Source organism: Brassica rapa, chromosome A01, assembly GCF_000309985.2.
Source record: "Brassica rapa cultivar Chiifu-401-42 chromosome A01, CAAS_Brap_v3.01, whole genome shotgun sequence".
Lineage (NCBI taxonomy): Eukaryota > Viridiplantae > Streptophyta > Magnoliopsida > Brassicales > Brassicaceae > Brassica > Brassica rapa.
Genome location: NC_024795.2, coordinates 16,141,138 through 16,202,085, shown reverse-complemented (window position 1 = coordinate 16,202,085; position 60,948 = coordinate 16,141,138). Strand labels below are relative to the sequence as shown.

The window sequence follows — 60,948 nt, the reverse complement described above, 5'->3', positions numbered from 1 at the left end:
ATCAACCGGAGTCGCTGGTTTGAGAGACCGTTGTCTTTCATCTTGAGCCACAAAGTTGAACGCCTCCTCAATAGTGGGAATAGGCTTCAACATCAAGATATGACGACATGTCTGCTCATATGGTTCAATAAGCCCCATGAGAAATTTAGTTACTCTACTACGTTCTTGTAACTTCTCCCAAAGAGCAGCTGCATCACACTCACATTTACCACATGTACAAACTGGAAGTTCAACATAATTCTTGTGTTCTTCCCAAAAAGTCACAAGTTCAGTATAATAAGTCGATACATCCAGTGATCCTTGCTCACGCTTACTCAGTTTCTGCTCTATATCAAAAACTCTAGGCGCATCATCTTGCTTAAATCTAGCTAAGAGATTTTTCTAGATACCTTCAGCTATGTTGATAAAGAGTAAACTCTGACCAATCTTCTTGGAAACAAAATTCATCAACCAGGTAGCAACCATATCGTTGCAACGAGACCAAGCTCCATAATCACGATGTGTAGACGCAGGTTTAGGAACCGTACCATCAATGAAGCCGAGCTTGTTGCGGACATTTAACGCCATACGGATCGAACGTCGCCAAGAATGAAATTCCGATGCAGTGTTCAAGCGATCCGTAACAAGAATGAGTCCAGCATGATCGTTGTGATGAAGGAAGAATGGATTATCGTTCTGATCAGTCGATGATCTCTCCGATTGGGGATGAACATATGACGCCATTATAGAACTCCAAAGAAAGCAACAATTGACAAGCTGAGCTATCAATCCTCGGGAAAGAAGCGTCAAAATCTAGAACCCAAACAAAGAAAGATCGCGAAACAAAAGAAGATCTGAGAAACGAAATCCCGAATCGCGAAGCAGAGAAGATTCAAGAATCGCGAAAACAAAGAGATCGGGAAACTCATAACGAAGCGGAAGATTCGTGTGTGTGCTCTGATACCATATCAAATCTAGAGCTTGAGATTGGAACTGAACATGGTGAAGCTCGAGAGAGAGAGAGAAAGATAGAATGACGAAGATGATTAAAAAGTTTGTTATTCAGCTCAATCAACTTGACTGTACAAAGTGTTCGTTATATCTAGTACCGGTTTAAGTAAAAGGAAACTTAACCAGTAAACTAAATTTAATTTAACTAACCAATTTAACTAAACCATCCTAATAAGGTTCAATTCAATATGTTCACTAAGTTATTTAAACCAACTATCTTTGTGTCTAAAAACCTAACTCAGCAGGATTCATGCCAGGATATCAGTCACACTTTCATTTTATTTCAATTATCCTAAAATCTAGTGAGTAATCATAAGAACAAGCAATAAGATCAATAAGAACAAGTAATCTAGAGAACCAAAACCGAACCCGACCCAAACCAAAGTATGGATACTCGAATGTATCTGAAATAGACTTATATATATTATTTATTTTTAGATTTAATATATATAAAATATCCAAAAGATATAGTATTTTGAAGTTATCCAAAATACTTGAAAAATATATACAAATAGTCAAAATAGATGTCTAAAATAGCTAAACAATACTCAAAACACTAAAAAAACTTGAAATATAAATTAATTCTCTATGAAAAATTTCAAGCTAGACCATAATTTTAAGTATGTTGACATGCATTTTTTGAAGTTTATGTGATATATTTACATATGCAGAGAAGGTCATTGGTGTTTTACGGATGGATCTTGGAAACAGGGCCATTTACATACTTGATTTGGGTGGTACAACACACTAGAAGGTTTTGAAGAATTTAAGGAAGCGAAAAATTGTGGACCGCTCTATGCATAATTCAAAATTCTCATTTAGTCAATGGAATGCATGAAGACCTCTGACAATATCATATGATTTTTACAACAAATTGTTCTTAAGTGGTGAGGATGGGTTCAAAACCAAAAGCATATCCAGCTTTTGCAACATATGGAAGAACTTTGACGGCTACAAAAAAGTTTTAAAACATGCGAGATAAAACACATGCCCTGGCCTTACAACACATGGACGGAAAAACTTGCACGAGATGCTCGGAACCAACCGTCCTATCTTATCCACATGGATATTGAGTCCCCTTTTTGGTCAACAGAGTTTTAATTGGACAAAAAATAATATTATTTTTATTTTTGGGTTTTGAGAAATTTAAAATATACATGAACTTTAAATTTTATAAAATAATTTAAATGAGTTATCCAAATCTGAATTGAACCTGCAAATATTCAAAAATTTTTTTTATAAATATACGAATATGACTATGAAAGGGCTTATTTGTTAAATAACCAAACAAAAAAAAGGAAATTCGTTTTGCAGAAAGAAGTTAGAGAGAGATAGGAAGAAAAAATAGGAGAGAAGATGTTATTTTGGTTAGTTTGTGAATTATAGTTTTTCTTTAAGTTACTGAGTGCAATTTCCCTAAAAAATTTTATTCTGAAAACCAAAAATCTGAGAGACTCCGCATAGATTCGAACCGAACCAAACCAAACCAGAACGTCCATCTCTAAAAAAAAAAAATGAACGTAGAGAAGGCCATAATGAAATGTACGGTTGACAAAAGGCGTAGTTTAGCATATCCTACGCCCTGCCTTTCTAGTACTTGGGAGAACACCGCAGAAGAGTGAAGGACAGCAAGAACTTTCGTGTGCTCTTCTTCGCCAATTCCTATAAACCCTAATTAAATTTTTTGATCCTTTTAGAATCTAATCAGAAGACCCACCAGGTAAAACTGCTTTGAACGACCTCTTTTATATGAGCGAATTGTTTTGCTTGAAATGAATTTAGTATCATCAAAAATCAATTCTTTATATGATCAAACTAAGAGGTTGAAATCAAACGCAAAATCTGAATTCTCTGAATTACTGACCTTTTGGGTATACTCTGTGTTGATGATATTCAACTACGTTTTTGAAGAAACTCTTGATTTTCCTTTTTGTCGATTATCGTGTTTGCTTAGACTTAATATACTGTCTTATCTCTTTCTTTAGCATCTTACCCCTGTTTGAATGCAAAACAGAGTTAGTTTTCAATATTCAATATTTAATCAAATATTCTTTAACATTTGTTCTTTCATTTTAAGTGAAGAACACTCTTTAGTCAACGTGCTTACTCTGATGATGTCTTTGAACTATTGCAAAGTAAGCAATCTTTTGTCAAGAGAATCCTCTGTCACTGTTCTCTACTCTTCTTCTTGAAATTGTTCTCCTTTGTTTCGTAAGTGAAACTTGTAGTACGGATCTAGATGATAGTTCTTTCTAAATCTAAGATTAATCTATAAACTGTTCCAAGTAAGGACCTTTTAACATGATATTGATATTTTTGGCATCCCTGTTTTGTAAACACATAATATCAGAATTTATTATTTTTGGGAATTGTAATTAGCTTTACTGCTAGCTATGTCCTTCTCTTATTTGCTCTTGTAATTATTCTGATTTCATAATCTCATGTGGGATGAATTAGGGAACATTCAGAATGTGGAGGTTCAGTTTCTGAGTCTAAGAAATAAATTAAAAAAAAAAAAAAATTATGGAAAGGCTAGGAGGAGGTATAGGTTTCAGTAACACGAGCAGTGCAACAACAACAAGGAAGAAGAGGAGCACTACATTGCGCCGGCCCTGGAATGAACGACAGTTACAGGATGCTTCATCATTGCCCTCCACACCAATCCCTGTCTATGTAAGAAACCGCCAAACCCAACTTCAAATCTTTGTACAAGTATAATTATCTCTTTTAGTTAAGCGTTGTGGTCATCAACTGATATGTGTTTGGCAGAATGAGAAGAGGATAGAAGCAGTGGAGTCAGATGAAGGTTCGACGAATGGTTCTTTCCAAGGAAGTAATCAGGGCCACAGCACTGAAGGGTTTCTTGTCCCTACAATCAAGAAGGTTAAACTCAAAGTCGGTGGCTCATCGAAAGTTATATCTGCATCCGATGGTGCTTCTGATATTGGCTTGTGCTCAGCAAAGTCCTCCCACGCATCGTTGGACACCACAAGCAAGGCAGATTCAGGCAAAACAAATACTTATCCCGTTCGAAAAAGCAACCGGATTTCTAAACGACGCGTTCTTGATGATGATGACGACGAAGAGATTCAGTTTGTGAGAACGGTGAAAATGGGTAAAGTTGTTGGTGCGGAAGAAGACGTTGATGAAGATGAAGAAAGGAATAGAAAACATAAAAAGCTGTCCAAGGTAATGAAACAAAATGTTGAATACCCGCGTGGTGTTGGAACATCAGACAAGAAGGATAAGTCAGGAAAAGCATCGTTTGATGATGATGATGATTATGTCAAAGACGAGGAAGAAGGTCTGAGTGATGCTGAGGTTGAGGTAGAAAGTAAGAGCGGGAGAGCTAGAAGAAGAGAAAGTTTGAGTGAAGTTAAGACAGAAATGACTGTGACTACTCGTCGACGCTCTGGACATAGCGGAAACCTCATCGAGTTTCCTGGTGGCTTACCTCCAGCTCCACCTCGAAGTAAGCTTGATGAACATCTAACCTTCTCTCTCTCTCTTTTTTTTTTGCTGTTAGATATGGATTCTCCGACTTCAAGCTTTTTGATTGTGTTAGTTTACTTACAGAGCGGAAAGAAGATGGGTTAGAGGTTGATCAGCAACTAAAGAAAGCTGAGGCTGCGCAGAGACGTAAACTGCAAGTCGAAAAAGCAGCTAGAGAGTCAGAGGTTTGGTCATGTTTTCATTTTCAGTTGAATGAATTCAAAGTTTAAATCTTCTTTCTTGCATGGGCAGGCTGAGGCAATCAGGAAGATCTTAGGCCAAGACTCTAGCAGAAAAAAGAAGGAAGATAAAATAAAGAAACAACAACAAGACAAGGCTAAGGTATAAAATAACAAAAGTTTTTTTTTTTTTCTTGTTGCTGTTGAATGAAACTTTGAGCAGCTTATGTGACATCTCTTTTTCTATCAATCTTAAGATGGTTTGCAATTCTGTTTCATGTAGGAGAAGGCTGCAGAATGGATAGCCCGTAGATCAGACACAGTGAAGTGGGTAATGGGTCCTTCAGGAACCATCGTAACCTTCCCAGAAGAACTTGGATTACCATCTATATTCAACTCTAGACCTCAAAGGTACGATTTATTCACACTTAATCTTAAACTAGGTGTGCGGGCATGATCGTTTTACTAATAATTAGTAATATATGTATTATGATTTAAACATCATTATAACTTATTTTTTAGATTCTTAATCATTTAAGTTTTCTTCGATTTTTATTTCGATCTAATTCTTCTTAACACAAAGGAAAGTTATAACACCATGAGACGATAAAAGTATAATTACATATCAAATATTCCGCACAATAACGTAAAGCAAGAATGTGAACTTTTGGTCTCTTTGAATGTACATTGTATTTTTGAACCATAAACATAAATTAACTTACCAAAAAACATTAAAACACACAAAATCCAAATAAGAACAAAATAAATAAAAATTAAATAAAAACTAAAGTTCGATGATAATTTTGAAGATTTTTTAAATGAATTGAGATAATGACAATATTTCATTGGTTTACTTGATCAATATATACATTGTCTTATCTTAATATTTCATAAGTTTAATTTTAATAAAAGAGACAATAGATAATGATAGTTTTATTATTAAAGTTAATTTATGGTTAATTTTATAATGATAAATCTAATTATTCATTAAAAATATATTTACTTTTATATGTTTTAGAAACTAAACCATTAAAGACATGTTCATAACGTGATTACATAGGCAATTCTCTAAATTTAATATCAAAGCATATTTTTCTTATAGACTAAAAAGTAATAAAACATACACGTGAAATAACTACTGAAGTAATTCAGAACTAGATTTTGACCCGTGCAACCGCACGGGTGTTTGTTTTCACATTTTTTATAAACAAATTATTGTTTTAGAACATAAGTGGTATATATTTTTAATGTTAGTCATATACTTAAATATTTATATAACTATTTCAAATACAATAATTTTATAATTATATGTTATAATTAATTAATTGTTTAAACCTTATGTATTTGCCACTTCTTATTATATATTTATCTTATTGTATTTGCATTTAGTTATTAAGCAAATTAATATATTCATGAGAAAATATATTTTAAAAATATTTTGTATTTAATTTAGGATAAATTCTGACCCGTATTTCAACACTGGATTTCTTTTTACCAATATTTTTATGCTTATTCATTTTAGATAATTTATTATTGTATATATAAAAGTGTAAGATATGTTAATTTTTAGACATGTATTATATAGTTTGTTAATTTTAAACCGTTTTATCATCATATTATATTTTAAATAAATAGTTTATATTTATGAAATTAAAATTTATAAATTTATCAATTGAATATAATTTATCATATTTATTTTAGTATAATAATTATATTTTAACATGATCATGATTATAAAAGTAGATTAAATATGATATAATTTATTTATTTTCATTTCTAAACGATAACTTAAAATACATTAAGTTATTGTTTAAATATTTTTACACAGATTTACTAAATTTTTTAAAATATAATATATAAATATATGATATATTTAAAATGAAAATATATTATGATTAAAGTAGTTACAAAGATTTTATATTATTAACTTTATAGAAATACATGTTAATTTTTATACATGTATTATAGAGTTTGATAATGTTAACTCATCTTACCAAAATATTAGATTTTATTTTTGAACATAAATATTTTATAATTACAAAAATAAAATATATAAATATATAAGTTTAATACAATTTTATTATATTTAGCTCAATATAATAATTTTATTTAGCTCAATATAATAATTTTATTTTAATATGATTGGTTATGGTTATATAATAAGTAAAATATTATAGATTTTTTATTTTTCATTTTATATAACTGAATATATTAATGCATAATAATATTTTAAACTAATTTCAAAATTAGTGAAAATATTTAAATATAATTTCGAAAATGAAGATCTTGTAAAAATCTTTTCAAACAGATTTGTTAGACTTTTAAAATAAATATATTTATATTTAAAATGAAAAGATATCAAAAGATATTATGATTAAAATATTTTAAAAATTATATTTATTATTAGTATGAATTAAAATGTAGTATGAATTTCTATGAATAGGTCCATTAGGTCCATTTTTAAAAAAATCACACATGAATCAAGGTTGTGACTTCTGTTTTAATATATAAGATACCTAATTCATAATTCTAAATTCCATGTAACAAAACTGATTTGCTTCTAGTATTTCAGACTCAAAGAAAGAAGAAAAAACATAGAACTCCAACTATAAAAACAAATATCAAAAGTACATAAATATTAATGTCAAGAACTATAATCGAGACAACTTGGAATGAATGAGAAAATTGAAACTATAGATTTTAAAACATCTTACATCATATGAAAATAAGAATTGGTCCTACCTTTTTAAAATAATTATAATTGTAATTCCGATTAGAAAGTTTGAAATAGTTTTGTTATTTAAATTAATAAATTAACGATTTAAGGTAAAAACTAATAAAAATCTTGTGAAAGTTAAAATATTATGGTTATGGTGGTCGGAATTTGATGATTATAATCATAATTGATCGATACAAGCACAAAATAATTATAATCATAATTCCAATTAGAAATCCGAATATTTATATTATTTAAATTAATAAATTGATGATTTAATCTAAAAACTAATAAGAATATGACAAATAAGCAAAATTAGCTAAAATTATGGAGAATATGACAAATCAACAAAATCACTTCATAAATAATAGTATAGATACATTGTTATATTCCAATCTGAAGTACCACTTTGGTTTGATGCTAAAGACTCATTGGTATCCAAGAATGCCTTTAAAATCAAGCCGGACTTAGCCGCTGAGAATTGACATGGTTCGCCTTGTTATTTGAACCAGCTATCCTCCACCGCGGGAGACATGTGCGGGTCCAGAATGTACGAACCCATACAAATACAGAGATTCACAATCAAACCTTCCATTGTGCAGCCTCCAGTGCTACAAGGCGATGAAAGGCTAGAATCGATATTGTAAGTTCTTATTCAAGCCCGTTACCTATACTACTTACGATAGTGATAGAAAATAATAATCGTTCATGTTAATAATAATAATGGAGCGTCATGGGTATGATATAACGAAACAGGATGTATAATTTGTTTGTGTTAAAATAAGAATCGACTGTAAATAAACATAAGTGAATGTAGTGTTATGTTTTATGTCATAATGTTTGATTGCCTAGAAATAGTCTTCCAAGTATAATGTTGGGTCTTTCATACCACACTATCAATTCCCTATCTACACTTTGTAAGATATTTTAAATTCATATATTTAACGATAAACCACATAGTTACTGGGCAAAACTTACCTTCTCTCAACCTATAGGGGGTAATCCAAGTATGGATAAACTGATGAAGACAATGGGAACACATTTGGTACCAACAAAATCGATTTTGTTGACAACGTTTGTTTCTACCAATTAACCGCTCTTTTGCTAACCTTGCATTTAACTCTGCCAAAATAACTCTCGAGTTAACTTGTCAAATAAAGTGGTTTACATTGCTGGGACTGAACTCTCAATCCTCTTGACTCGAATATGATGCCATAGTATATCTCCCTGATTTTGTATAATCTGAACGTCACTTGAAACCAAACGTTAAACGACTGACACACAAGGTATATCTATATAGTAATATAACAATATGATGCAATTGCTTGGGTGCTATAACAAGAATAATATTTCTTGATATGATTATCTTCTTTCGTTGTGTTTAATTCTGTAAAATATAACATTATGGTATAATATAAAAATATATAACTAAAAGGTACGTTTACTAACACGAATAGAGATACAATAATGTCTGTGTACATTGATTATACGAAGGGTTAGGTGAAACCGTGAAAAGATCAATACTAAAAAATATACTGGAAAAATGAAGATAGTTTTGGTATCAATGGTGAATATAGAAATGTACTTGTTGTTTGTTCATACCAGTTTTAAAGATATTCACTATGTAAATAATATTTTATATATCGAAGGGGATGATACGACGATGATAATAAAACATACAACATGTATATATATCTTATTCTTTTCATAAGAATTAAAGAATGTTTTTTCCACTAACATTATAAACGAAATTAAATTCTGAAGCTTAAAGATTGAAGATGGTTATAATATAAAGAGACGAGAGCAGAAGGAAGAGTGGCCATCCAACCATCATTATCAACGAAAGTTTGAGGATTTAAAAGAAAGTCAACTTCTTTAGCTGAGAGATTCTTCTCCCACCTAACTCTTCCCTTCTTATTTGCTCCTTTTCCCGTGCTGTTTACCTCCACAAATGTAAATTTATCCCTGATCATATTATTTGTAGTTCGTTATTATCGTTAGAATATGTTTTCCAAATATATAGCACAATACACTGGAAGTAAAAGAGAAAACAAATTACGTACTCTTGGCCTTTATAATGCCAAGCATCCCAACCTTGAGGAACAACGACATTCGACATGTGTGTTCCATAAAAGACAACCCTAGAGTAGCCTCGGTAAGCTCTTCCCAGGAATGCCTTACCAGTTCCTTTGATCACACATTTATTGAACACAAATCCACTTGTATCTTGCTCGCTTTCCCTCCCTTGCGCAGTTATGAATCCTGCTAACATTTCTCTGTTATTCACCATTTTCTTTGATGTTACTCCTTTAACATTTATTACGCAGTTCTGCATCCAAACACCAACTCATTTAGATATATTTTGGCTCAACATGAACGGGAAAACAGAGAAAAAATAACAGTTTTTGCTTGGTATGTTAGAGTCTTGGTGGGTTTTGTTTGGCATATTCGTTTGCGACTTTGCCTAGGCTTCAAACTGACTCCCACTACAAGCAAACAAAAGATTTACGACGGCATATTTCGTCGAGAAAAACCAATTCCGACGAAATCGTTAATCAGTACTATTTGGTCGAAATCGTCTCCATTATTGATCCCGTAAATATACATTATTATCTTTTTGTACAATATTTTTATATCACAACATCCCTATACTTAACCCACATGCTTTTATTGAGAGAATATATGAGATTACTTGGTATATAGATTGGCCTCTTCCCCATATGAAATCAACGGCTCCTTCGATGTAACATTTGTGGAAGTAGTGGCGACCAAGTAAGTCAGCAAGTGTGTCTTGGACACTGATGAATCTACAGCCATAGAACGACGCCTTGTCCGCCATTAGTATAGCCGATGGAGCTACCTTTATATCCTTATACGGTACTGTTTGTTTTATGTTGTTATAAGTATTCTGCACAATCATAATACAAGACATGCATAACTCATTAAGCATACTAGAATCTTGTAGTATGATATTTACATCCATGTCAAAACTAATCCAAAAGATCTATCTAATCATGATATAACTAAACAGGATGATTGATACGTCAGACAAATATCCAAATGATGGACTAGCAAAATATCGAAATATTTAAAACAGTTGGGAGACAATTTTTTTCATGTATAAAAAACAAAAAGGTAGTTGTCTAGATCATTGACTGTTCGTTTTTTCTTGTAATGTTTTTCATATGTACACTATATATAACGAAATCATTATTTTTTATAGAGTTAAAATTTAGTGATTTCGAAATGATATTTTTTTTGAGGAATCATGATTTTGAATCGTCAAACTATGAACGGGTGATATACCATTTGTTTTTGTTAGTAAAAACTAGTTGACGGGAAAGAAAACCAAATTTAAATTTTGTCACGAATATATCATTAACGACAAAAAAAAATATCATTAACGACACACCATGGTAGACATACCAAGGAAAACTACATATAATAAACCATAACCTTGAACGTAATATTGATAGCGACGAAGTACTCAGCGTTTAATCTGAACGGACCACTCGAATTGGCTAGTCCTGCATCATTATATTGAATTGTCACTTTCGATGCATCGTTTCCCTGCATTACTATCATTTGCTTCTCGATCACTATCTTTTCGCTGCATCCATACACAAAATGTATCTTAGTAAACCCATTTAAAAGAGAGTTTATTCGCTAAGATAGCCTAACGTTGAGCAAAATTTATAAAAGCACCCGGTAACGTCTTTGTAAATTAGTGGTGTATCTTACGTAATATCGCTTAGTATGTGCGATAAAGTACACACCACTTATATACAAAGTTAATTACCACCGCCTGTTTTTGGAAGAAATTGCTCAAAACTAGAATGTCTCAGTCTCAACAAATGAACCCATAGAGATCAAAGAAATTGATTGAACAAAGTAGAGATGAGAGAGCTTACTTGTAGGTTCCATGTTTAAGATAGATCTTAATCCAGTTGTTGTTATTAGAGGGAATGGAGTCGATGGCTGCTTGGATGGTTCTGAAATCACCTGTACCTCTATGACTAACCACCACTGTCTTTACTCTATCTTTGTTGAAATATTTCATATCTAAACCACCAGAAGAGAAATGCGAAGATGTATCGGTGAATAAATACAAAAATGAGAGAGCCAAGGCAGTCGTAAGATATTTCATTGCTAAAATCAAAAGTTTCAACTTGGTTTTGTTTTCTTTTCTCTAGAGTTGAGTTGACCATCTTTATATTGGAAACATTAGGTTCTCGTCTGTGAAATACAATAGAATTTTAACTATTGATAAAGTTATGTCCAGTTTAAATGGATGTATGTTTCCTTACCTAATTCCAATTATGGTTAAAGATCCACTGATTTGATTTCTTAAGAAAAACTAGTAGATACCCGATAACTGACGATGAACTAATTTATTGACAAAGAAACATTTTAAAGTACATAGCTACAGTAATGCAACTGATCAAATCTATTAAATTTAATTATTTTTAAAATAAACACCATTTAATACTTATGTCAATTATTTTAAAAAATTAGAGAGTGGAATTATATATATATATATATATATATAATATAATGTAGCACTTTGTCTAAAATTTATCTTTTTAATATTAAATAAAAATAAATTGCCCCAAAAGATATATTTTAGCCAATATGCAAATTAACAAAAAAAAGTTTTATCCCTAAAAGTAATTTTTTCTTAAAGAATAAAAATTGGTAATCTAGCACCTATAGATAACTTTCAGAAGATTAAATTTCTATCCAACAGATACCATTTTATATTTACCAAATCCAATTAAACAAAATATATCAAAATATATATTTAACTAGCTTATCATTTTAATACAAATTACCTCAAACTTTCAGTTGAATACACCCCCTAATAGGTTTATTGTCATTGTTTTATTTTTTGATCATGGATCATTGTTTCCTTAAATACATTTTACTTTTATCTATAGTTATTATTAGTGGCAAACCTAGAATTTTACCAAATTTATAATATACAAAATATTTAATTAAAAATTTACACTTTTAACTTATTGAAAGTTTTATTTATTCAAACAGAATAAATATAAAAACAAGATCAACAATCAATACTATTAAAAGAGAAGGAGTTTTAATAAATCTACTTAAAAAAGTTGTTTGGACCATTTCCTTAACTAATAATATTTTTGGTCTTACCATAATATGTAATTAACAATAAGTAACCAAAAATTTCTCTAACAAACATTTAATAATACATTTATTTATTAGACCACATTATTTTGTACAAGAACAAAGTTATACGACATATATGCTATCCTTTATTAGATGACCGTACCATTTGCTACACAAAAATAATGTACTACATATACTTTATTATATTATTCTCTAAACATGTCTCATTAGTCTCATAATTAATAAATGACTCATTTCACCTAATATAAATAAATTATATAAGTCTTTTGATCCGCCAACTATGTAACAATACATTCCATCCTTTCTATACTTCTGTTTTAAATTATGAAAAAAGCTAATTCATATATTTGCTAAGAATATATCTTACTTCGAAAAGTATCTAAATTTGAAACAAATCAAAAATTAAATATTCTTATACTTATATCCTATTTTAAAAACCAAGATATAGCAATATTGTTACAAAATATTTTAACCAAAAAATAATATATCGCAGATATACTATTTAAATTCAATAACTTTATCAACTTTAACAGATTTCATAACTCATTTAAAAATTAACATATATCATATATCATACTATACCATGTCATCATACATTATATATTCCCAAATATACAAAATCAAATTTAATAAAGTAAACCATATGTTAAAAGTTATATATTTTACTTTAAATTATTTTTTATACAAAATATTTATCATAAAATTTGTTATTTAAAATAAGTTTTAAAAATATTAAAAACCTTACAAATTTATACTATTAAATTAGCCAAAAATATTTTAAGTACATCTTAAAGATAATCAACTCAAAAAATGTAACTCTTATAAAATGCATACAAAATACAATCAGAGAGTGTAAGGTCAAAAACAAAATACAATCAGAGAGTGTAGGTCTGATCTCAGTCAGCAGGTCAGGTTTATTTCGGGTCCTAAATATTTAGACATAACTAGGTATTTAATTTTTTGGTTTAGGTTTGGATTGGTTCTTTTCAGGTCCTGAGCGGTTCGAATCTATAATTTAAATATCTGTAAAATACATGTAATTTTTAGGTACGTAACAGGTCCGAATTAGTTTGGGTATTGAGGAACCAAAAAATACTCGAAGTACCTGAAAACCCAAAAAAAATACTGAAACACATACCCAAAAACCCAAACAAGTACCCAAAATATTGAAATACCGAAAAGATCCAAAATTTTACATGAAATCTGACCCGAGGAAGCGAAAAATACCCAAAACAATTTCAGAATACCCTATATATATATTTTTATTACAATTTTACTCAAAACCCGAAACTAAAATCGAAAACCTGAACGCAAAAATTAAAAAGTATTCGCAATACCAAAAATATATCTAAAATACTCGAATATACCTAATATACACAAAAAAATTCAGGTACTTGGGTATTACGTTGGATCTCGGTTAGGATATTGACTCAAAGAAAACTTACGGGTCCAAAAACAAAATTGAATATGTACTTTGCCCTAAATTCAAACCCAAACAGCACCAATATTTCCAGATCGATTTCAGTTTGGTTTCACGGATCTGGTAAAATGTTCATATCTAAGAGAGAGAATTACACAAGAGTATATATATAAAATCATAAATAAACTAATTCATAAATTATACAATTTTAAATAATTTTTTTCTTCGATATAATATAACTTTTGTAACATAATAATGCATAACAATTTTAAAATACTAATTCATAATATTTGTTTACAATCCAAAGAAAAATCCGCGCTTTCGAAGCGCGGGTCAAAATCTAGTGTGTTTTTAAAAAACAAGATCAATATACAAATTTATAAGTGATTTTGCTTCTGTGTCGGGTTATCCATGATTTTAGTTAATTTTGCTTATTTGTCATTGTTTAGGTTTTGATAAGTGATTTTATTAGGTTTTAGATAAGTTATTGATTTATTATTAGTTTTAGCTAAATAACTGATTTACTAACTTAAATATATAACTATTTAATTAGATATATAATTATTATTATTTTGCTTAATTTTTTAACTTTGACGATTAGGACCAGTTGTTATTATTATTTTTTAAATCATATTTGTTACTGGTATTTTAAATAATAATTTTTATTGGTTATGGAACATAATCTATCTTTTATTATAGTTTTATATAGTTTAATAATAGTATAGATAATGTGCAAGTGGTATTTATCGTAGTCTATGTCATTTTATAATTATGTTAGTATGTAAGTGCTAAAACAGAGAACTATGATACCAACTTCATGTTAATATCCATCTTAAAATTATATTATTATAATTTGTCGACACTTTGTTAGTATATATATTTTTATCATATGTTTGAGTTTGATGACATATACATGTAACTTCATCTTCAAATAATACCAACACTTTCAAGCGATGTTTTTTTTGAAAAAGAAGCCCACTTATTTTGTTCCCTTGTTTTAATGCTTGACTATGTCTTGACCCGCACGGTTGTGCGGGTGATTATTTTATTGTTACAAACATAATTATTTGTTTTACATGATTAATTATAATATTTACCATATTACTAATTGTTTAATCTAATATTTTAAAACACAATAATTTTATAGTTCACATGCAATAATTTAATTTATTTGTTTTAAATTTTTCATATTTTAAATCATGTGATACAAAATTATAAATTGAAATTTTTACCAGTGAAAGATCAAAAATTTATGTTGCAGATTAATAAAAAATTGTACATGTGTTTACTTATAATTAGAAAATTAGTTAAAATCAAATATAAATTTAATTTTAAAATAACCATGACATGAACTAAATATTTAAAAGTTTTATTTAAGTGAAAAATGAATATACATTTATGTTAAACAAACACGAAATTACTTAAATATTTAGAAGGTTTGTTTTAATAAAAAATGAAATATATATATATATATATATTGTAAATAAAAGATATAAAAATATTTTATTCAGATATAATTTTTGAGTAAATATAGGAATATCTATTTGATTTGTTTGTCTTATAATGATTCAAATAATTTAAATATTTATACAAAAATTAATTTTAACAATTTTCTAAGGGTTGGTCCAAATTAAAAAAATCACACATGAATTAAGTCATGACTTCTCTTTTAATAGAATATATGAGATCTTATTTTATTTAATTTAGTGAGAAGAGAATAACATACATGCTTATCGGTACAAAATAGTACTGTTTTAGTTAGTTATCCGAATAGTTTTTTTTTTTTGTCAACAAACGGCTATTCTATTACTCAAACATGAGGTGGTCTGGGTAGCCAGACCGGAATAGAACAACCAATAAAACAAAGAGATCTATGAAAAGATCGAGCATTCCTAGCTAAAGAATCAGCAATTTCATTATGTGTTCTTGGCACGTAGGTGATCTTGAAGTCCGAATAACACATGAGGATGATTTGAATGGCTTCCAGCTCCGTTTAAAACTTTGGCCAGGCTTGGGGTTCCTTTATCATATCTATCAGGTCCTTGCAATCTGTACCAAAATGTTGGCAGTTTGAATGTTGAAGCATGCTTTCCAATGCCCATTTCAATGCTTCCAATTCCGAGTGTAGTGCTGTTTCCCGCCTCCTTAAATTCCGTGTTCCCATAAGTTGGATCTTTCCCGTGTTATCCTTCCAAACCCAACCAATTCCACTGAATAGATCTGTGGATGTCCAAGAGCCATCCACCATGCATATATTATTCAAGCTTACGGCTTGTACCACTTCAGTGTTTGGTGCCTGAGGGGATTTAGGTATAGACTCCTTAGCATTATACCAAGCCTGACATTCACTCTCTGCATACCTGACCAGTTCCAGAGGGTTCCTGTCAATCCCCCTGAATAGCTTATTATTCCTCGCCTTCCATATGTACCAGATTATCCAGGGATAAGGGTCTCTATCATCTTCTGGCCTTCTAATTGTATTTTTCCTCCAGAAAAGGTAGTCCATATTGGCGTACATACTCGATATGGGGAAAGTTTGGGGGTTTGACGGCGTAGATGATAGTTCCTATGCTTGTAACGCTGGGGGACATTCAAAGATCGCATGGGTTACATTTTCCTCTGGCTCTCCACATCTTGGGCAGTAATCATCACACCGCAAATTACGACGTATTAAGTTCCTTGTTACTGCTACCTGTCCCGAAATTAATTGCCATATAAGATGGCGAATTTTCTGAAGTGCGTTCACTTTCCAAGCAAAGGCTTGAAGTTCAGTGATGCTAAGTTGTGTGACTTCAGCTTCCTCCTCCGCATCCAATATATTTGTAGCAACCCAATACCCAGACTTAACCGTGTATTGGCCGTTTTTAGTGTAGCTCCAGCAGAAAGAATCTCTGCGATGTGTTGAGCTTATGGCCAAACTCATAATCAGTTGTATATCCTCTTGCTCAACATACTGTGCCAGTATCCTAGCATCCCACTCCTTTGATTCCGAACTTATAAGGCTACTTACAAGCATCTTTGGATTTACGACTGGTACCCTAGGACGGGCCGGCCTAACTAGTTATCCGAATAGTTATGTTATCTAATCTTTGACAAAAAAAATGTTATCTAATCTAATGTATTTAAATTATGTACTAGTAAAATGTGTTTTCAATTACTTGGGTTTTGTGTTTTGTTTCTGGTTTATTTTCTACTAAGTGATTTTCCTATGTTCATGCACGGATATAAATATTTATAAAGTAAATACAATATATTAATATTTATTTTTATTTTTATTTTAAATAATTTTGTAATTTATATTTAATTAATATGTATGATTTATTTCAAATAATATTATGTTATTTTAATTGTATGTATGATTCTGGATATATAATATCTTGTTAATTTGTTTGGTTTTTTTTTTGGATATATTGGATAACATATATTTTCCAAGTCAACCATAACATTTTGGTTCTATAAATTTAAATTATGATTATTTTCTTACTCTCATTTAATTTAATTATTGTCTTAGATTGTAAATGTATTTCGTAAGATTAGGTATAATTTAACATATGATATTTTGAGAATCAAATAGTAAAATAAACTAAAATATTGATCGATTTAAGTTACATAAATGAATATAACAGCAATAGTCTTTTGAAACCTCATGCATGTATATAAGTTATACAAAGAAATAACTGAAATAGTTGATTAATATCTCTATAATATTATTTTAGAATTTCATATTTATTTAGTGATTTGTTGAGTCATTCTATAATTTATATGTATAAAACATACTCCAACAGATAATACTAAATTATTCTTAGTTAATATTTGATTTTAGAAAAAGTTTGATTGTTCCAGTTACGCATTTTGTGGGCATATTTTGTTACATATGTCTAATACAAATTGCTTAAGTCTATGTATAACCTGACTACTTACAAAATATCATAATGATTGGTTAAATCTATGTATAACCTGACTAACTTATATAATGACCTACAAATTGTACCTATATTAACAAAATATCATCTAACAAACCTAATGAATGGATAAGTTTATGTATAACCCGACTAACTTACATATTACCCTATAAATTGTCTATGCATCCTGTGACTATAATATTAGCAATGCAATTAAATTTTCTGGATACACATTAATGTATGGACTTACACTAATAATAACCAGCTATTACATTTTATCTCATTTTCTATCTGAGTTAGCCGGCTATAAATGCATAAAGAGATACATACAATATCACAAAATAATTGACTACACTCTTTAATTTCAATTTTTTTGTTTAAGTTAGCCGAATATTTATTCTTTCCAATAATCAAAGTAGTGATATAATTTCATACATCCTTGTATTAATTAACAAACATAGATAAAGTCAAGTTATAAAATTAATACTAATACATCACACAATTTTTTAGTTGTCTAAAATTTCCTAACAATGGACATAACCATACAAAGGATAGATAATTTAAAAGATATTAATAACTCAATACATTTATGTTGGGGTCAAAAACGGTTATGACGGAATTACCACCCGAAAATCCTCGGAGATCGTATTTCCGAAAGAGATAGTAAAAGGAAAGATGTAATTTTCGTAAAAAATAACCAATACGAAGTTTTTACGAAGAAGTATCCTTTGGGATTCAAACCGAACAAACCAAGCCCGGTCACCGCGCATACACGCCGTCCGGTCGCCATGCAGCAACCAAACCCGAGCCAAGCTCGGTCGCTACGTAGCGACCGAGCTCGAGCCAAAGCTCGGTCGCTACGTAGCAACCGAGCTCAAGCCAAAGCTCGGTCGCTACGTAGCGACCGAGCGCTCGTCCCGCTCGGTCGCTACGAAGCGACCGGGCTCGAGCCAAAGTTTGGTCGCTGTGTAGCGATTGAACCTTTCCGAACATCGATACGACACCAATCCTTGCATTCTAGTCAAACCTTCGAATGCTATCTCCCGAAGACCGTAGCAAGCTCAGTCCATGTTTCCCGCTATTCTAATTCATCGATCAAACTTCGCGGATTAGAAACCGCGGAAAATTCGTAGTAAACGTGTCGAGTCGGAAGACGGTCCAAAGGGACCTAAAACACGACTCGAGGCCCATCCTACGATTTTCCTAACCAAAACCCCGTAAACAACAGCATGGTTCACGCTTGGCCCACAAGGAAGGATAAATGTCAAGTTTCCGCGGATAAATACGGAAGTTTTGAAGATAATTGTGAAGATCGGGAAAAATGGAATATCTCCATTTTTATGCTATGACGGCTTAAGGGCAGAAGAGTAAAAGCGCAAACCGACCTTGGAGCTAGTATATAAGGAGTCCTAGGCGAGGAGCAAGAGGGGAGCACTTTTTCAGAACAAACTTAGCACTTAGAGCAATTTAGGCAATTTTCCGTTTTTGTTATTTCGAGCTGCGACTCAATTAGGTTTAGCCGTCTTAGGGTTACTAGAACTAGGAATCTCGCCGACAGCTCTCGAGCCCAGGCTTATACCATGTTGTAAACGCTCATACGCAAATTCAGAATAAGACCTTCTTTGCTCTCTTTTTCGATTTCTTATACTTTATCGTTGTTATTCTCGTGTTCTGATTGCTTGACGTGTGGTAATTAGCAGATATCCGGGTCCTCTGGGAAATTAGGGTTTTCCTAGTTTCCTTATTTAAACGGAAATCGACAGTGCGAATTTTGGTTCCCACAGTTTGGCGCACCTACGAAGCACCAAACGCGTCCGCGGGATGATCCACTTCCTCTCCACCATCGGGAAACCCGGTCGAAACCTCCTCGGTATCAGGGGAAACTGGGATGGAATCCCAGAACCCTTGAATCCGCTCGTCGATCGGAGGGATAAGCGCCTCAGCATGGGCACGTTCATTCATCCCACTCTTCATCAAGCTCATTTCCTCTTTGAACACACAGTCATCGGCTCACGTCCTCCAAAGACTTCCGACCGAACCGCGGCACTTACGAAAGTCACCCACCGAGGTAAAGGCATTCTTGAGGTTCCCATACTCAACTTGGAATTGAGAGGCACGAGTCTTCATCACCTCGACGATTTCCCTTTTGCCTTTCCTTTCCACTTTGCGGACGGCCTGCGCATGATCACGAGTAAGTTGCGCCTCTCGCTCCAACATCTCGCCTTGCACGCTAGCGAGATCCCGCTCCGCTTTCTCCGCTTTGAAGCGGTAGACCATGGCTTCTCTATGGCCCGCCTCAATGGCCGAGCCCAGCAAGCTCAGGCCCTGCAAAATCGATTGACATGTTATAAATATATATACATAGGACAATCACCAAAAAATTCTCAAAAAACTAACCCCATTGATGATGCGAGATCCTTCCGCAACGATTCTCGGCCTCGCCGATTCTTTCGTAGGAGGAGGAGCATCAAAACCCGGTGGCAGACCAGCAAAGAAATCATAGAAATCCAGAATAGGGGCCTCGCTCGAACCACTCCCATCGCCGTAAGCAAGGTTCGGATCCCATCCTGGAAGCATAGAGTCATCCATCGAAAACTCTATGTCGCCAAGATCGACATCTTTTCCCTTCCAAGAGCTCGACTCCGGCACAGCTGTTGGAGCTTCGACGGGATTCTGGTCGTCAGGTTCGGAGTCGCTTCCCGTGTCCGCAGCCAAAGCAGGACCGGGTTGCACGAATCTTAGTGCCTTCCAAACCCTCTTCGGCTTAAAAGAAGTCTAGAAGAAGGGACCATTCCTGAGAAGATCCCTCACCGCAATGATGTCCTCAGGGAACAGAGCCAAAGGGTTGATGAAGGGACGATCATTCGGCAACCTCCGGAACAGTGGAATGCAACTCTATTCGACGGATGCAGCGTCTATACGAACAAAGAAAAAGAACTTCTTCCACGAGTTGAAGTTCGAAATGAATTTCTTAACCACTGACATAAATTTCCGAGGGACCAACCTATGCTTATCCGTATTTGTGACAAGTTGAAGCCTCAAAAGCGCTTCATAATGATCGACAGAAAGGGAAAGGCCATGCTCGTAGCTTAGGATCAGGATCCCAATAAGATGCTGAATGGCAAGGGGAGTCAACTGACTTATCGCAACTTCGAAACGATCCAACACTCGGACTAGAATTTCGGGTATTGGGAACCATAGGCGACAACGCACTACGAACGCCTCATAGCAAGTAAAGTAACCCTCTGGGGGGCTGTTAGCACATTCCCCACGGCGGGGAACCCGGAACTCCACAGCATCCGGGATATGGTAGAACGATCGCATCATCACGAGAAACTCGTCGGTACTCCTGCTTGCATCCCCTTTCTCGACTCCACGATGGATTAGGACCGGGAACGACTTCTCCTTGGGAGGGGTCAACGAGCCATAATGAGCAACCCACCATGCCTCGTTCTCGGCAGGATGTACCAAGTGAGGCACGAACTCCATCTTCGGAACGATGAGCTCTTCATAAGCACTCGCGGACGAAGACCCTTTTTTCGCAATCTTTTTCTTGCTCGACATCTTTATACTTCTCTTGAGAAAATAGAGGAAAAGGGTGGAGAGGAAAAATATAAAGTTTTTCTTAAGAAAGATCTTAAAGAAATACAAGAAAGTGAAAAAATCTAGAAACAAGTTACCTCCCTTCTTATAAGCATGAGGATTTACTATTCAAGCTCAGACTTTCGGATATTAATTCCATCCATCACGCCTAACTTGCCAAACATGCTTAACCGCACGCTAGGATCCTACGATGCATGATCCTAACGGGCTGGGGGCTAACTGTTGGGGTCAAAAACGGTTACGACGGAATTACCACCCGAAAATCCTCGGAGATCGTATTTCCGAAAGAGATAGTAAAAGGAAAGACGTAATTTTCGTAAAAACTAACCAATACGAAGTTTTTACGAAGAAGTATCCTTTGGGATTCAAACCGAACAAACCAAGCTCGGTCACCGCGCATACACGCCGTCCGGTCGCCATGCAGCAACCAAACCCGAGCCAAGCTCGCTACGTAGCGACCGAGTGCTCGTCCCGCTCGGTCGCTACGTAGCGACCGAGCTCGAGCCAACGTAGCGACCGAGCGATCGTCCCGCTCGGTCGCTACGTAGCGACCGAGCTCAGCCAAGCTCGTCCCGCTCGGTCGCTACGTAGCGACCGAGCTCGACCAAGCTCGGTCGCTACGTAGCGACCGAGCTCGAGCCAAAGCTCGGTCGCTACGTAGTGACTGAGCTCAGCCAAGCTCGGTCGCTACGTAGCGACCGAGCTCAAGCCAAAGCTCGGTCGCTACGTAGCGACCGAGCGCTCGTCCCGCTCGGTCGCTACGAAGCGACCGGGCTCGAGCCAAAGTTTGGTCGCTGTGTAGCGATTGAACCTTTCCGAACATCGATACGACACCAATCCTTGCATTCTCGTCAAACCTTCGAATGCTATCTCCCGAAGACCGTAGCAAGCTCAGTCCATGTTTCCCGCTATTCTAATTCATCGATCAAACTTCGCGGATTAGAAACCGCAGAAAATTCGTAGTAAACGTGTCGAGTCGGAAGACGGCCCAAAGGGACCTAAAACACGACTCGAGGCCCATCCTACGATTTTTCTAACCAAAAGCCCGTAAACCACAGCATGGTTCACGCTTGGCCCACAAGGAAGGATAAATGTCAAGTTTCCGCGGATAAATACAGAAGTTTTGAAGATAATTGTGAAGATCGGGAAAAATGGAATATCTCCATTTTTGTGCTATGACGGCTTAAGGGCAGAAGAGTAAAAGCGCAAACCGACCTTGGAGCTAGTATATAAGGAGTCCTAGGTGAGGAGCAAGAGGAGAGAACTTTTTCAGAGCAAACTTAGCACTTAAAGCAATTTAGGCAATTTTCCGTTTTTGTTATTTCGAGCTGCGACTCAATTAGGTTTAGCCGTCTTAGGGTTACTAGAACTAGGAATCTCGCCGACAGCTCTCGAGCCCAGGCTTATACCTTGTTGTAAACGCTCATACGCAAATTCGGAATAAGACCTTCTTTGCTCTTTTTTTCGATTTCTTATACTTTATCGTTGTTATTCTCGTGTTCTGATTGCTTGACGTGTGGTAATTAGCAGATATCCGGGTCCTCTGGGAAATTAGGGTTTTCCTAGTTTCCTTATTTAAACGAAAATCGACAGTGTGAATTTCGGTTCCCACAATTTACTGGCCGTATTTTATTATCCGGCTATTAAATTTTATTTTAGTTTTATTAGAGTTAGTCGCTATATATATATAAACGAATACATGTAGTATCGCGTTTCAGTTTCGAATTTCAATCTATATCTACAATACTAAAAGCAAGATATGGAGAGATTCTAGCATGTCCACGTCGGACTGTTAATTCCGGCCAATCAGAAACGTCGCTTTTGACACGTCATCCCGGGCTCGCGGTGTGGGTTTGTGGGAAGTGTTGTGGGCTTCATCGAAGTGTTGTGGGCTTAACCATAGTGTTCTGGGCTTCCCCGAGTTCTGTGTTGTTTTGTGTCGTTTTGATGAAAACTTGAAGAATCCGTCGGTGAAACGAGATTCTCATCGACTCTACCTCTTCGTCGTCTCGGATCGAAGAGCAGAGAAGCCGAGATATAATCGAGCCACTTCTACACAATCAATACCTTCTTAATGATTTCGTTTCACCTCCCCCTTTCATCCTCCTCCTCCTTCTTTATATACTGATCTTCTTTATTTCGTATTCTCCAAAACCCTAGAATCACTCAAATCTCGATCCATGGCGATGAAACGAAATGGGAAGTCTCCTGCCTCCTCCGACTCCGATGAAGAAGTCATGTTCTTCAAGGATGTCTCTCTGGGTCCACATGAGTCTCAGCTACGCTTCCGGCTAATCTATTTCTGGGAGGCTCCAAACCCGGTGAAGAAAACACTGATTGGCCTCGAAATGCTCCTCATTGACGAACAGGTGCGTCGATTTTTCCAAAAATAGTTTCCAGTTTGTCAGATCTTTGTTTCTGGGGATTTTAAGCTAGCGTTTTGATGATTATTTTAGACGTTTTCTTATAGGCTTGGTTAATTAGTTAAAGTAGTGTTTGTTTTGTATCTGTTTTACTTTTGTTTTGTATCTGTTTTACTTCAGGTTTCATTCTTTTCAGAGGTTTCATTCTGATTCTCATTTCATGGTTTGTAATTTTTTTCCGACATCAGGGAACTGTTAGTTTTGTATCTGTTTTACTTCAGGTTTCATTCTTTTCTGAGGTTTCATTCTGATTCTCATTTCATGGTTTGTAATTTTTTTTTCGACATCAGGGAACTGTTATTCAAGGATTCATCCCACCGAGACGAATTAAGAAGTATTTGCATGATATGAAACGTGGATCAGTTTACAAACTCATCAACTTCTACGGATTGAAAAATAAACCGGTGTATCGGGTTGCTGATCATGTCGCAACCGTGTCTTTCACATGGAACTCTGAAATGTCGGTTCTTCACGAGATTCCCATCTCTTTTGATGGAGACCGTTTCAGGTTTCATTCATACGAAGATTTTAAATCAACTGTGATCTCAAAGGTGACCTCTACGGTAAGCATAGTGGTTTTACAAAGGGCAATTGTCAATAATAGCACCTTTTGAAGTTTATGTCACAAAAAGAGCACTAGAAGGAGAAAGTCACAAAAATGACATTCATTAAAGGGTAAAATGTCTCTAATATCCTTGGTTTAAATTAAATAAACAAACAAAAATAAATAAAAAAATAAAAAAAAAAATAAAAAAATAAAAAAATAAAAAAATAAATTTTTTTTATAGTTTCAGATTATATGTTTTCAGATTCGAAATTTTTATAATTTTTTTTAAAAAAAAAAGTTTGAATTTTTTTTTTATTTTTTTTTTCAAATTTTCTTTTTATAGTTTAAAAATAATTTTTGAAACTGTTTTATAAATTTTTATTTTTTATTTTAGTATTTATTTTTTATAAAATTTTAAACCCTAATTCCAAAACCCCACCCCTTAACTCTAAACCCTAAGGTTTGGATTAATTAACCCAAGGGGTATAAGTGTATATTGGGAACAAAAATGAAACCTATTTTTACCTCTTTAATGAAACCTATTTTTGTGACTTTGAGCCTTGAGTGCTACTTTGGGAACAAAAACTTGGTTTGGTGCTATCCTAGTCTTTTTCTCTTTTACAAATCATCTCTCAGTTTCATTGCTTTGTATGTAGTTTGTTAGTCTATCCTCCTGTTTAGGTAAAGAAATCTAGAATTTTAGGGTTAAATAAGTAGTTGAAATATTTGGTTTCTATAGTTTTATTAGTCATCTAACTTACTCTTTTCATGAAAATGTTATAGATGTTGTTGGTCACATGAAGCTGGTCGATGGACAGACTCTTCTTGCGCGTCCCAGCCTTGACGATGTGAAGATCGCTACCGCTCGACACATTATGATTCATGTGCAGTCACATGAGTAAGTGTGTTCTTTATTTCAAGTAATCATCTCTCGGTAGTTCTTAAATCCCTATGAGTTTATTTTTGCAGTGGACCTGTGATGAAGCTCTACCTTTGGGACCATGCTGCAACAGACTTCTGCAAGAAATTCAACTCCTGTAAAAGCATTCCCACAGTGCTTTTGGTCACAACTGTTAACACCAAACGTCTCGGAGGTAATTATTTCGCTTTTTAGGCTCATGTTTTGAGTGATAATTGTGACATGTCTCTTAAGTGATCAGCAACTTATTAACAATTCTAGAACATTTTCTTCTCTGTCATTGGTTGCTAATTTCACTCACTCACTTATCTCTTTAGACTCACGTTTTCACTGACAATTGTGACACGTTTTCGACTGTTTTGTGGTTGTTCCCTCACGTGATACTAGCTTATTTACCATTCGTAAAACGTTTTTCTTCTTTATCATTAGTTGCTAAGTTTCACACAATCCTTTTTAATGGCGATGAGATTATTGAACAGGTACTCTTGCCCTGACCTCTATGTCTTCCACACGGGTTTTCATGGACTATGATGTCCAACCAACCAGGGATTATTTCTCCTGGTATGTATCCCCGTCTTCAGCATCTATTCTATACAGTTCATCTGAAGCGTACACTTACACTTATATGAGTGAATGACTGAAACACTGCTTTATGTTTTGTTTCAGGCTGAGCTCCAACCCAGAGATTGCTAATCAGGTTAGAGCAGACGTCATCACTAAGCGTGAGACACTGACTATAGCAGATATATTCTCATACATGACTCAAGAATCTGCAAAGGTAAACGTAAAGCTATATTACTTTCTCATTTTGAAACGCTAATATACTTTAATCACATGATTATAAACTGTCGCAGGATGCCTTTTTTGAGTGCACGGCTACGATTGATGATGTTGTGCATGGCTCTTCTTGGTACTATATTGCATGCAGTGAGTGCCATTCTAAGGCTACCAAGGGCCCATCTTCGTTGATTTGTACAAACAAAAGATGTGGGAAGGTTAACACAGCTGGCGTTCCACAGTATGTTTTCTCTCCCTAATATTGAATTACGCTTTCACTGGTATTAGTTTTTGGTTATTACATTCGTGACGTTATTTTCTGATTCTTACACAACAGGTACTGTGCAAAGATTTCGGTTTATGACAAGAGCGAACAAGCTTTTTTTGTCCTCCTTGGAGATGCTGGGCTGAGTTGACTGGGAGGCATGCATCCGAGTTGGTTAACAGCTACTTTGAGGTAACTGAGCATCAGTTTGTAATCTCAAATGATTTTTTTCTCTTTTTTTGTTGATATTCACTCAAGTCATTTGAACTGACATTATTATACTTGTACGTAAGGCTAATAAAAGCGAAGGATCTGACCATGTGGTGCCTGTCCCGGAAGCTCTAATCAGCACCATCGGACAGACACATAAGTTCTGTGTGAAAGTTACATACCACAACTTCTCAGGCAATACCCGAGCCATAACTGTCACCAAGATCCTCCCTCTAGACACACCACCACCCATGGAAGCCTGAGTTGGAAATGCCATTGCTGCAACCTCCGAGGAAGCAATGCAGTCTGGAAGCGACGTCTGTGAACATCCCAAAAGCCGTGGAGATTCTCTGGATGAGGAGAGCAAGAGGACGTGTACCAGGGCTGATCCAGAGACAGCTAAACGCCCAAGATGTGAGAATTGGAGCTTGGGTTCATTGGTGTTTGAGTGTTTGCTTTCCAGTTCAAGGATTGGTTTTTTTTGTTTAAATTTGCTGCAGTTTAAGTACTTTTGGGGTTTTTTAAAGACAATGCATTGTCTGTTTTCTATTTAAGACTTTGTTTCCAAAGCAATGAAAGCTTACAGGTCTTTGACGCAAAATTTTGCTTTGTAGCGGGTTCTTGATTTAGAGCAGCAATGCTGTTGGATAGACTACGGTAAACAATCTGTGTAACAGCCGTATTGTTGAAGTCATTTGTGCCCTCAAACTGCCATAACCAACATAACAAACCAACCAAAGAACTTTAGGAAATTTGCCAAATAAACACCAATCTGACATTTAGGAAATCAAATAAACACGTTTAAGAACTTTAGGAAACTTGATTCATTCACGGGTAACTTTAGGAAATTTGCCAGATTTATGTGTATCAAATATTCTTTTGCTTAGAAGCAAAAAACCCACTCACCCTAGCTAATCTTCAACGCCTCTCACATTCCAACAATTCTGGTTGGCCAGACTCCAATTCTCACCCACTTTGAAAAGGTATTGTCACACTATTATTTGGCCACGCTCATTTTAGTTAGTATTGTGTAGATTGGTTTGGCCATAGTGTATTTCTTTTGATTGAATTTTATTATATTCTGGTCTGTTTATATGTGCCTTTGATCCCATTTTTTATTCAAGTTTGCTTTGTTTTTATAATATGAAGCCTTAAGCTTTTTCTGTTTTGGTCATCCATTACTCATTATATGTTTCACTAGAGTGTAAAAATTTTGATGAAAGCTTATCATATTTTGCTCTGTTTTAGTGGGCAAGATTATGTTATTTCATTCCACTGTTCATTTTTTAATAAACTTGAAGACTTGATTTTTATCGGTGTTTGGTCCATTTACGTACAAATCTCTTTTTATTTTTTCTATGGCTTTTCCTTCTTGAATCAAAATGTGAAAGGCATATACCTAACTGATAATAGGTTGGTTGAAAGGAATGCTGTTTCAACGGAATGGATAACCCACCCAACGATCGACCCATAGAAACTGCAGGTAAATATATAATCTCTTGCCTCTTTTTTTCAGGGAAAAAAATATCAAGGATCGAGTAATTTTTTTTTTGTTTTTTTTGTGGAGTTTAAGTTTTTTTTTTTGTCAAGGAATTGGAATATCCAATCCAATCAAACCATTATTTAGTTTCTATTAGCGGATTCTGCAAAAAATAAAAATAAAAATATAAATATGAAAAAATTTAATATCACAAAACCTAAAAGATGAATATAATTAAAATATATTTCAAAAATGGCCCAGATAAATGAAACATAAATGCCAAAATTTAATAGCAAACATGCAATGAAACTGAAGGTTTAATAAACTAATTTCTATTGTAAACACATATTTGTGATAGTAATTATATGGGATGAAAGTAATATATTTTACTAATTTATGTTCACTGCTTACTTAATTCCAGGCTCTCCAACTCAGGAAACAACAACACATCTACACCATTTTCTTCAAAAAGTTTCACCATCTTATTTATGATTTCCGCTTCTTTGTTTTAAAACTTTTACATCTCCTCTTAATAACGATAATGACTTTCTTCTGATTTTAAACATGGTTTATACCAAATTTTATTTTCCAAACAGATCTACTATACTCTAGACAACCTAAAAGCTTTTCAAATCAAATTATTTAAACCCATTTTCCGTGCGTAGCGCGGACAACGAATCTAGTTATTATAAAGAACACTTTTCTCTCCTTCTCCTTTTGCCACGTCAAAACATAAAAGAAGGAAGAGTCAATACGTGTCCCGGTCTTACACGAGTTTTTGTTGTGTTTGAGTGGGGGACAAAGCCCAATCTCAGCCCAAACTTTAAACATTTAGGAACCCACTAACACCTTCTCCCTCTTCTAGCATCGTTTTCTTCTCGGTGCCTTATCTTTCACGATCGGTTGCCTAACCTATGTATAACGCTTTTGTTCTTCATTGAATCCACTTCATAGCATCTCTCCATTACCTCCTTCCTTTCAACTCTGCCACTAAGTCAACTTTAATGACCCTTTTCTCAACCTTATCTCAAATCCCTTATTCTTGAGACTATAAATAGAGATGGAGACCTCACCAAATCTCACAGCTTCACGAGGTCAATCATATTTCTGCCTTACAAACATAGTCTGTCATTGTCTTTTTCATTGGCTCAATCGGTTCATGGTTTCCACGCCATGATGAAATCAAGAGTTTGGCTTGAGAAGAAAATAAATCCTAATCGGTCGTTGTCTTTTTCATTGTCTCAATAGGTTCATGATTTCTCCGATATGATTAGTAAGGAATATCGCCGGGCAGATGCTTACACGGAGGACATATTTCACTCCTCCACCGTGTAAGCAGAACCATCTATGCTTTCTCCGGTCGGCTTCTTCCATAATATGAAGCATATTAGTGACTGCGGGAGAGAAACAAAGCAGAAGGGTGATCAGTAATACACAGAAGAGCAACACCACCGTTGAAGATCTGAAGAAAATATCCATAGCCGCAGCTTCAGCCATTAATGGCTGCAGAAGGAAATAACTTGGTGGCATAGGAGGGAGGACATCACTTGGGGGTTGTGGTGATCGGGGTTGGTTTGTGTAACGGGCGCCTGCACTTTGTCAAGTTCTCCAACGAGCAGCTTTAGTTTATCAACAGCACAAGAAAAGGTCATGTTGGTGCTCATATCAAACGTGTCATTGAAATCTTATTTGAGGTTTCTGCTTCCTTCTTTGATCTTTTTTCTGTGATAATGTTTATCAATCATATATGTGGAGTTAAATTTGATTTGGTTCTTGCAGACAAGGCAAGCCTTTACACCATAGCAAATAAACGAAAGTTGTTATGTTATTATGATTGCCAAGGTGTATTATGATGGGAGGGGACTCAATACAACATGATGTTGATCCTGATATAGACAGACCGATTATGCTTCATCCGTTTGCAACTACTGTTACCAATACTGATCAAGACCTCTCTCAGAAAAATATGTACCCAAAGCAAGGTGAGTATGAAGCTATACAAAAAAAGCTTGAAGCTTTAAAAAATGTAAGCTTTTTTCTTCCGTAAGTAGTCAATAAGTTCGGTTCAAGATGTTGGGTCGATGTTTTATTTTCTTGAACCGAAAAAGCTTGGCAAAGGGGTATGATTTTTACATGAGGAGAAGCTGAACGATCTGGAGATTGACAGTCAAAATGCCAGATATATTTAGAGGCTATATAGCTTATGCACTCAAGAAGGCACGCAAACGTAGCTGCTCAAGTTGGATAAGGAAGACCCTTTCTCTCAAGCTTTTTGGTTTAAATCTTCCATTTTTCAAACTTCAATCAATAAAAGCATATTTCAACTTATTCCCCAGTGTTGATAGAATGTCATATGTGTTTGTGGTTATGATCCAATTAAGAATAGCTTTTGCTGAACAAACGTTAGCTGGTTAAATAAATAATATATACTGCAATATTATGAACTCATCTACCCCTACTCAAATTAGTAAAAAAATTCCACTACATAACCCACTCCTGGTGTGTTGGCTCTTGGTGTGTTGGCTCTGATTCCATACAGCCATTGACTCGAACGTTGCTAGTTAGCTTGGACGCACCCACAAATATTGGGAGAAGCTGATTAAAGGAGGAAGGCTGGTTAATTTGATGATATGACTGCAGAAAGTATTTGATTACGCCAGTAAATTTTTTCATTGTTGTAGTTGGATATTTTCCATTTTCGGGCTTAGAAAAAAATATTAGTCAATTTAGCTACGTCAAACATGTTAGGATATGATTTAAGTGGATTGTCCATGTGAGCTCTTTTTCTGAACTAAATACAAAGAAATCAGGTTGATTTATTTTCTATTAATTTTGTTTCGTTTGAATTTGGTTGATTAGTCTTACACGACGACAAAGTGAAATATAGTGAGGAAGCAGATTGATGAAAATAAATGTCCTTTTCCTCAGTTGTTTACTAAATAAAATTAAAAGTTGACATTTCAGTTTGTGTCTTTACCCAGTAAAAAGTTAGAGATCGATATGGTATAGCAATTCTAGAGAAAAAAAATCCAAAGCAAAGTAACTCTAGAGAAAAAAAGTTGACATTTCAGTTTGTGTCTTTTTTTTTTTGGTCAAAAAAAAAATTAAAACATCATGATCAAAAAGAAAATGCCAACACACTCAAAGGAAATGAGTTATGGAATATATATATTTAGTTTGTTTAGAAACCATTATGATTCTTATGATCATGAATGTGAGGAATTTACTTACTGATTTTTTTGAGTAAATATCTTACTCTCACCATTTGAATTGGTCTTGATCTTCATTGATAAAAGTAAGTTTACTTTGCTAAAATTATTTTAGTAGAAAACAATGTTACCTAAAAAACATATTCAAAATTAATGTTTTAACAAAGACTAATCTGACAATTTGTATATGTATATTAAATATGTAAATCTACATTAAACACCAAAGTAATGACCACCTAAATTATACTAATGGTTGACTCAATAACGAGTTGCCTAAAGATAGATCTAATGGTTGACCACCTAAATTATGGAAGAAGCCGACCGGAGAAAACATAGACGGTTCTGCTTACACGGTTGAGGAGTAAAATATGTCCTCCGTGGAAGCAGCTGCCCGACGATATTCCTTACTAATCATATCGGAAAAATCATGAACCTATTGAGACAATGAAAAAGACGACGACCGATTAGGATTTCTCTTCTTCTCAAGCCAAACTCTTGATTTCATCATGGCGGGGAAACCATGAACCGATTGAGCCAATGAAAAAGACAATGACAGACTGTGTTTGTAAGGCAGAAATATGATTGACCTCGTGAAGCTGTGAGATTTGGTGAGGTCTCCATCTCTATTTATAGTCTCAAGTATTAGGGATTTGAGAAAGAGTTGAGAAAAGGGCCATTAAAGTCGACTTAGTGGCAGAGTTGAACGGAAGTAGGTTATGGAGATACACTATGAAGTGGATTCAATGAGGAACAAAAGCGTTATACATAGGTTAGGCAACCAATCGTGAAAGATAAGGCACAGAGAAGAAAACGATGCTAGAAGAGGGAGAAGGTGTTAGTGGGTTCCTAAATGTTTAAAGTTTGTGCTGAGATTGGGCTTTGTCCCCCACTCAAACACAACAAGAACTCGTTTAAGACCAGGACACGTGTTGACTCTTCCTTCTTCTATTTTTTGACATGGCAAAAGGAGAATGAGAGAAAAGTGTTCTTTATAATTATAGATACTAATGGTTGACCACTTAACGAGTTGCCTAAATTATATGTATTATATGTATTATACTAATGGTGACCACTTAACGAGTTGCCTAAATTATATGTATCTTATATATTAAAACAGAAGTCACAACATTGATTCATGTGTGATTTTTTTTTTAAAAATGGACCTATTCCTAGAAAGTCATGTTACATTTAATATATAATCATATCATTTAAATTTTGGGCCTATAAAATTTTTGTATTGGGCTATAAATAATTGGATTTAAACAATAAATGATTCATTGAATTTATAGATCGTATAAATTAAATATATATAATTTAATATTGTAATACTTTACATCTATATGCTAAATATTTAAATATTTGTCGATGTTAACTTTTAAAATTAGAAAGATTTTTTCTTTTAAATAAAAAAAATTATATTATCTAACAATGATTAATCTTTACTACCTTAAACCAATGAAAACAAATTTTAAACTATATAGTTTATTTTTAAAAATTAAACAAAAACTAAATATTTAATTATTTACTCGATTATATAAATCTATGAAGCGAAAAGTTTAATTTTTAAAAAACTTTATGAATTTGTGAAATGTTACAATATCTTTGAATATCACAATGAAATAATATTTTACCAATCTTTATATATATAGTTATGATTTTAATAATGAAATAATAATCCAAAAATTTATATATAGAAGAAGATACAAATACATGTGAAAGTTTGAAACAATCTATTCAATGAAAAAAATATACAGTAAACTTATTATGTTTTAAAAATTGATTGACACATATATTATAATATATACCAATTTAGAATTGAAAACAAAATATTTATATAAAAATAAATGAAAACAAAAATCCGCGAGATTGCGCGGTTCAAGATCTAGTTATATGTATTAAACACCAAAGTAATGACCACCTACATTATACTAATGGTTGACTCAATAACAAGTTCCCTAAAGATAGATCTAATGGTTGACCACCCAAATTATATGTAAGTGAGGTTGGAACGAAGGTTTTGCAACTCGTTGCGGCTCTACTTTGGTAGGATCTCGTATATGCCTTCTTAACATTGAGACATGAAAAACTGGGTGAAGTGCCATATCTGATGGTAACTCTAATTGATAGACTACTTCTCCAACCCGTTGCATCACTCGGTATGGTCCTATATATCGAGTGGCTAACTTTCCCACTTTTCCGAATCTATCTCTCCCTTTCTGTGCGGCCACCTTCAAATATACCCAATCACCAACTTGAAATATTACTTCACGTCTATTCTTATCGGCATACTTCTTCTGCCTGTCTTGAGCTTTCTTCATATTATCCCGGACAATCTTTATTTTTTCTGTTGTTTCATCTACTACATCTGGTCCTAACATATGTATTTCTCCAACTTCAGCACAACACAGTGGTGTGCGGCAAGGTCGTCCATATAATACCTCATATGGGGACATTCCAATACTTGCATGGTAACTGTTGTTATAAGAGAACTCTACCGAAGGTAGGTATTGTTCCCATGTACCTGACCAGTGTAAAACACACATCCTTAGCAAATCTTCCAAGGTTCTGATTTTCTTTTAGATATTCTGATTATCACGTTTATATATGAACAAGCAATAGGGAGATTGAGTCAATTAGGTTATTCTATGCTTTTGTTGCTTTATTTTAATGGTGACAAAAAAATCAATAACTAATGATTATTGCCACACCATTGAAGTCGCAGTTATTCTACAATAAGTAATAATTATAGAAAGAAAAGAATTTTGATGAAGTCATACACGTTAGTAGGGTTCCAGTGAATGAATCAAAGTTATTATTGGGACATTCTATTGCTTAGCTTGTAATGGGGGACATCTAAAATTATTTTTCATCATTTCCACAATTTCAGGAAAAAATAAAGCCAAGTCGTGATGTATGAGCTTTTTTGTTTTACTCCTCATGGTTATATGTTATCTAAAATAATTTTTAACTATTGTTTGTATTTTTCTATATAGTTGCAATGGGAAGTAGTCATTTAAATGGTCAAGAAACTGTTCCCGCTAGTCAGGATGAATCTCGTATGCAAGTCTCAGATGAAACCAGTTTGTTAAGTCAGAATTCAGATGAGTTCTTAGTTGAGGAAAAAGATGATATACTCAGTGATGACAGTGCTTCAGTCAGCAATGACGATGCTTCAATTGGTGATTTTGGTGAAGAAGAGGACATAAGAAACAATGAAGATTATCTTCAAATTGAAGATGTTGATGCTTTAGAGGCAAACAATGAGAATCAGAAAAATATGAACTCTATATTGGAATGGATTTTAGTTCTGAGAGTCTGCATATAAAGCTTATAGAAAGTATGGAGGCAGTCATGGTTTCGATGTAAGGAGACAGCAAACTGCGAGAAAAAACAATAAGCTAGTAAGGATGGTTTATGTATGCTCAAAAGAGGGGCTTAGACAAGAACCTAAAGTCAAGAAATCATATCGTCCAACCACAAGGTGTGGTTGTAAAGCTCGCATGTCTTGTTATCTTCAGAGTAACGGAAGATATAAGATTGTGACTTTTGAGCCGAATCACAACCATGATTTAGTGAGGACATATATGAAGCATTTGCTTAAGAGTAACCGAGCAATCTCTATCTCTCAAAACCAACATGCTGATGATGCTGATATGTCAGGAATTTCAGCAAAAGCAACCGTTGAAATGATGAGCAGAGAAGTTGGGGGCAGAGCAAATCTAGGTTTCATGGATAAAGACCTGGAAAACTAGATATACCGTAAGCGGATGGCAGCAATGGAAAAGGAAGATGCTGGAGCTGTTTTGGAGTACTTTCAGAAAAAGAAAGAGGATAATGCATCTCTTTTTTACTCAATGCAACTTGATGAGGACGATATGATCACTAATATCTTCTGGGCATATGATCAGTCAATTAGTGATTACAATCTCTTTGGAGATGTTGTTTGCTTTGATACAATTTACAAGACCAACGAATATGAAAAACCGTTTGCTCCATTTGTTGGCGTCAATCATCATAAGCAATCTATCGTGTTTGGTGTTGCGCTCTTATATGATGAAACCACAGAGTCTTTTGAGTGGCTTTTTCTGACTTTTCTTGGAGCAATGTCTGGAAAACAACCGCAAACAATTTTTACAGACCAATGTGCAGCAATGGCCAATTCAATAGAAAAAGTGTTCCCTGAAACAAAACATAAGTTATGTGTTTGGCATATTTACCAAAATGCTGCAAAGAGGTTGAGTCGTGTATTTCATGGACCAGATCAGTTTTCCACAGACTTTGGAAAATGTGTATACGACCATGAGAATGAAGTAGAGTGGTTATCGGCATGGAGTGAAATGCTTGAAAAGCATGGCAAAGAATAAATGGTTGAAGAATTTGTTTGAGTTGAGAGAAAAATGGGCAAAGGTATATGGTCGCCAAACTTTTATAGTCGATATGATGAGCACACAACGTAGTGAAAGTATGAACAATATTTTGAAAAAAAATACTTGAAGCGCGGTTATAACTTGTTGCGCTTCTTTGAACACTATGAGACAGTGTTGGATGATCGGCGATTTAAAGAATTAACTGCTGACTTTGGCATGATGTATACCTCACAGGTCTTATCGGCTCCTGTAGAAATGTTACAACATGCAGTGGATGTGTATACACATGAAGTCTTTACCTTATTCCAGAAGGAATACATAGCTATTGGTGATTATGTTGCCAAAAGGGTCAATAAGTCTGAGATGGGAAGTGCTGAATACAATGTATCTTTTCGTGGTGTTGGGAGAAATCATTTGGTTAACTATGTTGCTGCAAACAAAACGATACATTGTAGTTGTATGAATTTTTCTTTTGCTGGAATCTTATGTCGTCATGCGTTAAAAGTGTTGGCCAAGAAGGATGTGAGAAGAATTCCACCTACCTACATTTTGAATCGATGGAGTAAAGAGGCTAAAGCACGAAGCATATCCTTTTATCATTCAGCGACACCTAATGATTCAGTGAAGCAATCAATCGGAAAGCGATACAGTCATATATGTCGTACTTTCCGGGAGATAGCATATGTTGCCGCTGAACATATAGAACTGACGTTGTATGCAGATGAAGCTGCCTTTCATTTGCTTGACAAATTGAAGGAAAAGAAAAAAGAACATGTGAAAGCTAATAAATGGATGATCCCTACTTCAAATTTTCAACTTGTGGAAGAAGAAGAAGAAGAAGTTCTAAAAGCACGAGGAATAAAAAGAAAAAATCCTCCTGGACGACCAAAGAATCAAAAAGTAGGACGCCATGGTCGATATTTGAGTGTGCTTGAAACGAAAACTCGTGGTATATCAAAATCATCCAATAACGGTACAACAAAAAATAAGTTGTCTTTTCAGGTATTTGATTTTTTTTTTGTCTAATCTTCATCAAATTTTGGGACTTAATCAATATATATATTTCAGGACTCAAGTCTTCCTCCTGATACCGATTTATCTGTTGCTGCCACTAGTTCGACCTTATACCATGAACCTTCTTTTTCACAACTACTCCAGGTTAATAATTCATTCTCTATACTATTTATATTTGAGTTATATGTATTTTTAGTTATTTTGTGTTTCATATTTTGTAGGGATTTGACAAGAGTGAATCATCGTAAAACTCTATTTTCTAAATGTGAAAGCAAACATTATGCTTTTTTCGTTTTTACTTTTGGTGCTTCTAGCGTATTCTTACTTTTACACTTATTATTATCTTTTAAAAAATCAAGGTCATATCCAGCTTCAACGTCTTTGCTGAACGTTTAACAAAGCACACACAATGCTCAACACTTCATAGACTGTTGTATTCTTGTATCTCCAAACAAAAACAAACTAAACAAAATAATATATAGATTAACACTAGAGGTTGATGTTGGAACATTGGCTGGTTTGTTGGAACAAACATGTTTGAGTTTCGAAAGAAAAAAAAACATGAGAGAGTGAGATATTAAAAGTAAGAACATAGGATTTCAACAAGAAAAGTTGAACATGGTATAATAGAATGTAAATCACCCAACGTTGTGGTGCATGAATCACCCAACGTTGCAAGCGTTGTATTGAATCCACTTAGAGATAAACTAACATATCACTCTGATTTCTGTTAATCTTTCTCTTCTCTTTGGGACCAATATTTTAGTGACCAATTGATAGAAATAAAGCTTGCAGAACATATATACCCATAGCGTGATTCAGATTTGTAAATGTTGCAAGCGTTCCTCTACTTGGGTTTTATAGCTCTGGCTGTTATTCTTATTTTCTTAAACCTTGCAATGCAAGTCTCCGTCTGCTTCTTCTTCAAGAGATCAGGATGACCTCTCACAAAATTATGAAGAGACAACAAAGACCTCTCCACTCAACTCAAATACTCTCGGCCAGCCCAGCCTCTCCATCATCTTTGTTTCTCTTGTTCACTCACTTACTCTCTGTTTTTGTTCTCACATTCACACTTCTTCTTCACTTTTATGTTTCTCGTGGCTCAAGTCTCTTCTTCTTCTCACTTCTTTGTAGCTTGTTCTCTGTTACTCTCTTTGTTCTTGGTTACTGACTCACTCTGTTTTTGTTCTCACACTCACTTTTCTTCTTCACTTTTTTGTTTCTTGTGGCCCAAGTCTCTTCTTCTTCTCACTTCTTTGTAGCTTGTTCTCTGCTACTCGATCTCCATGTTCTTCTCCTTGGGCACTTCTTCTTAGATCCACTTAGTTTGTAGATTTAATCAAACGTTCAATTCGACCGTCCACGGCTAATGGGCCACCCACGTCTGCTCACTCGGCCCGTGGGCCCCATTCCATCCAACGGTCGGTCCGTTAATTTTCCAAGGTCCTAAAGTCTTGTTTACTGACCCTGCAATCACCACCCGACCTTTCCCCGTGCTTTGGCCTCACTTGCACGGTATCGCGAATCACTTCCCGATAGGTCACCCATCTTTTCACTACTCGAGGCCAAGCACACTTAACTCTAGAGTTCTAAACGGATGTGTGTCGGAAAAGATAACTCAACTTTGGTGACACAGGTAGCCAAATCAATTCTCTTAAACCTTTTCCAACATATCACAACTTGGGATGTTACAATTCACCCCCTCTCAAAGAACGCAACGTCCTCGTTGCGCCCCATGACAGGTCTCAGGACGCCTCTCAGGTCAGAACTGAGATGGCTAACCAACTCTGATACCATTTGTAACGCCCCGACCGTCCACGGATAATGGGCCACCCACGTCTGCTCTCTCGGCCCGTGGGCCCCATCCCATCCAATGGTCGGTCCGTTAATTTTCCAAGGTCCGAAAGTCTTGTTTACTGACCATGCAATCACCACCCGACCTTTCCCCGTACTTTGGCATCACTTGCACGGTATCGCGAATCACTTCCCGTTAGGTCACCCATCGTTTCACTACTCCAGGCCAAGCACACTTAACTCTGGAGATCTAAACGGATGTGTGACGGAAAAGGTAACTCAACTTTGGTGACATAGGTAGCCAAATCAATTCTCTTAAACCTTTTCAAACATATCACAACTTGGGATGTTACAATTTTTTTATGTGACAACCAGCCCCGTGGGAACTACCTGCCATGTGGACCCCAGGTTCACAGCGCTGCAGCGCACCAACCCCAACCTCTCCATTATGAGTTCTCTCTAACTCCATAATTAGGTTGTTGGTGAGCCTTCTTAACTTGAAGCCCTTCTTCTCCATCTTCTTCTTCCTCTTGTTTGATACTTTTTTCCAGAAATCCATGGATGAACGTGGTTGATTTAGCTTAGAGAAGGTAAAATTGAATTAGGATTTGAAAGAACAGAATTGGAGATTGAAGCTTGACAAACCCTTATATTCATATGTTTTGTGTAAAGCGATGAAGAAGAAGAACGATGGACGGTGTAACAACGTTAATTCCTTAGGGGTGAACCCAAGTTCTGCCCTTAATTAAATGGGCCAGGACAATTTGATATAAACGCAAACAAAAGTCATAAACAGTGGAAAAGCTCATAATGGTTTTTTAAGAACGAAACATTTTGTTTCGTTTAAGATTTATTTAAGGTGACACATATCACTAATCGCTCCATGCTATATGTTGAGGTGGATGATTATAGAGAGACTAGTTTCAACTTTATTATTATAGACTAGGTAAATATCCGCACTACGCCGCGGAGGAAATTTATGTTGAATTTTTATTAATATTTTTTTTTTTGATATTTGCTATTTTTTAGTTTCAGTTATTAAACTATTATCTGATTTTTTTGGTGATTAGTAGATATCAACATATGTTAGTGTTTTATCATAGCTTTCAGCAAAATTTAAATTTTAAACATATTTATATATTTTAAAACTTTATGATATATTTGAGAGAATTTGTTTTTTTAATTTCTTTATAAAACTCACTTTTATAGAAGATGTCATGTTTGATTTTTGAATCATCGCTATTAATGACTGAAACACGTCTTCGTTTGTTCAAGTTTTGTGGGAAGCACTATAGTGACCATACAAGTTTGAATCAAGTTGCGAGTGGCATTATCATGGATCTTCACCAAATCAAGCCTCTTGTGTAGGTTGTATTTATTCAATGTTTTTCTTTGTGGTTACTATGTCTATGAACCTATTTTTAAATGCTGTTTCATTAACATAATCAATTAGACGGATTTTTTTTTTGTAATCTATAGTTTTGTTTTTTGTATAGTATTATGTTTGGAGGAAAAATTCTTATTTTAAAACTTAATTGTTTATTTGTTAGAATATATTGTGAAGATCATGTTTTCTACCAAAATATAATATTGCTTATAAATTATAATGTTAAACAAAGTAATATTCTTATTAGTCAGTAACTAAGAAAATTTTACTTTACATTATTATTTTGTCATATTTTATTTTATCAAATATTTTTGCTCACAAAGAAAACACATAATCAGACATTTAGAACAACATAGAATACTAAAACCCAAAAAAAAAGAGAAGGCAATGACATTCACCTATTAAAAACAAAAGTCAGTCACCTCTTTGGTCGTCCACTATTTAGGTCATTCATGGTCTTCTTGTTTTTTTCTTGCTTTAGAACATGTCCAATGTAAAACTCTATTTTTTTCTCCAAAATGGAGTAAAAGAAAATAAATTAAAATTGAGAATGGTTTCAACCCAATTCTATATCTCACTCTATAATAGAGTAATGAACAAACAAACCTCCATTATGGAGTGAGATATAAAGTTGAGATGTAGCATTTCTTATTGCATACTCAATTTCACTCCATTTAAAGTAAAAATTGAGTGAAGTTGAAGATGCCCTTAGAGCATCTCTAATGTAAAATTTCATTTTTTCCTCCAAAATATAGTCAAAAATAGAATATGAAATAAAAATGCCCCAACACTACTTCATTTTCCACTCCATAATGAAATAATGAACAAACAAAAATATATTACTCTATAAATGGAGTAAATTTAATTATGGAATAAGATATGAAGTTAGGTTAGAACATTTTATACTCCATATTCCATTTTAAAATAAAAAATAGAATGGAGTTGGAATTACCGTTAGTATCCTATTTGTTTTTTTATTTGCAATATTAGTTTTTTTTTAAATCCAATTGTTATTTTGTAATAATGAAGGGAATTATACGAACTTGTTAAATTACCAAAAAACTGTATATGAATTTGTTTCTTTGTATTAGAGATTGTTTGAACATTGCTATGGATCTCTTCCAAACGCCATTGTGACAGAATTTACTTTTGCTTTACATTTCTTAAAGACAAGTGATACCTATATGTTCTCTGTTTTCAGTTTTGTCTTTTTTAATTCATGTTTTCTTGTTCTATCTTTCACAATAACTTTTTTTTTCTTTCATGTCCATGCTTTTCAACTCTCAGAGAAACCAAAAACAGAGGCAAGTTCAGCTTTTGACCACTGTCAAAGTAGCATCTAATGACAAACATAAAGAGTTCCATATGCATGTTCGTTGATTAAGAGCTTGGTTTTGCATTTACTGCACTTTTGCTATCAATTTAAAGCCTCATATACATTTAAATTGGTGGATACATTTGTCATTAGATCTCTCTTAATACACCAGAACATCAATAAGTAGTCACAAGCAGCTGCAGCATAGATATTAGACAGTGGTACTTGGTTTTATAGCCAGAGACTCATCATGATAGCTCATCTAAGAAACACAATAGATCTGAATCAACATTTGAGTCGCAACATATCTAAAACAAGAACACAACATACTAACCTGCAATATAGGATCTGGAACATGAGGCGTTCTCTCACCATAAGGCTTAGTGATGACTGAAAAACCCCGTGTCCCAACAAGAGTTGCAAAGCCACATACTCTCTAGATAGGCAAGAACTCATCTGATTTTGTGATATCATGGGTTAACATGAGAGAGCAGTGACATTCATAACAGAACTTCAGTGTCTTCTGCTCAATTCCAGCTTGGGAACTAAGCAATAACACAAACCAGCATATATATGTCCCTCCAAGTACTGAATAACTGGCCTCAAGCACACACAAAATGGTCAGCTTCTATCACATTCCCTTTGTCACAATTTAGTTACGGAAGTAAACCATCATGAAGACAAACCACATGATAGTAAGCAAATTCGTGAAGTAAACCATCATAAACCATACCTGTCCCTTGATAATCCTCCCTGCTCGGTCATACTCAACTTGTCTTTCGCTTTGTCCAAGCAAAAGCTCCATCGGAATTTCATCTTCTGTAGAAGCATTCCCATACTTCTCCATGATCTTTTGTCTGAGTTTTCAGATTGTGCTTTGCAACCTTGAAATTCTTGTAGAGCAGCTCAGCTTGGGATGGAGCAGCTTGCATATGTATGTCCTGTCCCTTGTCAAATGCTTCCCATGAGTGGATGTTAATCTGTTTGAACTCTAAAGCCTGGCCACTGTTTCTGTATTGGTTATCTCCCTGGATAGATGGTAAGCAAAAATATGGTTAGTATCTTAGATTATCAGAATGTGTCATACAATATAAACTACAACTAACCAAATAAAATTTATCATTGGGATCCGCATCTGGAAGTGGATCTTCACGCATGGATCGAGTTTCAGGGTCATAATGAGCTGAATTGATATCAAGGTTCAACATGTATTTCTCGGTGTCTTCTCTGATACGCAGATTCATGAAACTAGGAATAAGTTACACCATTACTGCAACAAATAGAAACACCCAAATAAACATGTGATGATAGTTGTAGAAAAAGAGTAGGCAATACCTTACAGTTCATGTACTACCACCACAAGATGTACGAACACGTTTTTCAACCTTTGCGAAGTCCATTTGCCTGCTCTCATCAACCTTAGCTTCATCGACCCTCAAGTCATCGTCTTCTTCGCCACCATCACTGGTTGCATCATTACCTTCCTGGCTATTGTTCTTCTCCTCTAGTTTCTTAATCTGTTGCTCCTTCAGATATTTCTTCTGTGCATCCTCTCATAATAACTCTAAACTCTTTAAATTAAATTCAAGTTCTTATAGTTAACTCTAAACCGTGGAAGAGAGAAGGACAAAGAAGAAACAACATAATCAGTTTATCAAACAAAGATCAGAGCTTTAGATAAAACTCTTACAGATATCAAAAGACTTTCAACTAAAGTCTATATATTGATTGATATAAGCCCACAAAGAAGTTGTTTGAAAGCATATTAAGACATAACACCATGGAACCCAAATTAACCTGGTGGTAGCAAATACGGAAGCGTTGAGCATAGATAAATTCCAACAAAGCCCTAATCAAATCAGCACCATCCATAGAAGCCGAGAGATCACATCTGAGATTTGTTCCAGACCTTAATGGAAACCTCCCTGGGAGAAAGACGAAGAAGAATATGGGCTAGGGCTATAGCTTCGTGATACACAGATGAAGAAGAAGAAGAACCTCGGGTCAGGACTTGGATTTAACTCTCTATCACTTCTCTTTTTGCGAACCCTAACCTAAAACATCGAAAATGGTTAACACAAACAAAAACGAAACAGTAGACAAATGACGTGTAGAAACGAAATAAGTTGATTGGTTCTTCAAGTTTTTTCAATTAATGACATGTAAGACTCTCAAGACTCTAAAAGTCTGATGTGTCAACACCAGGAGAGAACCTTGTGCTATTATTGTGTTGATTAGAATGTGGTAAACTTGGTATAAATTGGGAATGACCCTACGAGATCACTAAGTTGTCAAACCAAACATCTATAAATCTGAGACATCTTCAGGTGGACCAGTGTCGTGATTCTAGTATTTAATGAATCTTAAGAAAAACTTCATGTGAAAATGCTTTTAGCGCCAAAAAATAAATTACGAATGACTTGATCCTCTTTAGAAGTATGTAGACAGCTTTCACAGATGCAACTATACAAATATGTATGTATATATATGTATATCTACATGCATAACCTGAGATGAACTCACTTGAGTGGTCGGAGCACCTTCTCGAGTTGAAGTCACTTTAGTTGGTTCAAGCACCTCACTGAAGAAGCTGAATCCAATTTAGCTTAATTGGTTGGAGCACCTTACGGAGTTGCAATTTAGTTGTTTCGAGCACCTCTTTAAAGAACCCAATTCAAACTTATCTTAATTGGCTGGAGCATCTCGGCAAATCGAAGGGCATGTTTATTGGGGAGTTCTTAGGGTGAATTTCTTACCATAATATAAGAATCGTCTCTTAACTTTTAACTAAGAAAAACTAAGAACGAGCTTTTAAATAAGAGTTTTAAGAGACGGTTGTTAGTTTTCCTTAGTTAAAGTTAAGAAACGGTTCTTATATTACGCTAAGAACTTCATTCTAAGAACTCCGCAATAAACATGGTCTAAGTCTCTAGCACCTGGCAGAAGAAGCTGAGTCAAATTCACCCTAATCTGTTGAAGTACCTCATCGAGTTGAAAGTTTGCCTAAAATTGGTCCAAGTAAACTCGTTTTGTAATAGTTGAGTTGAACTCGACGCAATCGGTTTGAGTATATTTCCGAGTTAAAAATTTACCAGAAAAATGGTCAAATTAAACTAGTATTTTGTTGGGAACTTATTCATTTCAGTTGAATTTCTTTGGTTAGTGTGCTACAATTGATTATTGTAATCTTTCCTCATCATATGAAAAACTTTTAAGATAAAACGCCGTCTTAACCAGTTGTTCAGTATTAGTTGTTAATATATTTCTACCTAGTTGAATTCCTTTGGTTAGAAATTTCTAACCAGATGAACATACTCTTTCTAACCAGTTGAACCCATTCTTTCTAAATCGAGATCGATTTCGTCTCTGATGATGAACCGAAGAAACTTATTAGAGATGGACTACGAAAATCCACTTAGGGCATCTCCAACTCCACTCTATTTTTTATTCTAAAATATTTCGAGTAAAAATGCTACCATAGTACTTTATTTTTTCATTCTATAATAAAGTTGAAAAATTGGTTTACTATCTAAATATAGAGTAACTTATTATTTATTTTCTTATCACTCTATTTTCTACTCTAAAATAAACTATCATTGTAGTAAATTCAAATTCTATTATAAAATTATTCTATTTTAGAGTAAAAAATAGAGTAAGCCATTGAAGATTTAGGGTAAGAAATAGAGTAAGCTGAGATGCTCTTATGTTAAAAACAATAAACCATTTAAACCAATCCCAAAATTTGTCAGAAGCTCTCTATGTAACGCCTGCGAAGAGTCGAATCAAAACTCTGACTCTCCTTATAGACCCAAGAAGCGTCACATTTTGTCCCCAAATCTCATTCTTTCGTACTTTGAAAAAACGCTAAGTGAAAGAATCACGCTCACTGTTGGACTACATGACTTAGAGAGACGTAGTGGCTTGGACCGCATTGATCAAAAGGTACACTTCTTCCATTCATAACTCACGTGCTTGGTAGTGTTTAAGCGACTTTATGAGGAAAGGAACTGACCCGAATGAATTCACACTCTCGTGCCAAACTCACTGTCTTGTAGAAACCTGAAGGTTTTTGTTATATTGACAATGCGCTAATAAATCTCTACGCTACTTGTTTGATTTTTTGGGATAACACTCTAAGTACCTCCTGGAAATGAGCTCTATTTTGGGACTTGTATTGCAGGTGCGGATAAAAAGCTATTTCCACAAGATGGAAGATAGAAATTTGATCACACGGATCACTTTGATATCGGAACCTGAGCGATCAGACAGCAGCAAAGCTCTGCTTCTGTTTCAGAGGTTTAAATCACAAGGCTCTGTGCCAAGTTATTACACTTTCACAAGCTTAGTGTAGCTGCTTTCTCTAAGAGGGTTTAATAAGAACATTGAGTTAGCTAATGCATTAATCTACATGTATGCTAATGCAATCTCTTCGAAATTGCAGAGAAGAGGAATCTTGTATCTTAGACTTCAATGATGATTGGTATCACAAGGTAAGGAGTAGATGCTGTTGGGCTTTTCGATGAAACGGTTGGTTACAGTAACAGACCAGACCGGATTGTTTCCATGGTGGTTCTGAGCGGTGCCGCCATGCCAGTCTAATGGAGAAAGGAGTGAAGTTATCTGTTATCAGACAATTTTGATGATCAAGAAGCCGGAACTTGAAAGTGATACACAAAGATGAAAATTTGGTTTGTGTTTTAAGTTACCCGTTATATGATTCTCCACCGTTCTATTTTTTTGCACATTCAAGATGGCGTTTAAGATCACACGCAAACGAGGTATGAATGATTGTTGAAACTACCCAGAATCTGAAAATGGGTGAGAATCTTTTTTGATTTAACAACCATTACTGGACAAATCTCTCTTTTTCATAGATACGGTAACGAAGAGTGGTCATACTTACTAAAGAACAAAGATCGCTATACCTTTAGATGAGGTATGGCTAACATTGATATCAGGACAATCTTAAACGGCCTCTTGTTAAAAGCCGGAAAACCAGACTGATATAAAACGATAGAATAAAAGCGATGTTAAGGAAAATATACGAATGTATAAAGCGAATACAAGAACGATAAGAAATCGTATTCGCGAAGAGACATGGAGTCGAGATATGATCTCTTTCCTTAACTCAAAATATTCGCTCCGTTATTGAGACGGAACTGTACGAATATAGAGTCCCAGGATAAAACCATGGCAGACGAATCACGCCTCACTCGTGATCGCCCTATCGAACTATAAACTCTACAAAACACTCTCGCAATATAGACTTACGCAGAGGGATTTTTGCTGTTGGATTTTGATCTCAAAAAAGTTGAGAAATGAAGGAAGAGGAGAGACGATATTTAAAGAGACGGAGACGACCCACTTCCCGCAACAGCTGCTGCACGTGGGCGAGAATCTCGCGGAGATCGAGGGAAGTTGAGTTCCGAAACTTCTTCCTCAAGACTCTCTCTTATCTCGTTTAAAATTTTCGAGAGGATAACATGCATGACGTTTTTTATTTTCTAGACAAACTACTTGTCGTTTTAAATAAAATTGTATGCTGTTTTTTCTCGAAATAAATGGCAAACCGTTGAGCTTAACTTGGTCCAAAAAGAATACTTCTTATCGGGCCAAAGGCCCTCCGCCCAAGCCCAAGCCCAAGCCCACGCCCACGCCCACGCCCACGCCGAGCCGAGCCGAGCCGGCCGGACGGACGGCGGCGGCGGCGCGCGCGTGGGGGGCGAGCCTATCCTCTCATGTGCGCCATTTGAACATGAGTTAGAGTGAGTACATATATATACTCCTCATTTGTTCCAGTTCTCCCCGATGTGGGACTTTCCCTTCTTCCATTCATTAATCATAATGCCTCATAGGCTTATTAGATGATTGGCCCAAAGCCCATTTCGTTTTCACTTATTACCAATAAAATATTGGTCCAACAATCCCCCACATGAATAGAAATGACTCTAAACATATGTAGACTAAATGCAGACTCGATAGACTCTAAAAAACTATACTTATTCTAATCCTGACTAGACTAGACAGACTTATCGAGAGTGTTTGCGAAAAATTCACTGTGTTTGAGTTGGTGGCATTTTTAATCCTTGAACCAGTCATAGTTAATATCTGTCGGGTTTACTTTACCAGAAGGTGAACATGATGTCTTGAACCAACCGGTGTTTTATGTAGACCGAGATAACAGGCATAACGCAACTTCATTTTCTCGTAGAACTTAGTTCTCTATTGTGTTCATTGTGGCCCTGAACTATTCCTGGTTTTCATGAGTGAACTTAGAGAATATAACCTTGCATTCATTCTCCTAGAAACCGCCTCATTTCACACTCATTAGGTGATTGACCATGAAAAGTATTGAGTAATACTCCGCTTAAGAAGCTATGGAATCATTAAAAGCTTATGCTTATCCTTCTCACATTTGTTAGCACTTTTATCATCTTAGGAGCTGGGAAGAGACTACTTGTCTCAAGTGCTTTGGTTAGATTCTGTTTGATTTTGTTTTCCCTTTGAACCTACGTCTTGGGATCTCCAGTCATGATAGGTAAGGTTGCAATCAAGCATCCTCATTCGTTATAGGCTTTAAACCCATTCCTTTTGATGATTTAGCAACAACATCTCGTGACAAACCTTTAGTAAATGGATCCGCTAGGTTGTCAGCCGATTTGATGTAGTCTATTGTAATTACACCAGTTGAGATAAGTTGTCTAATGGTTTTATGTCGTCTTCTGATGTGACGAGATTTACCATTGTAGAGATTATTCTGAGCCCGAGCTATTGCTGATTGACTATCACAATATATGCGTATAGCTGGCACAGGTTTCTCCCACATAGGAATATCTTCCAAAAAAATTCTAAGCCATTTAGCTTCTTCTGCTGCTTTGTCTAAGGCTATGAACTCAGATTCCATGGTTGATCTGGCTAACACTGTTTGTTTGGTAGATTTTCATGATATTGCTGCTCCTCCTAGTGTAAATACATATCCACTTGTGGATTTTGAGTTTTTAAAGTCTGATATCCAGTTAGCATTACTGTATCCTTCTAAAACTGCTGGTTCTTTACCATAGTGAAGCCCAAAATCTTTGGTGTAGCGCAAGTAATTGAGTACCCTCGTTATAGCTTTCCAGTGTGTATGACCTGGATTACTTGTATATCGACTAAGTACGTTTACTGCATGCACCAGATCTGGTCTAGTACAATTTGTCAAGTACATGAGACTTCCAATTACACATGCATACTCGTTTTGTGAAACCGCTTCACCTGAATTCTTTGTCAAGTGCATTTGGGGATCTAACAGAGTTTTTGCCGTACTATTAGAGTAATTTTTAAATCTCTCTAATATTGTTTGAGCATAATGAGATTGGGTTAAGATAATTTCGTTTGAATTTCTTTTGACTTTAACCCCGAGAATTACATCTACTAATCCCAAGTCTTTCATCTCAAATGTCCCTTTGAGCATGTTCTTTGTTTGATTGATAATGTCTTTATTGCTTCCAATAATGAGCATATCATCTACATATAGGCATAGTAAAACATACGCATTTTTGGTAGTTTTGTAGTATATGTATTTGTCACATTCATTTATTTTGAAACCATTTGACATCATTGTATTGTCAAATTTTTCGTGCCATTGTTTAGGAGCTTGTTTAAGCCCATAAAGTGACTTTACAAGTCGACATACTTTGTCTTCCTGTTTGGGAATGACAAAACCTTCAGGTTGTTTCATGTAAATTTCCTCTTCTAAATCACCATTTAGAAAAGCAGTTTTTACATCCATTTGATGGATTTCTAGGTCTCTTAAGGCTGCGATTGCTATCATCAGTCTTATTGATGTTATTCTCGTCACTGGAGAATATGTATCAAAATAGTCAAGACCTTCCTTTTGTCGGAATCCTTGAACTACAAGCCTAGACTTGTATTTTCCACCAAGTTTGCGTGTCATTATCCATTTATTCCCTAATGCTTTGCAGCCAGGTGGTAAATCCGTTATGTAATACGTATAATTTTGCATAATCGAATCTAATTCACTCCAGACAGCTTCGTTCCAAAATGGAGCTTCTGGTGAAGCCATGGCTTATGCCAAAGTTTTTGGAGCATTTTCTACTAAAAATGCCATTAGGAAATCTTCTCCAAAGGATTTTTTCCTTTCGAGCTCTTTTGCTTCTTCGAGGTTCATCTTTTTCTTCATTTTCTGAAATATCATTTATAGAAATCTCGACGTTTATCTCAGTTTCTGAGTTCTTGTCATTGTCTCTTTCTTCTCGAGTTCATTTTGAACCTTGTTTTTCTCTATATGGAAAAATATTTTCGAAGAAAGATGCATTTCTTGATTCCATGACTGTATTTTCATGAATATCTGATATTTCAGATTTATGTACCAGAAATCGATAAGCATTACTGTTATGTGCATATCCGATGAAGATGCAATCCACTGTTTTAGGTCCAATAGTGACCTTCTTTGGTGGCGGTACTGCAACTTTTGCCAGGCACCCCCACACTTTGAGGTATTTATACGAAGGTATATTATCTTTCCATAATTCATATGGAGTTTTGCCAGTTACTTTGTGTGGAATCTTGTTGAGGATATAATTAGTGGTAAGCAACGCTTCCCCCCACATGTTCTGGGGTAACCCAGATTCCTGCAACATAGCATTCATCATTTCTTTTAGAGTTCGATTTTTGCGTTCAGCAACTCCATTAGATTCTGGTGAGTAAGGAGCTGTAGTTTGATGGATTATTCCATGTTCTTTACAAAATGCATTGAATGGACCATCATACTCGCCTCCTCTATCACTTCTAACTAAGGTTTCATCTTTGCTATGTAATAAATAAACATAACAATATTTTGTGCAGTCATCTATGAAGGTCACAAAGTACTTTTTACCACCTCTAGTTTGTAAGTATTTTAAATCACATAAATCAATGTGAATTAAATCTAGAGGTTTATTAGTTCTTTCAACACGAGGTGATGGCGTTTTTGTGAGCTTAGCCTGTACGCATACTTCACATTTTTGTTTACTTGTTTTGCATTTAGGAATTAGATTTAAATTCATTAATCTTTGTATAGACTTGTAGTTTACATGGCCTAATCTTTCATGCCATATATTAAAAGACTCAACCAAATAAGCAACTGGCTCATTCTTATTCATTGAAACTTTTGGAGCTACAACTTTTGGAGTGACTGTCATTACATTCAACTTGACAAGTCCACCCTTAACATATCCCCTTCCCAAATACATCCCATTCTTCCTAATCACGAGCTTATCCGCCTCAAAGCTTGTGGCGAATCCATTCTTGCTGAGCAAGGTTCCCGAGACCAGGTTCTTCCTCATGTCAGGCACATGCTTCACATTTGTCAGAGTGACCTCACGTCCAGATGTCATCTTCAAGATCACATTGCCGCGTCCTTCAATCTTGGAGACTGCAGTGTTTCCCATCTTGAGCTTCTCCTCAGTCTTGCTTTTCTGATAGGTGCTGAACATCGCCCTATCGGTGCAAATGTGGGTGGTTGCACCAGTGTCATACCACCATTCCTTGGGGTTGTTGCTTTCAACCATGTTGGCTTCAGTCACCACAGCAACGAGATCCTCCTCAGTGAGATTTTCCTGAGCCTTCTCATCCTTGATCTTTTTGCGACATTCAACTGTCTTGTGCCCCACTTTGTGGCAGTAGTGACATTTCCCCTTGAACTTCTCCACATTCGCATTGATCTCAATACCTTTGTTCTTGAAGTTTTTTCCAGAAGCCTTCAAGACTGCAGCAGTTTTGGAAGGCTTGGCAGGCGAATAGGCGTGGGCCTTTCCTTTGCCTTTGTGCTCAGCCATGTTGACACTGTGCTCCTTTGTACCGACCTTTGCAGCAGTTCGGTTTCTGGATTCCATCTGAAGCCTCGTGATGAGCTCCTCGAGCCCCATCTTCTTCTTCTTGTGCTTCAAGTAGTTCTTGAAATCTGCATAGCTTGGAGGAAGCTTTTCAATGAAGCTGAGAGTTGTGAATGTCTCGCAGATGGACATTCCTTCAGCAGCGATTTCATGGCAAATGAGCTGAAGCGCTTCCACCTGATCCATGATGGGTTTTGAATCCACCATTTTGAAGTCGTGGAATTTTGAGACCACATACTTCTGGCAGCCAGCGTCCTCACCTCTGTACTTCTTGTCAAGTAATCTCCATAGCTCTTTCGCCGTGGGAATCTCACAGTAGACACGGTACAATGGGTCAATGAGGCGACCCAAAATGTAGCCTTTGCAGATGAAGTCGGAATGCACCCATATGTCAACAGTTGCGAGGCTGTGAACATCATCAATCCCGTAAGGCATAAGGGGCTTGTCCTCCTGGAGGAACTTCTCCAGCTTCATTGTTGCCAGGAAGAACAACATCTTCTTCTGCCACGTTTTGAAGCCTTTGCCATCAAATTGGTTTGGCATCAGTCCTTGAGTGAACACACTAGGGACAGTCGGAGGAGTTTGAACTGCCACCGGACCACTTGCAGTTGCTGAAATTGAACCCGTCTGATAAAGACCAGCACCGAATAGGGTACGGCGAGTGGTTTCATCAGCAGCATTCCCCGCAGGGAGAAAAGTGCTCGTTGTTGCTGCAGTGGTTGACGCTGTGATGTTTCCAGCGGTTGTCACGCCAGCTGCTGCAGCGTTGAGTGGAGTCTGAATGACATCCAAGGTGTCCATGGGAGTGGGGGTGTCGTTCTCGTTTGTCATTTTCCTGTAGAGAAAACATGAAAACGGATTAGTACTCTATTCAACAATTAACATATTATTTTAAAGAAAAATAATAGTCTAAAATCGATGTTCATTTTTGGTGTTTGAACCAAATCATATCGATATAAGTCTTGAAAAACCGTTTTGCAAACTCGTTTAAAAGCGTTTGCAGAAACCATTTTTATAGACTTAGAATGTTTCACAAACTCTCTTAAGAAAGCGATCTTGAAACGATTCATTTATAGAACGTTTTGGAGATGTATCAAAAACGTTTTGCGAAAAATGCTAAAAAGCAATCCGCAAATCTTAATGAAATAAAACAGAAACGTTTCGCGGAAGTACTATAAAGCAAATCGCAAACACGTTTTTAGAATAACGCTGAAACGTTTCGCGGATAAGCGTATAGCAAATCGCAAACACGTTTTAAAATAACGCTGAAACGTTTCGCGGATAAGCATATAGCAAATCGCAAACATCGTTATGAGATAAGAGCAAAACGTTTCGCGGAAGTGCTAGAAAGCAAATCGCAAACACGGTTCCAAAACCCGTTTCTATTAATCGTTTTTCAACCCGATTCGAGCTTTAGACATAAAGCAATTTTGAGTTAAGATTGTTAAAAGCCGGAAAACCAGACTGATATAAAACGATAGAATAAAAGCGATGTTAAGGAAAATATACGAATGTATAAAGCGAATACAAGAACGATAAGAAATCGTATTCGCGAAGAGACATGGAGTCGAGATATGATCTCTTTCCTTAACTCAAAATATTCACTCCGTTAGTGAGACGGAACTGTACGAATATAGAGTCCCAGGATAAAACCATGGCAGACGAATCACGCCTCACTCGTGATCGCCCTATCGAACTATAAACTCTACGAAACACTCTCGCAATATAGACTTACGCAGAGGGATTTTTGCTGTTGGATTTTGATCTCAAAAAAGTTGAGAAATGAAGGAAGAGGAGAAACGATATTTAAAGAGACGGAGACGACCCACTTCCCGCAACAGCTGCTGCACGTGGGCGAGAATCTCGCGGAGATCGAGGGAAGTTGAGTTCCGAAACTTCTTCCTCAAGACTCTCTCTTATCTCGTTTAAAATTTTTGAGAGGATAACATGCATGACGTTTTTTATTTTCTAGACAAACTACTTGTCGTTTTAAATAAAATTGTATGCTGTTTTTTCTCGAAATAAATGGCAAACCGTTGAGCTTAACTTGGTCCAAAAAGAATACTTCTTATCGGGCCAAAGGCCCTCCGCCCAAGCCCAAGCCCACGCCCACGCCGAGCCGAGCCGGCCGGACGGACGGCGGCGGCGGCGCGCGTGTGGGGGGCGAGCCTATCCTCTCATGTGCGCCATTTGAACATGAGTTAGAGTAAGTACATATATATACTCCTCATTTGTTCCAGTTCTCCCCGATGTGGGACTTTCCCTTCTTCCATTCATTAATCATAATGCCTCATAGGCTTCATGGAAACCTCCCTGGGAGAAAGACGAAGAAGAATATGGGCTAGGGCTATAGCTTCGTGATACACAGATGAAGAAGAAGAAGAACCTCGGGTCATGACTTGGATTTAACTCTCTATCACTTCTCTTTTTGCGAACCCTAACCTAAAACATCGAAAATGGTTAACACAAACAAAAACGAAACAGTAGACAAATGACGTGTAGAAACGAAATAAGTTGATTGGTTCTTCAAGTTTTTTCAATTAATGACATGTAAGACTCTCAAGACTCTAAAAGTCTGATGTGTCAACACCAGGAGAGAACCTTGTGCTATTATTGTGTTGATTAGAATGTGGTAAACTTGGTATAAATTGGGAATGACCCTACGAGATCACTAAGTTGTCAAACCAAACATCTATAAATCTGAGACATCTTCAGGTGGACCAGTGTCGTGATTCTAGTATTTAATGAATCTTAAGAAAAACTTCATGTGAAAATGCTTTTAGCGCCAAAAAATAAATTACGAATGACTTGATCCTCTTTAGAAGTATGTAGACAGCTTTCACAGATGCAACTATACAAATATGTATGTATATATATGTATATCTACATGCATAAGCTGAGATGAACTCACTTGAGTGGTCGGAGCACCTTCTCGAGTTGAAGTCACTTTAGTTGGTTCAAGCACCTCACTGAAGAAGCTGAATCCAATTTAGCTTAATTGGTTGGAGCACCTTACGGAGTTGCAATTTAGTTGTTTCGAGCACCTCTTTAAAGAACCCAATTCAAACTTATCTTAATTGGCTGGAGCATCTCGGCAAATCGAAGGGCATGTTTATTGGGGAGTTCTTAGGGTGTATTTCTTACCATAATATAAGAATCGTCTCTTAACTTTTAACTAAGAAAAACTAAGAACGAGCTTTTAAATAAGAGTTTTAAGAGACGGTTGTTAGTTTTCCTTAGTTAAAGTTAAGAAACGGTTCTTATATTACGCTAAGAACTTCATTCTAAGAACTCCGCAATAAACATGGTCTAAGTCTCTAGCACCTGGCAGAAGAAGCTGAGTCAAATTCACCCTAATCTGTTGAAGTACCTCATCGAGTTGAAAGTTTGCCTAAAATTGGTCCAAGTAAACTCGTTTTGTAATAGTTGAGTTGAACTCGACGCAATCGGTTTGAGTATATTTCCGAGTTAAAAATTTACCAGAAAAAATGGTCAAATTAAACTAGTATTTTGTTGGGAACTTATTCATTTCAGTTGAATTTCTTTGGTTAGTGTGCTACAATTGATTATTGTAATCTTTCCTCATCATATGAAAAACTTTTAAGATAAAACGCCGTCTTAACCAGTTGTTCAGTATTAGTTGTTAATATATTTCTACCTAGTTGAATTCCTTTGGTTAGAAATTTCTAACCAGATGAACATACTCTTTCTAACCAGTTGAACCCATTCTTTCTAAATCGAGATCGATTTCGTCTCTGATGATGAACCGAAGAAACTTATTAGAGATGGACTACGAAAATCCACTTAGGGCATCTCCAACTCCACTCTATTTTTTATTCTAAAATATTTCAAGTAAAAATGCTACCATAGTACTTTATTTTTTCATTCTATAATAAAGTTGAAAAATTGGTTTACTATCTAAATATAGAGTAACTTATTATTTATTTCTTATCACTCTATTTTCTACTCTAAAATAAACTATCATTGTAGTAAATTCAAATTCTATTATAAAATTATTCTATTTTAGAGTAAAAAATAGAGTAAGCCATTGAAGATTTAGGGTAAGAAATAGAGTAAGCTGAGATGCTCTTATGTTAAAAACAATAAACCATTTAAACCAATCCCAAAATTTGTCAGAAGCTCTCTATGTAACGCCTGCGAAGAGTCGAATCAAAACTCTGACTCTCCTTATAGACCCAAGAAGCGTCACATTTTGTCCCCAAATCTCATTCTTTCGTACTTTGAAAAAACGCTAAGTGAAAGAATCACGCTCACTGTTGGACTACATGACTTAGAGAGACGTAGTGGCTTGGACCGCATTGATCAAAAGGTACACTTCTTCCATTCATAACTCACGTGCTTGGTAGTGTTTAAGCGACTTTATGAGGAAAGGAACTGACCCGAATGAATTCACACTCTCGTGCCAAACTCACTGTCTTGTAGAAACCTGAAGGTTTTTGTTATATTGACAATGCGCTAATAAATCTCTACGCTACTTGTTTGATTTTTTTGGATAACACTCTAAGTACCTCTGGAAATGAGCTCTATTTTGGGACTTGTATTGCAGGTGCGGATAAAAAGCTATTTCCACAAGATGGAAGATAGAAATTTGATCACACGGATCACTTTGATATCGGAACCTGAGCGATCAGACAGCAGCAAAGCTCTGCTTCTGTTTCAGAGGTTTAAATCACAAGGCTCTGTGCCAAGTTATTACACTTTCACAAGCTTAGTGTAGCTGCTTTCTCTAAGAGGGTTTAATAAGAACATTGAGTTAGCTAATGCATTAATCTACATGTATGCTAATGCAATCTCTTCGAAATTGCAGAGAAGAGGAATCTTGTATCTTAGACTTCAATGATGATTGGTATCACAAGGTAAGGAGTAGATGCTGTTGGGCTTTTCGATGAAACGGTTGGTTACAGTAACAGACCAGACCGGATTGTTTCCATGGTGGTTCTGAGCGGTGCCGCCATGCCAGTCTAATGGAGAAAGGAGTGAAGTTATCTGTTATCAGACAATTTTGATGATCAAGAAGCCGGAACTTGAAAGTGATACACAAAGATGAAAATTTGGTTTGTGTTTTAAGTTACCCGTTATATGATTCTCCACCGTTCTATTTTTTTGCACATTCAAGATGGCGTTTAAGATCACACGCAAACGAGGTATGAATGATTGTTGAAACTACCCAGAATCTGAAAATGGGTGAGAATCTTTTTGATTTAACAACCATTACTGGACAAATCTCTCTTTTTCATAGATACGGTAACGAAGAAGATGGTCATACTTACTAAAGAACAAAGATCGCTATACCTTTAGATGAGGTATGGCTAACATTGATATCAGGACAATCTTAAACGGCCTCTTGTTAAAAGCCGGAAAACCAGACTGATATAAAACGATAGAATAAAAGCGATGTTAAGGAAAATATACGAATGTATAAAGCGAATACAAGAACGATAAGAAATCGTATTCGCGAAGAGACATGGAGTCGAGATATGATCTCTTTCCTTAACTCAAAATATTCGCTCCGTTATTGAGACGGAACTGTACGAATATAGAGTCCCAGGATAAAACCATGGCAGACGAATCACGCCTCACTCGTGATCGCCCTATCGAACTATAAACTCTACAAACACTCTCGCAATATAGACTTACGCAGAGGGATTTTTGCTGTTGGATTTTGATCTCAAAAAAGTTGAGAAATGAAGGAAGAGGAGAGACGATATTTAAAGAGACGGAGACGACCCACTTCCCGCAACAGCTGCTGCACGTGGGCGAGAATCTCGCGGAGATCGAGGGAAGTTGAGTTCCGAAACTTCTCCTCAAGACTCTCTCTTATCTCGTTTAAAATTTTCGAGAGGATAACATGCATGACGTTTTTTATTTCTAGACAAACTACTTGTCGTTTTAAATAAAATTGTATGCTGTTTTTTCTCGAAATAAATGGCAAACCGTTGAGCTTAACTTGGTCCAAAAAGAATACTTCTTATCGGGCCAAAGGCCCTCCGCCCAAGCCCAAGCCCAAGCCCACCCCACGCCCACGCCCAGCCGAGCCGAGCCGAGCCGGCGGACGGCGGCGGCGGCGCGCGCGTGGGGGGCGAGCCTATCCTCTCATGTGCGCCATTTGAACATGTTAGAGTGAGTACATATATATACTCCTCATTTGTCCAGTTCTCCCCGATGTGGGACTTTCCCTTCTTCCATTCATTAATCATAATGCCTCAAGGCTTATTAGATGATTGGCCCAAAGCCCATTCGTTTTCACTTATTACCAATAAAATATTGGTCCAACAATCCCCCACATGAATAGAAATGACTCTAAACATATGCAGACTAAATGCAGACTCGATAGACTCTAAAAAACTATACTTATTCTAATCCTGACTAGACTAGACAGACTTATCGAGAGTGTTTGCGAAAAATTCACTGTGTTTGAGTTGGTGGCATTTTTAAGCCTTGAACCACTCATAGTTAATATCTGTCGGGTTTACTTTACCAGAAGGTGAACATGATGTCTTGAACCAACCGGTGTTTTATGTAGACCGAGACAACAGGCATAACGCAGCTTCATTTTCTCGTAGAACTTAGTTCTCTATTGTGTTCATTGTGGCCCTGAACTATTCCTGGTTTTCATGAGTGAACTTAGAGAATATAGCCTTGCATTCATTCTCCTAGAAACGGCCTCATTTCACACTCATTAGGTGATTGACCATGAAAAGTATTGAGTAATACTCCGCTTAAGAAGCTATGGAATCATTAAAAGCTTATGCTTATCCTTCACATTTGTTAGCACTTTTATCATCTTAGGAGCTGGGAGAGACTACTTTGTCTCAAGTGCTTTGGTTAGATTCTGTTTGATTTTGTTTTCCCTTTGAACCTACGTCTTGGGATCTCCAGTCATGATAGGTAGGGTTGCAATCAAGCATCCTCATTCGTTATAGGCTTTAAACCCATTCCTTTTGATGATTTAGCAACAACATCTCGTGACAAACCTTTAGTAAATGGATCCGCTAGGTTGTCAGCCGATTTGATGTAGTCTATTGTAATTACACCAGTTGAGATAAGTTGTCTAATGGTTTTATGTCGTCTTCTGATGTGACGAGATTTACCATTGTAGAGATTATTCTGAGCCCGAGCTATTGCTGATTGACTATCACAATGTATGCGTATAGCTGGCACAGGTTTCTCCCACATAGGATATCTTCCAAAAAAATTCTAAGCCATTCAGCTTCTTCTGCTGCTTTGTCTAAGGCTATGAACTCAGATTCCATGGTTGATCTGGCTAACACTGTTTGTTTGGTAGATTTTCATGATATTGCTGCTCCTCCTAGTGTAAAGACATATCCACTTGTGGATTTTGAGTTTTTAGAATCTGATATCCAGTTAGCATCACTGTATCCTTCTAAAACTGCTGGTTCTTTACCATAGTGAAGCCCAAAATCTTTGGTGTAGCGCAAGTAATTGAGTACCCTCGTTATAGCTTTCCAGTGTGTATGACCTGGATTACTTGTATATCGACTAAGTACGTTTACTGCATGCGCCAGATCTGGTCTAGTACAATTTGTCAAGTACATGAGACTTCCAATTACACGTGCATACTCGTTTTGTGAAACCGCTTCACCTGAATTCTTTGTCAAGTGCATTTGGGGATCTAACGGAGTTTTTGCCGTACTATTAGAGTAATTTTTAAATCTCTCTAATATTGTTTGAGCATAATGAGATTGGGTTAAGATAATTCCGTTTGAATTTCTTTTGACTTTAACCCCGAGAATTACATCTACTAATCCCAAGTCTTTCATCTCAAATGTCCCTTTGAGCATGTTCTTTGTTTGATTGATAATGTCTTTATTGCTTCCAATAATGAGCATATCATCTACATATAGGCATAGTAAAACATACGCATTTTTGGTAGTTTTGTAGTATATGCATTTGTCACATTCATTTATTTTGAAACCATTTGACATCATTGTATTGTCAAATTTTTCGTGCCATTGTTTAGGAGCTTGTTTAAGCCCATAAAGTGACTTTACAAGTCGACATACTTTGTCTTCCTGTCCGGGAATGACAAAACCTTCAGGTTGTTTCATGTAAATTTCCTCTTCTAAATCACCATTTAGAAAAGCAGTTTTTACATCCATTTGATGGATTTCTAGGTCTCTTAAGGCTGCGATTGCTATCATCAGTCTTATTGATGTTATTCTCGTCACTGGAGAATATGTATCAAAATAGTCAAGGCCTTCCTTTTGTCGGAATCCTTGAACTACAAGCCTAGACTTGTATTTTCCACCAGGTTTGCGTGTCATTATCCATTTATTCCCTAATGCTTTGCAGCCAGGTGGTAAATCCGTTATGTAATACGTATAATTTTGCATAATCGAATCTAATTCACTCCTGACAGCTTCGTTCCAAAATGGAGCTTCTGGTGAAGCCATGGCTTCTGCCAAAGTTTTTGGAGCATTTTCTACTAAAAATGCCATTAGGAAATCTTCTCCAAAAGATTTTTCCTTTCGAGCTCTTTTGCTTCTTCGAGGTTCATCTTTTTCTTCATTTTCTGAAATATCATTTATAGAAATCTCGACGTTTGTCTCAGTTTCTGAGTTCTTGTCATTGTCTCTTTCTTCTCGAGTTCGTTTTGAACCTTGTTTTTCCTCTATATGGAAAAAAATTTTCGAAGAAAGATGCATTTCTTGATTCCATGACTGTATTTTCATGAATATCTGATATTTCAGATTTATGTACCAGAAATCGATAAGCATTACTGTTATGTGCATATCCGATGAAGATGCAATCCACTGTTTTAGGTCCAATAGTGACCTTCTTTGGTGGCGGTACCGCAACTTTTGCCAGGCACCCCCACACTTTGAGGTATTTATACGAAGGTAAATTACCTTTCCATAATTCATATGGAGTTTTGCCAGTTACTTTGTGTGGAATCTTGTTGAGGATATAATTAGTGGTAAGCAACGCTTCCCCCCCACATGTTCTGGGGTAACCCAGATTCCTGCAACATAGCATTCATCATCTCTTTTAGAGTTCGATTTTTGCGTTCAGCAACTCCATTAGATTCTGGTGAGTAAGGAGCTGTAGTTTGATGGATTATTCCATGTTCTTTACAAATGCATTGAACGGACCATCATACTCGCCTCCTCTAATCACTTCTAACCTAGGTTTCATCTTTGCTATGTATAAATAAACATAACAATATTTTGTGCAGTCATCTATGAAGGTCACAAAGTACTTTTTACCACCTCTAGTTTGTAAGTATTTTAAATCACATAAATCAGTGTGAATTAAATCTAGAGGTTTATTAGTTCTTTCAACACGAGGTGATGGCGTTTTTGTGAGCTTAGCCTGTACGCATACTTCACATTTTTGTTTACTTGTTTTGCATTTAGGAATTAGATTTAAATTCATTAATCTTTGTATAGACTTGTAGTTTACATGGCCTAATCTTTCATGCCATATATTAAAAGACTCAACCAAATAAGCAACTGGCTCATTCTTATTCATTGAAACTTTTGGAGCTACAACTTTTGGAGTGACTGTCATTACATTCAACTTGACAAGTCCACCCTTAACATATCCCCTTCCCAAATACATCCCATTCTTCCTAATCACGAGCTTATCCGCCTCAAAGCTTGTGGCGAATCCATTCTTGCTGAGCAAGGTTCCCGAGACCAGGTTCTTCCTCATGTCAGGCACATGCTTCACATTTGTCAGAGTGACCTCACGTCCAGATGTCATCTTCAAGATCACATTGCCGCGTCCTTCAATCTTGGAGACTGCAGTGTTTCCCATCTTGAGCTTCTCCTCAGTCTTGCTTTTCTGATAGGTGCTGAACATCGCCCTATCGGTGCAAATGTGGGTGGTTGCACCAGTGTCATACCACCATTCCTTGGGG

General features: G+C 35.7%; 3 protein-coding genes and 2 long non-coding RNA genes across 6 annotated transcripts; 3 read left to right on the top strand and 2 right to left on the bottom strand.

Annotated features, from left to right (window-relative positions):
* The first annotated feature begins 2,490 nt into the window (after positions 1-2,490).
* On the top strand, positions 2,491-8,228 carry LOC103847639. 2 transcript variants are annotated; one of them, XM_033289380.1, is made up of 7 exons: positions 2,491-2,710; positions 3,448-3,663; positions 3,760-4,462; positions 4,567-4,667; positions 4,735-4,824; positions 4,945-5,072; positions 7,804-7,846. In XM_033289380.1, the coding sequence occupies exons 2-7, from the start codon at positions 3,514-3,516 to the stop codon at positions 7,829-7,831; spliced, it is 1,200 nt and encodes a 399-aa protein (XP_033145271.1). In that variant the 5' UTR covers positions 2,491-2,710; positions 3,448-3,513; the 3' UTR covers positions 7,832-7,846. The 2 variants fall into 2 exon arrangements, with proteins under 2 accessions (XP_033145271.1, XP_009122974.1); XM_009124726.3 differs by lacking the exon at positions 7,804-7,846 and adding an exon at positions 7,890-8,228 and having other exon boundaries at positions 2,492-2,710.
* A 770-nt stretch (positions 8,229-8,998) lies between these two features.
* LOC103847638 (probable pectinesterase 29) lies at positions 8,999-11,735 on the bottom strand. Its single transcript, XM_009124724.3, has 5 exons — positions 11,289-11,735; positions 10,834-10,987; positions 10,070-10,285; positions 9,441-9,706; positions 8,999-9,342 (listed from the first exon to the last, which is right to left on the bottom strand). The coding sequence occupies exons 1-5, from the start codon at positions 11,522-11,524 to the stop codon at positions 9,129-9,131; spliced, it is 1,086 nt and encodes a 361-aa protein (XP_009122972.1). The 5' UTR covers positions 11,525-11,735; the 3' UTR covers positions 8,999-9,128.
* An 11,201-nt stretch (positions 11,736-22,936) lies between these two features.
* Positions 22,937-30,390, bottom strand: LOC117133414. Its single transcript, XR_004457202.1, has 3 exons — positions 30,380-30,390; positions 25,668-25,678; positions 22,937-23,526 (listed from the first exon to the last, which is right to left on the bottom strand). It is a non-coding gene; the product is annotated as an uncharacterized LOC117133414 (long non-coding RNA).
* On the top strand, positions 24,895-32,778 carry LOC103847673. Its single transcript, XM_033289451.1, has 7 exons — positions 24,895-25,327; positions 25,399-25,523; positions 25,828-25,909; positions 26,015-26,126; positions 26,203-26,582; positions 26,684-29,774; positions 29,860-32,778. Exons 1-5 carry the CDS (start codon positions 25,227-25,229, stop codon positions 26,383-26,385), a joined length of 603 nt encoding a protein of 200 aa, XP_033145342.1. The 5' UTR covers positions 24,895-25,226; the 3' UTR covers positions 26,386-26,582; positions 26,684-29,774; positions 29,860-32,778.
* A 21,761-nt stretch (positions 32,779-54,539) lies between these two features.
* On the top strand, positions 54,540-56,167 carry LOC117133410. The gene is made up of 2 exons (XR_004457195.1): positions 54,540-55,374; positions 55,612-56,167. It is a non-coding gene; the product is annotated as an uncharacterized LOC117133410 (long non-coding RNA).
* The last annotated feature ends 4,781 nt before the right edge of the window (positions 56,168-60,948 follow it).

Excerpts from the sequence above, each read along its gene's own strand:
- LOC103847639 (XM_009124726.3), top strand. The coding sequence starts at position 3,514 with ATGGAAAGGCTAGGAGGAGGTATAGGTTTCAGTAACACGAGCAGTGCA. Across the intron at positions 4,463-4,566 it reads ACCTCCAGCTCCACCTCGAA|AGCGGAAAGAAGATGGGTTA; the intron begins GTAAGCTTGATG and ends GTTTACTTACAG. Across the intron at positions 4,825-4,944 it reads AACAACAAGACAAGGCTAAG|GAGAAGGCTGCAGAATGGAT; the intron begins GTATAAAATAAC and ends TGTTTCATGTAG.
- LOC103847638 (XM_009124724.3), bottom strand. The coding sequence starts at position 11,524 with ATGAAATATCTTACGACTGCCTTGGCTCTCTCATTTTTGTATTTATTC. Across the intron at positions 10,988-11,288 it reads CTTAAACATGGAACCTACAA|CGAAAAGATAGTGATCGAGA; the intron begins GTAAGCTCTCTC and ends GTATGGATGCAG. Across the intron at positions 9,707-10,069 it reads GAGGCCAATCTATATACCAA|AACTGCGTAATAAATGTTAA; the intron begins GTAATCTCATAT and ends GTTTGGATGCAG.
- LOC103847673 (XM_033289451.1), top strand. The coding sequence starts at position 25,227 with ATGAAGCTGGTCGATGGACAGACTCTTCTTGCGCGTCCCAGCCTTGAC. Across the intron at positions 25,524-25,827 it reads TAACACCAAACGTCTCGGAG|GTACTCTTGCCCTGACCTCT; the intron begins GTAATTATTTCG and ends ATTATTGAACAG. Across the intron at positions 26,127-26,202 it reads TGACTCAAGAATCTGCAAAG|GATGCCTTTTTTGAGTGCAC; the intron begins GTAAACGTAAAG and ends AAACTGTCGCAG.